We start from the raw sequence: 72,089 nt of genomic DNA on the forward strand, positions 1-72,089 counted from the left end.
TACTTGTGCATGTTTATGTGTATTAAATATGCATCTGGGACCATTTTTGTTAATAATACAATTTTTGTAATTTTGACTAGTTGAGGATATAAATGTAATTATGTGTGTTATGTGATTGAGACCACATTATTATGTGGATATATTTGCGATGTTCGGCTCAAGATGATCCTAGTGAGCGAGTTAACGGTAAAGTCACAACGAGGTCAAATACCTGGTTCGGGGTGAGCCTAGAGATATTTTAGTAATCTAGTATGTAGTCGAGATTTATCGGGTGATGGGTAGTAATTTGGTGATTATTTGGGTATGTCAGGGTTAATTGGGAAATTATGGTGTAATTTAAGAATTAGTGGGAAATGTGGCAAATGACCGTTTTTCCCTTAAGGGCATTAAAAGGAAAGCTCTTGGGTGAGGGGAATTATGGTCTTTTTCCTAGCCTTGGTTTGACTTATTTAGGACTAGAAGCTTTCAAAAAAACCAAAGGAAGCGCTTGGCACTCGGCAGCTCTCTCTCTCTTCATCTCTTTCTCTCTTGGGCACTGAGGGATTCTTGAATTTTTGAGGAGGAAGGCTTGGAGACTTAAAGCTTGGTTCTAGGTATTGATTTAAGGTGCAGCTAGGAGGATGAATCCCAGTTGAGGTAACATTTTTGGTTCTGTAAACTCTAAGTTCTCATTTTCTATTTTTGGTGTTCTTGAGCTTCAAAGCTCAAGGTGGGATTTATGGGTTTCTATGGGGATTTTAGGTATATTGTTGTTCTGGATAAATTGCTTTGAGTTTATAACTCCATTCTGGGTTTAGTTGTTGTTTAGGATAAATTTTGAGGAATTGGGCTCGGGAAAAATGTTGGAAAATCTAGGTTCGCAGGGTCGCGTCGTGGCTCGCATGAACTCAGGGGCTAGGGATGGTTCGCTAAACCGCCTTAGCGCTGCGACATTGGGTGGGCTGCGTCGCGGGATGTAAGGGAATTTCTCTCTGACTTGTAGGGCGCCCTGGCTCAAATTGAGGGTCTTGGCCAAAATGGGGGGTTTTTAAGAATGGGAACTCAAACCTAAAAGCTCGGGAAGGGTTCTACTACCCATTTTAGTGGAATTTGAGATTCTGGAGGCTAGGAATTAACCTTGGAGCTTTTAAATAGTTTACTGCTTGATGGTTGTCCATTATTGTGTTGTGACTAGGTTGTATCGTTAGGACATGGGAGTAAGGATCGCGCTCAGGATCGCCATACGCTATCTACTCGGGACTCGAGGTAAGAAAACTGCACTCTAGTTATGATTAGGGCGTTCGGGGCACTGTTAATGAATATGACTATAATTATGCCTTAATTACTTGATTAGGCATGCTTGTATACGATGTATCTGATTGTGTGATTAGGTAAAACGTATGTTTGATTATACCTGATCTGAAAGCTCGGCCTAAAAGAGTCAGGATCGGCGATAAGCGTGCGGAACACAAGCCATTTTGGCTAGGGCAACCTGGGAGTACAATATGCACTTGTCTGGCCCGAACACCACCTAAATATTCAGAAGTGCAGTCTACACTTGTCTAACTCATTGGCTGTCTAAATTGGACTATGTGCTTGTTTGAGTTGGGTTATTACTGCTAAGCTTGTTATTTATATTTTGTTGCATATCTGAATCTATTGATTTAAGTTTTCTTGCCTAGCCTTGGCTCACAGGTGCTATGTGGTGCAGGTAAGGGAAAGGGAAAGCTGGACCAGCCATGAGTTTGAGAGCTTTAGGGGTGGCGTGTACATTTGCAGCTGCTCGACCGCCATAACCGAGGATTCAAGAGGGACTAGAGTCAGACCCTAATTTTGCCGCTTAGGCCGGCTTATGTTATAATTACCTTTGGAGTTGTAAATTCCTTGTAAATATTTATTTTGGGATCCCTTGTACAGACTCAACCTTTTAAATGAAAATAATTTTTCCCATGATCAAAACTTTTAAACCCTAATTCGTTAATTACTCTTAGTTACACGTTTATATCCAAATGACTTGATTAGTAAGTCTGGCACTATTTAAAATACACAACGTAATGGTCTTGGATATCCAGGGCGTTACACCTGCATCCTTGACTTTCTTGACGTATTGGCAAAGGTCATACATTTAAATTATCCACTTGCTCCACATATAGCATGGGTAAACAATCATCGAAGTTATCAACAGAACTACTGCACCCCTCAACTCTTTCATCATCATCACCCAAATGGGCAATTGGATCGTCATTGACATAAGACTCGTACCCATCATCATGCAGGAGATTTGCTTGGGGAAAAAAGTTTCATTTTGACTAGGACCTCCGATGCATACACTTGGCCCAGGAGTTGTTTGTGGAACAGTCATGCAAGATTGATTATGATTATCCTTATTAACACTTGCTCTAGGAGATGGATCAAGAAGAGCAATGTTCTTTGTAATCGAACTGACGCATAAAGGAACTTGATGCTTTAAGGACTTTGAATGGTCAAGAATAAGAGCACTCACTCCTTCATCATACGTGATTTCAATGGAATCTAAGCTAAAATCATTGCATGTAAATGACACTTCCAATTTTAAGTCAAACAATGACCTATCCACTTTCAGCTTTGAATACAACTTCCCTAATAATTCTATGTAACCAACATCAATTGGTACGTGTATTATAGTGTTCAAAGCACCTTTGAAATTCCATTTCCCTCCTTTCTGCTCCCAAATACTGTTGTAAGAAACAATTATATTAACTTTGGAACTTGCAAATTTACAAACAAAAAAAACCTTAAGAAAATAATAAAAACATGGTAAAATCAATGATGAATCGATGCACAATTGATGAAAAATTGATGCCTATATAATGCTATCCGCATTGCAATGGCACATCGATGACATTTTGATGCATAATCAATGTTGCTGGTTGACATTTGTACGCGATGCATTTTCGATGGTATATCAATGCCATTTCGATGCTGGAACACACCAACATACATGGCATCGATATACCATCGATATTATATAAAAAATAATCTCCAAATTATATGTTTGTCTCATCATTGAAATAACATTGATTTGGCATCAATTTACCATCAATTTGGTATCAATTTATCATCGATTTTGAATGACAACCCACATATTTCCATATCTTTCAGATCCGAAGAACAGATAAAAAAAATGTAGAAAAAAATACCACACTCAACACCAAAACAATTCAAAACCTCAATCTAACCATGACATTTCATATTCACAAGTAGATAGAATGATAGGATACTTACCCATAATGTTTTCTCTTAAAAAAATGCCAAGAATGATGGCCGTGAATGATGGAAAAGAGAGAGAGAGAGAGAGAGAAATGTGTGTGATGTTGAATCTCATATTTTTAAATGAAAGGGGTATTTTTTAAAAAATATGGTAGGGGCACACTAGTGGGAGGAATCTTTTTGTTGGCATATTAAAATATTTCACTTTGTTATTATGCGTAGAACCTGAAATTTTCACTTTTATTTTACCAAAGGCACATTTTTTTTCAAAAAAAAAATTACCAGTAACACATAACCCATATACATTCATTGTAACGCCTTGGATAGCCAAGACCGCTACACTGTGTACTTATAAAGGTTCAGGACTTGCTAATCAAGTCATTAATTTAAAAATGTGTCACTAAACATGTAGGAGCAGGGTTAAAAATGTTTTGGTCTCAAAAGTTTCACTTTATATAAATAAACAGTTTTATACATGGGATCCCAAAAAGAAATAGAGTTTAAAATTTGATTTACAGAATCTCCAAAATACAGACAACTATCAGCCATACTAAGGCAAAATAGACATTTCTGGTTCTCGCATCCCAACCGTGGCGGCTGAGCTGCTGGTCATGTACATTTGGCTCGCAGAGCTCTCCAAGTCAGGGCTGATCAAGCTCGCCCTTGCCTTTACCTACACCACGTAGCACCCGTGAGCCAAGGCCCAGCAAGAAAACATAATGTGCAACACAATCAACAATAACAAATAGTCAATTCTTTAAGCGTGATCAATCATTAAATATTCCACGTTAACCATTTAGCACATACTCAGAATCAAAGATGCAACTAATCACAAATAACATTCAAGCCTCATAATAATCAGGTCACATAATAGTCAGGGCCGACAACTTAGGCCGCACCCTCTGTTTACCCCACTGACTCCGCCCCGCTTAAACCGAGCTCAGTGCATAATAAGCTGTCCTTGGCTACTAGTGGCCAAGCCGCGCCCTGTGCACTAGTGTAACACTTGGCACTCTTAGGCCGTTGGTTCACTGTTTACATGGCATAATACCATCTTTTCAAGTATACATATTAGGGAGCCCTTAGTCCAATTAGAAATACACAACCGGGTGCAGTTTTCTTACCTTTAGTCTCTGCGTTCACTGATTATGAGCGACGCTCCTCAAGCACGATCTGTTCCTGAGCCCTAGCTTTAACACCTAGTCACAACCAAGGTATTGGATTCCATAATATTCAAGTAAAGGTTTCCGGGTACAATACTAGCTTCTGGGACATCGAGTGTCCACCAAGCACGGTGGGGAAATTGATCCCGAGCACCCTAGGGTAGACTCCCGCGCCTAAAATCCCCAAATGTTCAAGAATGCATCCAAGGGATGCGGCCCTTGAAGCCTAGCCCTGGCCCGCCTCTAAAACAGAGCCCAAGGCCCCCAGCAAACAGACACGCACTGCGGCCCTGCCCAAGGGCGCTGCGGTGCTCTCCCCTGGCCGAGCCTTCTTGGCTCTCTTGCTTCGTAGGGCCGCAGCGCTCTAGTACAGAGTCGCGGCCCTCCCCTTCATGCCTAGAAAAACCACCATTTCTAGCATCCTAACCCCATCCAAAACCATTCCAAAGCACCCTAACTCAAAATCCATTAATCGCAAAACTTTTGTCATGACTCAAAATCCAACAGAAATTTAGCCCAAAATCCTACTAAAACTCCACTTTGATTCTCTGAAACCCATCAACTCTAAACACCAAAACCACTCATGCAAAACTCAAATTTTAACCTCTGAATATGAATTGAAGCTTACCTCTTTTGCTGAACCACCTCCTTGACAATATCTGAGCTAAAACCCAAGCACTTATCTTCAATTTAGCCCTTAAACAACAAAATCATAATCTCCTTATTACTCAGCCAAAAAAACTTAGAGTTCTAACACCCAAAAACACAATTCAAATCTTACCTTAATCTTGGTTGAGTTTCCTTAGCTGAGCATTGGATTTAACCTACAAGTTTCCAGCCCAAATCACTAAATTCCAGCTGATTTCTCTTGAATTTTCTATGGTTTCTTGGGAGAGAAAAGAGAAGAGAAGAGGTGAGAGGGAGTATGAGTCGGTTTGTGTTTTGTTCCCCTATTTTTCATTAACTTAGTCTAATCCTAATCAGTTAAGTCAATCCCACGGCTCGGGGTGCCGGAAACGTCCCCGAGGGCAAAACGGTAAATTTCCCCAATATTCTCGCCTAAGCTTCCTATCCTCAAATATATCTCCATAAATTTATTTCCATAACCCGATAGTCTAAATAACTACCCGATACCTGAAATAGCCCTTGACTTGTCCAAAGTCAAATACTAAGCCCCGTTGTGACTTTTCCCGCTATCTAGCTCCCTAGGATCGCCTCAAGTCGCTCATTGCAAATCTACCCACATAATAATGTGGTTCTCACAAATATAACATTTAACCACATTTATATTCAAATAATTATACAAGCATGCATTAAGTCAATAAATTCACTCATAAGTCAATTATGCCTTCCCGACACACTAATCAGGGCCCTTAAGCCATATTAGTGATTTTGGGTTGTTACAACTATCTCCTCCTACTGAGAATTTCATCCTCGTAATTTACCTGAATAGCTCAGGATACTGATCCCACATTGCTGACTCTAACTCCTAGGTCACTTCCTCGACCTTGCTATTTCTCCACAACACTTTCACTAACGGAATTGTCTTATTCCGTAAAACTTTGTCCTTCCGATCCAAAAGCTGGACTGGTCGCTCTTCATAGGACAAATTTGTCTGTAACTCCAAGTCTTCATACCTCAGAACATGCGTTGTATCTGAAACATACTTCCGCAACATGGAGGCATGGAACACATCGTGATCCCCTGACAATGACGGTGGCAAGGCCAACCTATAAGCCACCTGTCCAACTCTTTCTAGAACCTCGAAAGGTCTAACAAACCGAGGGCTCAGCTTGCCCTTTACTCCAAATCTCTTCACCCCTCTCAGTGGTGAAACTCGCAGAGACACGTGGTCCCCAACCTGGAACTCCACGTCCCTACGTTTAGGATCAGCGTAGCTTTTCTGTCTACTCTGCGACGCAAGCATTCTTTATCGAATCTTCTCAATAGCCTCATTAGCCTTCTGCACCATATCTGGCCCTAAGTACCTCCTCTCACCCATCTCATGCCAATGAATGGGTGATCTACACTTTCTCTCATATAGCATTTCATAAGGTTCCACTCCAATTGTGGATTGATAACTGTTGTTATACGAGAACTCAATCAACTGTAGGTACTTACTCCAAGACCCCTCGAAATCAATCACACACGCCCTAAGCATGTCCTCCAATACCTGAATCGTCCTCTCAGACTGTCCATCAGTCTGAGGATGAAAAGCTGTGCTAAACTTCAACTGAGTCTCCATAGCTCTCTGCAGAGCTCCCCAAAACTTAGAGGTAAAGATGGGATCTTGATCAGACACAATAGCCTTTGGAACCCCATGGAGACGAACTATCTCCCTCACATACAACTCTACATATTGTTCCACTATATAGGTCGACTTCACTGGTAGGAAATGAGCTGACTTGGTATATGTCTACTATCACCCACACCGAGTCACAAAGTCCCACTGTCCTGGGTAGTCCTCCCACAAAATCCATCGTGATATCCTCCCACTTCCATTCTGGGATACCCAAAGGTTGAAGCAATCCCGCTGGTCGCTGATGCTCAGCCTTTACCTGCTGACATGTCAAACATCTAGTCACATACTCTACCACATCCTTTTTCATCCCGGGCCACCAGTATAATGTCTGTAGATCCTGATATATCTTTGTGGTACCCGGATGAAGCGAGTATGGCGTAGTGTGAGACTCATCCAGTATCTCTCGTCTGATCTTCTCATCTGCTGGAACACAAATCCGCCCATGATATCAATGCATACCAATCTCAGAAATGGAATAATCCTTACCTATCCCCACTAGGACATGCTGCCTCACTTCCTGCAACTGCGCATCCACCATTTGTCCCTCCTTAATCCTCTCCAGCAGGGTCGACTGCAGGGTAATATTAGCTAACTGGCCCGCCACCAATTCTATTCTTGCTCTGGTCATTTCATCTACTAACTCCCTCGAGATCTGGGTGGAGCTGTATAATTTCCCTGGGCCCCTCTGGCTCAATGCATCCGCCACCACGTTGGGTTTCCCTGGGTGGTAAAGGATATCACAGTCATAATCCTTAACCAGCTCCAACCATCGCCTCTGTCTCATGTTCAGATCCTTCTGAGTGAAGAAATATTTCAAACTCTTCTGGTCAGTGTATATCTCACACTTCTCCCCATACAAATAATGCCGCCAAACCTTCACTGCGAATACCACTACCGCCAGTTCCAAATCATGTGTAGGATACCGCTGCTCATACTCCTTCAGCTTCCGCGATGCATAGGCTATAACTTTCTCATTCTGCATCAGCACGCAGCCTAAACCCATCCTCGATGCATCACAGTAAACCACAAACTTTCCTTCCTCCAAAGGAAGACTCAACACAGGTGCAGAGGTAAGTCATCGCTTCAACTCTGTCATTGGTGTAGAAATCTTTGAAAACCCCTCTACCAACCGTCTGTAATAACCTGCCAACCCAAGGAAACTTCGCACCTCCGAGGCATTCCTTGGCCTCGGCCAATCTCTTACTGCTTCTACCTTGGACGGATCCACCTTAATCCCTTCTGCTCCAACTATATGCCCAAGAAAAGTCACCTCTGGCAACCAAAACTCACACTTCTTAAACTTGCCTACAACTGATGCTCCCTTAACCTCTGTAAAACCTGTCGAACATGTTGCTCATGCTCTGCCTCTGAACTGGAGTAAACCAAGATGTCGTCAATGAAGACAATGACGAATTGATCCAAGAAGTCCTTGAACACCATGCTCATCAAATCCATAAAAGTTGTTGGGGCATTGGTCAAACCGAAAGACATGACCAAGAACTCATAGTGCCCATATCGCGTCCGAAAGGCTGTCTTTGGTATATCCTCATCTTTGATCCTCAGTTGGTGATAACTAGATCGTATATCAATCTTTGAGAACACCGTCTTTCCCTGCAGTTGATCGAACAAGTCATCAATCCTTGGTAGAGGGTACTTATTCTTTATGGTCAACTTGTTCAATTCTCGGTAGTCTATACACATCCTCAACGTCCCATCCTTCTTCTTAACAAATAACACTGGTGCGCCCCATGGTGAGTAACTAGGTCTGATGAAATCTAGATCCAAAAGCTCCTTCAACTGAATCTTTAATTCCTTCAACTCAGCTGGAGCCATCCTATATGGTGCCCGTGATACTGGTTCTGTCCCCGGTGCTAACTCAATCTCAAACTAAATCTCCCTGCGCGGCGGCAACCCTGGTAGATCCTTAGGAAATACATCCAAAAACTCACACACCAATCTGGTCTCTCCCGGCCCTGCCGGCATATCCCTAGTAGTATCCACTACACTGTCCAGAAAACCTATGCATCCTCCCTGTAACAAGTCTCTGGCTCTAAACACTGAAATCATGGGTACACGGGATCCACATAACGCACCACAAAAACAAAAGGATTCTCGCCCTCAGGCTCAAAAGTCACCATCTTCTTCCTGCAGTCAATGGTAGCCCTATATCTGACCAACCAGTCCATCCCCAGAATCATGTCAAAATCCTCCATGTCTAACTCAATTAAATCCACCGAAAGTTCCCTGCTATCAACCATCCCCGGCAGTGCCCTAATCTATCTCCTAGAAACTACCAGTTCCTTTGTAGGCAATAAAGTCCCAAACCCTGCAGTTCGATATTCACTAGGTCTACACAATCTATCAATCACTCTACTAGAAACAATGGAATGTGTAGCACCAGAATCAATCAATACAGTAAAAGGAGAGCCAACGCTAGAAAGCTGACCTATCACTACCGAGGGACTAGCCTCGGCCTCTGCTTGAGTCAAGGTGAATACTCGAGCTGTAGTCAAGCTATCCACCTTTCCTGCTTCACCTTTCTTCACTGTTGGGCAGTCTTTCCTGAGATGCCTCATTGTTCCACACACAAAGCAAGCCTTGGCTCGACACTCACCCAGATGGCGTCTTCTACACCTCGGGCACTCCAGATAAGTCCGCCATGCCTCACCGCCACCCTGTCCACCCCGACCCCTCCTATCAAGACCAGCAGCGGTTGGAGTGTCAGGAGTCTTTCTCTTGAAGTCACTAGGGCCTCAGCCCCTACCTGTCCCTGAATAAGGAGGCACCACTCTATGGCCCTCACACCTCACTGCACTTTCCCTCCAAATCTTGTTCTCCGCTTCCTCAGCGGTAAGAGCCTTCTCAACGGCCTGGGCATAAGTTGTTCCTCTAGGTACCGTTGTAATCCTGACATCCCGGGCTATCATAGCATTAAGCCCCCTGATAAATCTATCTTGCCTAGCAGCATCAGTAGGCACAGGATCTAGTGCAAACTTTGCAAGCCTGTCAAATTTTAGGGCATACTCTGTAACAGTCATATTGCCCTGCACCAAACCCACGAACTCATTAACCTTTCCTGCCCTGATAGCAACATTGTAGTATTTCTGACTGAACAAATCTCTGAAGCCTTCCCAACTCAAAGCGATAACATCCCTGGTCTGCGATGCCACTTCCCACCAGATGTGGGCATCCTCTCTCAACATATACGTGGCACAGGCCACTCTGGCATGTCCCTCTATCCTCATGAAATCCAGGATAGTAGTAATCATAGTCAGCCATTGCTCGACCTTTAATGGATCTAGTCCCTCCTCAAATATTGGAGGTTGCTGCTTCCTGAACCGCTCATATAACGGCTCCCACCTGTTCCCAACCTCCCCAGACTGTACAACTGGTACCATTGTAGGTGGTACAATAGGGGCAGCGCTCCCTGATGGAGCCTGCTGCGCAATAGGCGAATCTGTTCATCCTGACTCTGTAATCAAGGCTGCATATCTGCCCTGAGTTGCTGCCAGTTCTCAGGGACTGGCGGAGGAATCTGGCCCTGGTCATTGTAATGACCCACTACTCTAGACTTTTGGATCATTAACGAAACTATACATACAAATTCTTACTAAAACTTACATTTGCGAAAATACCATAATTTTATTAGAAATTTGTAGAAACAAAAGTTACTTTCATAAAATAAGTAGGATATGGGTACCCATTGTCTTAAAAATAAAACATAATTTAAAATAAAAGACATTACATAAATAGTGCAGAAAATACATGTAAAAAGACATAAAACAAAACTACATCCTCGAATCGAATAACACTCGGCTCCTTGACTCCATTCACCATCGATACACAATCTCCAAGCATCCACGAACCTTACCGCCACTAATAGCTATTTTCCTGCACATAAAACAAAAAGGAATGAGCCTAATGCCCAGCAAGGAAAATCTAACACATAGTCATAAACATAAATTTCATAATAAACATAAAGACATATCATAACACTTATTACATACACTTATTATAATGGCCATTATTACTTGGGATCCCATAGACTAAACAAGTCATATGCCCATGAGATTAGTGGGGTCCTACTAGCTAAGTAGGTCATATGCCCATAATCTTTTTGGGGTCTTGCTAGTCATATGGGTCATATGCCCAAGCCTACAAACATACACATTTCATAACATATTTATAACATATTTCATAACATATCACATAAGATAACACAAGCATAAAACATATAGATTCTAGCCTATTTTCCTTACCAAAGTTACCGGGATATGTGGACAGCGTTGGGACTTTTGGAACACTCCTAAAACCATATATAACAGGGTGAGTCTAATGAAGAAAAAGAGATGAAAAGGAATGGAAAGACTAAACCATTGAAAGTCACACTTACCAAACTTATGTGCTCAAGAACTTAGATTCCCTAACCAAAATGAGAATGAGGTTAGAAGACTGAGTAGAAGACTAAAAGAAGGGAAACATAACATAAAACCAATGAACTAGAGTGTGTTGAATACCTTGAGGACTTGTAGATCAATCTAACCCTCGAACCGAAATACTATGAAATCTTACTTCCCAAAGTGTTTGATAAGCTTAAGATGATTAAGCTTATGATTTCCCCACCCAAGTGTTTAACTCTCACACTCTCCTAGCACTTGCAGCTTCTGAACTTAGAGAAAAAGGTGAATAATGGCTGGGTACTAGGTCTTATTTATAGAGTTTGGGAATGAAGGAATCTTAATTTTAATTGAATAAAAATAATAGCTTTTTAGGTGAAAATAATTTGAATAATCGTTCAGCAGAGGCTGAAGACTCGTTCAAAAGATGCTGGATTTATGAAGAAGTTGAATGGCTAAAAGGAAAAAGAATTCAAAAACATTTGAATTATGCTGAAGGAGGCGATATATCGCCCCCTGTAGGCGATATATCGCCTGGGCCAGTATGCCTGAGGCGACTGTGCATCGTTTCGTGTTTTTCGTATCTACGTGCTGCGATATATCGCCCCCTATAGCTGCGATATATCGGCACACGCTGAATATTTAAACACGAAATTACACATTTTTAGCTAAGTTTGAATGGAGTAAACAGCCTTGACTAAGCCCTCAACGTATTCAAAGCTGCTGACTGACCTTAAAGCATTCAAACTTTACTCCTTATTAAATTTAATCCTCAAAATACTTAATCCTTAATCACCCATTCATAACATGTGCTTAAAATCCTATTGGTTGATATCTAAACCTTATAGTATAATAAATATTATTCTTAATGTCAGCTATATAATCAAACTTTAGGTTAAAATTAATATTCTTAAAGTATAGGTTAAACTTAGAAAGTCTATAAGTACTACTATGAGTGTCCAAATAATTCCCGGTCTGAACCAAAAATCCACAGTTACCAAGATAATACCATACATACTATAATACTACTAAATAATTAGCTAAGTAAAGTTCTTGGACTCTATAGTCATCACCCCTGGTCCAAGACCTAGTGTCGGCTAGTCGCGTAGATTTTCTTGGACGCATAGCTATCCAAGTCAATCTGCAATCAACGACTTAGTAGTCAGACCATGATGACAGGGTAAAAAAAACTTCTCCAAAATCCACCAATGGAGCATAACCAATCACAAACAATCAACATATAGGCATTTATCCACATGCACCGGCTGCTAATACGCATGCCCCAATCTCTTCACACTACAGTTATGAAAAAAACATTCATCCATACACAATATACAATTAATCATCCAAATATTCATTTACATGCACAGAAATGCTAATAAACATGCCTCAATATTCTCACACAACAGTCAAGGGCCAGACCCTATTAGTATATCATTCTTCCTATTAATCCAATAAACAACAACATTTATAATTCATTTCAGACATATAAGCACATATACACATTACCAATCCCTGAACCGAGCTTGTCTCTAGCAGCGAATGTACATGTCCAGCCTGTCTTCAGGAATCCTTAAACATAGGACGCTCTGATACCAAGTTGTAATGCCCTGGATAGCCAAGACCGCTACACTGTGTACTTATAAAGGTGCAGGACTTGCTAATCAAGTCATTAATTTAAAAACGTGTCACTAAACATGTAGGAGCTAGGGTTAAAAAGGTTTTGGTCTCAAAAGTTTCACTTTATATAATTAAACAGCTTTATACATAGGATCCCAAAAAGAAATAGAGTTTAAAAGTTGATTTACAGAATCTCCAAAATACAGACAACCATCAGCCATACTAAGGCAAAATAGACATTTCTGGTTCTCGCGTCCCTGCCAAAACTCCAACCTTGGCGGCTGAGCTACTGGTCATGTACATTCGGCTCATAGAGCTCTCCAAGTCAGGGCTGATCAAGCTTGCCCTTGCCTTTACCTGCACCACGTAGCACCAGTGAGCCAAGGCCCAGCAAGAAAACATAATGTGCAACACAAACAACAATAACAAATAGTCAATTCTCTAAGCATGATCAATCATTAAATATTCCATGTTAACCATACATCACATACTCATAATGAAAGATGCAACTAATCACAAATAACATTCAAGTCTCATAATAATCAGGTCACATAATAGTCAGGGCCGACAACTTAGGCCGCACCCTCTGTTTAGCCCACTGACTCTGGCCCGCTTAAACCGAGCTCAGTGCATAATAAGCTGTCCTCGGCTACCAGTGGCCAAGCCGTGCCCTGTGCGCTAGTGTAACCCTTGGCACTCTTAGGCCGTTGGTTCACTGTTTACATGGCATAATACCATCTTTTCAAGTATACATATTAGGGAGCCCGTAGTCCCATTACAAATACACATCCGGGTGCAGTTTTCTTACCTTTAGTCCCTACGTTCACTGATTACGAGCGACGCTCCTCAAGCACGATCTGTTCCCGAGCCCTAGCTTTAACACCTAGTCACAACCAAGGTATTGGGTTCCATTAATATTCAAGTAAAGGTTTCCGGGTACAATACTAGCTTCCGGGACATCGAGTTTCCACCAAGCATGGTGGGGAAATCGATCCCGAGCACCCTAGGCTATACTCCCGCGCCTAAAATTCCCAAATGTTCAAGAATGCACCCAAGGGCTGCGGCCCTTGAAGCCTAGCCTCGGCCCACCTCTAAAACAGAGCCCAAGGCCCCCAGCAAACAGACACGTGCCGCGGCCCGGCCCAAGGGTGTCGCGGCGCTCTCCCCTGGCCGAGCCTCCTTGGCTCTCTTGCTTCGTAGGGCCGCAACGCTCTAGAACAGAGCCGTGGCCCTCCCCTTCGTGCCCAGAAAAACCACCATTTCTAGCTTCCGAACCCCATCAAAAACCATTCCAAAGCACCCTAACTCAAAATCCATTAATCAAAAAACTTTTGTCATGACTCTAACAACATAATCCAACAGAAATTCAGCCCAAAAACCTACTAAAACTCCATTTTGATTCTCTGAAACCCAGCAACTCTAAACACCAAAACCAGTCATGCAAAACTCAAATTTTAACCTCTGAATATGAATTGAAGCTTACCTCTTTTGCTGAACCACCTCCATGACAATCTCTGAGCTAAAACCCAAGCACTTATCTTCAATTTAGCCCTTAAACAACAAAATCATAATCACCTTATTACTCAGCCAAAAAAAAAAAAAGTTCTAACACCCAAAAACACAATTCAACTCTTACCTTAATCTTGGTTGAGTTTCCTTAGTTGAGCACTGGATTTAACGTACAAGTTTCCAGCGCAAATCACTAAATTCCAGCTGATTTCTCTTGAATTTTCTGTGGTTTCTTGGGAGAGAAAAGAGAAGAGAAGAGGTGAGAGGGAGTATGAGTTGGTTTTTTTTTTTGTTCCCATGTTTTTATTAACTTAGTCTAATCGTAATCAGTTAAGTCAATCCCGAGGCTCGGGGTGCCGGAAACGTCCCCGATGGCAAAATGGTAAATTTCCCCAATATTCCCGCCTAAGCTTCCTATCCTCAAATATATCTCCATATATTTATTTCCATAATCCGATATTCTAAATAACTACTCGATACCTGAAATAGCCCTTGACTTGTCCAAAGTCAAATACTAAGACCCGTTGTGACTTTTCCCGCTATCTAGCTCCCTAGGATCGCCTCAAGTCGCTCATTGCAAATCTACCCACATAATAATGTGGTTCTCACAAATATAACATTTAACCACATTTATATTCAAATATTCATACAAGCATGCATTAAGTCAATAAATTCACTCATAAGTCAATTATGCCTTCCCGACACACTAATCAGGGCCCTTAAGCCATATTAGTGATTTTGGGTCGTTACACTCATACCTTATCTGGTCTTCATAATTTTAGATTATTTAAACCCCGAATATTGGATTGAAACCATGAGGAATCAAATCAATTATTGTTGTGTTTGCCATTTATTAGCTATATAAACTATAAATTTACACATAATATTTATAAAATATATATTATTTATACATAATATATAAATATAGGGAGTGACTACAATGCATCCACTTTTTTGATAACACTGGTGTATCTTTTTTCTATTTTCGGCACTTGGATAGATATAATCCCAATTTTTTTTATATGACGATGTACATTGTAGCTATCCAGAGCATCCTACAAATTTTTAAGAAATTCTGAATAAATTATGGTACGGAAAGTAGGGTTCAAACTGTATGTTGCACGATTGCTTGTTTTGTTGTGTACGAGTGTAAAATTTGATAGTTTGAACCTTGTATTCGGCTTCATAAATTATTAAGAATTTTTTAAAATTTGCGGCTTGTTCTAAATAACTATAATGTAGATCGTCATATAATTTTTTTTAGGATTATATCTATCCACGTGCTAAAAATAGAAAAAAGATGCACGAGTATTGTAAAAAGAAAGTAAGCACATTGTAGTCGCTCCATATAAATATATATTGTATAATTCAGTAAAATAAATATATATATATATATATCAATTTACACATAATATATATTTATATATTATGTGTAAAATTGGACAATTTTAATATGAATTACGTGTAAATTTATAGTTTATATTTTATGTACCAGAATTTTATAGTACATATACGAACTTTCAATTTTTTTTATTTCAACTTATTAATTAAAAAAAATGTCCCATTGGTAAAATAAAATCAGATATTATAAAAGTAAAATACAAAAATAAGGGTTAGATGGTTTTTTTTAATCATTGACACAAATAAAGAGACGAATTAGTCAGCAAACATGAAATGATTTATGGGACATATAACCTTCTTGCCCCCCCTGTCACCACAAAAAATTTTAGTTTTAGTCACAACAAATTTTGTGACTAAAAACAAAAAATTTGTGACTAAGGAAAAATTATTATATATATGTCATCACTAAAAAGTCCGTGGCTAAAAGTATTAGTCACAAAGATCACAATTTGTTGTCACTAAATGTATTTTTAGTCACAACAAGCTTTATCATTAAAAATAATAGGTTGTGACTAAAACTACATTAGTGACAACTTGTAATTAAGTATTACTTTTTAGTCACAAATAATTTTTTGTTGTTACTAAAAGTGGCATTTAATGACACAAAATATATATTGTGACTAAAAAGTTGTCACTAAAGGTTACATTTATTTGTAGTGTGTGTTTTACAGTGAGTTGTTATTTACCCATATCTTTTGAAATTTGGTTCACTTACCCCTAAATCCCAATTTGTAAACAACGTTAAAACTAAATGTATTATTACAAGGCTAAAAAGGTAATTATGACTATTAGGGTTTTTAATATCCCCAAATCAGGTCTTCAGCATATACACTATACAAGAAACAAAATGAAGGGTAGTTAAAATTACAGAGACTTTTGATTTGAGAAGAAAAAGAAAATCTAGTTTTTACTGTCATTTACTAAAAAAAAGTATTTACACTTGAAGGATTACACTTGTGGAAGAAGATTAGTTTTATTAAGTATATTGGCGATTTTTTATTTTAAGTTAAGATGGATAATGGTTATGAATCAATGAAAAAAGATGCAGATTATGGAAGTAGGATTCTTTGTATTGAAGTGGTCTCTCATAAAACTTTAATATGTTTAAATAATATTGAAACTGGGGTCATATGAGAATTTTTTTTCTTTTGATCATTGGCACACTTGGTGCCTAATTGAGTCTGGCAAACTGGGGTCATATGAGATATATGTGATTGTTTATTGTTGGTAGAATAACAAATATGTATGTTTATTAATTATATATTTATTATATGTACATAAATTTATATTAATGAAGCATCAGCAAGCTTATTTTATATCGTCGTATGTATCTCTCCTCTCTTCTTAGACTAGCTATATCACATTTTTTTTACAAGTATATTTTATTCACTTCTTTCAACACAGGAAATACATCACATTTTTTTACAAATATATTTTATTCACTTCTTTCAACACAGGACCTACATCTCTTATGCTTAAACTCCATCATGGTCGTGCTTACAAGATTCTGAAGGTGTTATGACATATGGGGGAACAATGTATGGTTTTCAAAGATTATTGTCAACCGGAGTTGGTAATTTATTCATCTTTTGATAAAATATTAGACTTTTGCTTGGGTATCCAAATATGTGTCAGTATTGGTATCTTCTTCCAGGGAGTAACCAATATAAAGATATGTTAAAGTTGGAAACAGATAATGATGTGAGGATGATGATTGATTTAATAACTTTGAATAAGCTTAATAGAGTTGTTGATGTTTTCTTTGTGTATTATTTGGATCCCACTAGTAGTAGTTTTGTGTGTAAAAAAATAATAGATGGGTAAGGCACAAGTACTATGCGTGAACAATGTGAATATGTCAATGTAGAAGATATTGTGGTGCATGAAAGTGATTCAAGTTTTGTGTTTGATGACGAATTTGTCGAGACTGAGTACGTGGGTACGACTGATAATGAAGATTGGCTAGTTGAAGAAAGAAAAATAATGGGTGAATTATCAAACTCGGAATCTGAGACAAATATTCAAGATGTGATAGTACAAAATCTTGAAGATGATGATTGTGAAGAGGAATTAGATGAAGAACAAAAGTGTGCTTTGAAGGAGATGAAAAGAATGGACAGTACGCAGATAGAGAAGAAAAAACCAATATTCTCCATTTTTAATTATGAGACACATATGGCAAATCCATCATTTAGAGTTGGGATGGTATTTAAGAATGCTAAAGTTTTTAGAGAGGCAATTCATCAATATGGAATAAAGAATGGCAGAGATATAAGCTTCCCAAGAAATGATAAAGATATAATTCGGTCTAAATTTAAAGGCAATTGTCCTTGGGTTTTATATGCTTCTCAATTTGATAGCAAAAATCCGACTCTCAAGGTTAAGACCTATGTTAATAAACATGCATGCGGTAGAATTAATACGAATACAAATGCAACTAGCACATGGATACCAAAGACATACAGTGAAAGTTTACAACCAGGCAAGCAATTTTCTTGTGGTGATTTTTTGGCTAAAGTAACGAAAGATTTTCGTATCACAATCACCAAGACCCAAGTTTACAAGGTAAAGAAAAAGGGAGCAATATTCTTGGAAGGGTCAATGAAAGATCAATATGGGAAGTTATGGGACTATGCTGAAGAATTAAGAGCAAGAAACCTAGGTTCTACTAGTTATAGTTGATAATGACATGTCACTCTTGAAGGTAAGCATACATTCAAAAGAATTTATGTTTGTTTAGCTGCACGCAGAAGAGGGTGGAAATCAGGGTGCAGACCTATTATTGGTTTGGATGCATGTAACACGAAAGGGCTTTACAAGACACAAATTTTGTTAGCATTAGGCATAGATGCTGACAATAGTTACTACCCTATTGCTTATGCCATTGCTGAGAAGGAGACCTTTGCAACATGGAAATGGTTCTTGCAATATTTACAAGTTGACTTGGACTTGTACAATAGCAGCTCCATAACATTCTTAAGAATACAGGTGAGGCCTTTAGCATGTTTAAAATCTATAAAGCCGAACTCACTACTACAAATATAGGCTTTTTCTACGGTTTTTTTTTTCAACAATAAACAAAAAGCGCAGAGAAAAGGTTTGAAAGAGTCGAAAAAATTATATTTAATGTTCGCGCCCTACGTTATTGCAGTTTAAAAAAAAAACGCAGTGAAAAATTTGAAGTGGTACACTTTTGCACTTTTCTCCGCGGTTTTATACCCAAAACCGCAGAGAAAAGTGCGGTTTTGAGCATAGAACCGCGGAGAAAGCCTTCCCTCTTCCTATACACAAACCCGACCCTACCTCTTCCCTCTCATATTGCATTTCCATTTTCACAGAGGCATATACTCGGTGCTCCACCACCGTCCCCAGCCACGGGTAAGCCCCATTTTGTCCTTTTTTTGTTTTGTTTTGTTTTTTTTCATTTTCTTGCATATTAAAGCTTGAAATCATGTAAATATACTTAATCTTGGTTTATTTTGAAGTTTTAGTGTAAAAATGAAGAAATATTGAGTGGGTTTAATGGGGGTTTCAATGTATGTTTATATGATTATTTTCAAAGTTTTGTATAACAGTTTTGAAAGTTTATATAGGATTAGAAGAGATTTTCATTGTTTAAAACATGTTTTGATCACAAAAACTTGATTTTTTAATGTATATTTCGGTTTTATGGTATTTTTGTATTATTTTATTTATAATAATGTTGTTTACATAATTTTTTATATTAAAATATTATTGCTTACATAATTTTTTATATTATTTAGGTAATGGTTTTTTTAATGTATATTTTTGTTAATTGTATTATTTTAGGATCAATTCAATTACCATATATTTACTAATGTTTAAATTTTTATTGTAGGAAATATTTGTTTAAATGTGAGATGTGTTGAAATTGTTGAAGATTAATTTTGAAGGTGAGTAATAATTACTACTTAATTTTTTATTTTTTATTTTTTATATTTACAAACTATTGTTAGAGGAGTTTGAATATATTAGATATTCATCCGTAGTGAAGTAGGTTCTGAGATAAAATTGTGTGCTGCGGAGATAACAGAAGGTTGATAACATGTGTGTCTTAGTGAAGTAGGTTCTGCGAATTATGTGTGTGCTGCGGTGACTTATGGTTGAGAACATGCATGTTGTTTGCTATATGTTTTGTTTGATGTGAATTTATAGGTAGATAACTTGGCATATGCTATAAATACAGAGGAAACTCTGCCCAATTTTTTTATTTTATTTTTTATAATATTAATTGAACATGTTTTATAAGTTAATATATGTAATAATTATGTTTTTGTTTATGTTGAAATTGTAAATACATATGAATTTTGGATATGTTATAGAAATAAATGAAACTCTGCCCATTTCATTTTATAATTTATTAATTAAACATAATTTTTTCAATTACAATATTAATTTTCTTTTCATTATCGACTTGGGAATTAGGTAGATATTATCATTATGGATAAGTCATGGATTCTTGAGAATAGAGAAATACAACAATTTCAAGACGGATTCAACCAATTTTTATAATTTTTCCAAACAAATTGTAGTGATCCGGAAAGAATTCATTGTCCATGTATAGATTGTGGTAATGGATCAAAAGGAAATATTACCATGATAAAAAATCATGTATTTTGTCGGGGATTTGATACAAGTTATCGTACATGGTATTGGCATGGGGAATCATTGAAAAATAATAATCCATATCCATTCAGGAGGCGAGGGATTGATGATTTGGGTTATAGTGATTTTGACGATCATCCTATGGAATTGCTCGATGAAGCACAAGAAGAGCTTGTTGATGATCCTTCAAAATTCGATAAATTGGTTAGAGATGCAGATAAACCATTATTCAATGGTTTTCTGAAACAAAGATTACCAACAATGGTAAAATTTTACAACAAAAAAGCAGAAAATGGAGTTAGCGATAAATGTTTTAGTCAATTTTTAGCTGCTTTTAAAGAGATTTTGCCGTCAGATAATTGCTTCCCTGAGTCTACGTATGAAATGAAGAAAACTTTAAATTGCATAGGCTTGAAGTATGAGAAGATCCATGCATGTCCGAACGATTGTGTGTTATATCGTAAAGAGTATGCAGACATGGACACTTGCCCAGAATGTGATTCACCCCGCTACAAACCAAACAAGAGTAAGGAGATTAGGAAACTTATTCCTTAGAAAGTGATATGGTACTTGCCTTTGATTCCGCGGCTTAAGCGATTATATCAAAGTGCAGAACACTCTGAAAACTTAATATGGCATGAGACTAGGTGAGTGAAAGATGGTAAACTTCGACATCCTGCAGATTCGCAGGCTTGGAAAAAAGTTAATAACTTAAATCCTGAATTTAAAACTGAAGCAAGACATCTTCGTCTAGGTCTAGCTGCCGATGGTGTAAATCCACATAAATCTCTAAGTAGTAGGCATAGTTCGTGGCCTGTCTTCCTTGTTATGTACAATCTTCCTCCGTGGTTAGTGATGAGAAGAAAGTTTTTGATGCTCACATTAATGATTTCAGGCCCAAAACAACCGGGACACGATATAGATGTTTATTTGGCAACATTAATTGATGATTTGAAATATTTGTATGAAAATGGTGTTGAGGCATATGATGGTTTTAAGAAAGAAGTCTTTAACTTAAAAGCTGTTTTGTTGTGGACTGTTAATGATTTCCCAGCTTATGGTAATCTATCAGGGTTAAGCACAAAAGGTCACCAGGGATGTCCAATATGTTGCACTAACACAAGGGCTATTCGTCTGTCGAATGGGCACAAAATTTGTTATATGGGTCATAGATGATATTTTCCCCTAAATCATCATTATAGGGAAAAAAAAGCATTTGATGGTGATAAAGAACAAGGTGTTGCTCCTTTGCCACTTTCGGGGCAACAAATTCTTAAAGAAGTAGAGAAAATTGATTTCAAGTATGGAAAAATGCAGAAAAACAAGAAAGTAAATGGATGTTTCCAAAGGAAATCAATTTTTTTTCGTCTCCCTTACTGGAAAGATTTACTTGTTCGACATTGTTTGGATGCCATGCATATAGAAAAAAATGTGTGCGAAAGTATTATAGGTACATTACTTGATATTCCCGGTAAAACTAAGGATGGTTTAACTAGTCATTTAGATCTTGTTGAAATGGGTATACGAACTGATTTAGCACCTGAACAGAGAGGTAAACGCACATATTTACCTCTTGCTTGTTTCACGTTGTCCAGAGAAGAGAAAAAAGTTGTATGTAAATCATTTGCAGAGATGAAAGTGCCTGATGGCTACTCATCCAACATTCGAAACTTGGTATCCATGGGAGATTTAAAGTTGATGGGTATGAAATCACATGACTGTCATATGTTGATGCAACAATTACTTTCGATTGTTATTCGATCAGTATTACCGAAAAATTTTCGAGATTTTTTGACGAATGTTTGCATATTCTTCAATCATTTATGCGGAAAAGAATTAGAAATGAAAAAATTGAATGCATTGCATTGTAAGATAGTGGAAACTCTATGAAACCTTGAAATGTTTTTTCCGCCATCCTTCTTTGACATTATGACACATTTAATGGTTCATCTAGTAAGGGAAGCCAAGTTGTGTGGACTAGTTTGGGTGAGATGGATATATCCATTTGAAAGAAGTATGAAGGTGTTGAAAATTTATGTGCGTAATCATTATCGTCTTGAAGCTAGTATGGTTGAATGTTATATATCGGAAGAGGCAGTAGAATTTTGAGGCAATCGGAATCAGCAAACCACGAAATAACTCAGATGGAGTTGATAAAGGACTACGAGGGAATGGAACAGTGATCACCGTGTCTAGGGCAGAATTAGATCAAGCTCAATTAGTTGTGTTGCAAAATAATCGTGAGATTCAATCATATATAATGTAAGTAGATAATATATTTCAATCATATATATTAGAGCCGTGATTTTCTTTTTGTTGTTTAAACTTTTTGTTATTTCTTTTATTTTTCAGTGATCACATAGAGTTATTATAGTGGATGAGCATAATAAAACGTTTTTCCAGTGGCTGAAGAATACAATTTTGATGAAGTTGGGAGAAAAAAATCATTGGCTATTGACTGAGTTGAAGCGCATATCTCTTGGAGCAAGCATTGATGTAATAAAGCATCAAGCTTACATTGTCGAAGGGAAACAATTTCATACTAAGTCAAGAGATGATGCTCGGCTGGTTCAAAATAGTGGAGTAAGTGTAGTTGCAGAAGCTATACATTTCGCCAGTGCAAAAGATAATAACCCAATTTCAGGCACAATGACATACTACGGGATTGTTGAAGAAATATGGGAGCTAGATTATTCATTATTTTGTATTCCTCTTCTTAAATGTTCTTGGGTAGACAACAATACTGGCGTTAAAACTGACGAACTTGGATTCACTCTGGTTGATTTAAGTAAGAAGGGAAACAAGAACGATCCTTTTATCATGGCCGATCAAGCAAAACAAGTGTTTTATATACTTGATCTAGTTAATGATAAATGGTCCATCATTTTATCCGTTCCCGAGCGGAAGTTCTCAAAAAAAGAAGATTATGATGAAAATTATGATTTATATCATGACTGTTTCATTGTTGGACAACCGATACATGAATAAGTTGAGAATATTCAGGATAATGATAATGATAGCGATACCGATGATCGTGATTATCTTAGAAATGACATCGAAGAAGGAATATGGGTCGATTGTGAATCGACCAAAAATAAAATAAGAAAAAGAAGAAAACATGTTTAGTAAGTTATATAATTCATTAATACTTGTGATTATTTATTTGTATAATGTCTTAACACTTGTGATTATTTATTTGTTTAATGCATTAACACTTGTGATTATTAATTTGTGTGTTGCAGATGGCGGATAAAAGAGATGACAAAGAGAAACATCAGGTTCGTGGTAAAACAAGAATGAGTTACATGACGAAACAAAAATCCAAAGGAATCAAGAAAAATCTTGAATGGAACGATTTAGGACAACCAATAGGTGATGTGTTTACAAACATGATATCATATCTTGGATCTAGAGTACAAGCCACGATTTCTATCAACTCAGGTGATTGGAGGAAGGTCCCACAAGATTTGAAAGAGGGTCTATGGGAGGATATCATTGTAAGAAATTATCATTGTGATATTTATTTATTTCTATGTGATATCTAAATTTAATAATTACTTCTCTTAATTATATTCTCAGGGTGGTCCCAACATTTCTCAAACCTTCAAACATGAGATTTTGAAAAAAGCTGGTTAAATAATGAGAGATTTTAAAAGTGAACTTACTACCGAGTACATCAACCCTTTGGCTGAAATGGGTATGATGGAAGAACTCAAATTTTCCGCGAAGAAGTATAGTGATATAATTTACGAGAGGGAATGGTTAAAATTTGTATTTGGTCGTCTAAGTCCAGAGTTTCAAAAAGTGCATCAAGAACAAAAAGCACGTGCATTACTAATGAAGTCAAGGCGTCGAACCTCTCGTACATGAATAGCTAATATAAGAGAGGATTTGGTAAGTATAATTGATATGAAAGTTTAAATAATGGTTGATATTATCGCAACATATAACTATAATTATCTTGTACATTGCAGAAAAAGGAACGAAATATTCAAAATCCAGAGAGGTATCAAGTTTGGCTTAGATCGCTTGAGAAAAATAAAGTTCTCGTGACAGAGCTGGACCAACAGATTGCCAAAAAGATAGTAAGTTTTCTAAGGTTTTATAATCAATATATTTTTTTATTTATATAAAATAATTTAACCAAACAATATCTTGAGTAGGAGGACGTCAAAGAAAAATTAAGTCATGGCGAAATTACAGCTCAGGGTCGAGATGACATCTTGACTCAAGCATTAGGGATACCAGAACACCCAGGTCGTGTTCGAGATGGCGAGTATGAAACTTTATAATAGTTGTTTTCTTTTAAGAATTATTTAGATTGGTTTATTGATGAACTTTATTGATTATTTTGTAGGTTCACTACGACCGTTTCCAAAATGTTTGGAAAAAAACATAAAACGATGATTGCAAAAGAGGAGATTGCTCGGCTAAAAGCTGAGATTGAAGAGCTAAAAAGACATAAATTTAGGACAAAAGAGGAATTAGCTCAAAATGAAGAATATAATGAGGAAAACGATGACTGTGGATACTATAATGAAGGAGAATTTGACGAGGGGCAATATTTTGAGAATACAAATGATGAGGGACAATATTATGAGAATACAAGTGATGAAGTCTATCGACCTGGCCCCAACGCAGATGATCATTTTCATCAAACCGAAGACTATCATTTTGATGAAGATGATGGATCATCAATTTATGAGTCTCCTCCACCGCTGAGCTATGAAGTTTATTTGTGTTCTGATAATATTGGCAATGTAGTGGCCAAAGGTGTAATCATTGTACCAAACATGGGTAGCTAAATTACCATCCATGGAAATGTACTTGATGATTCAGTTGCGATGGTTTGGCTTATAGATGTCTTACAAGAAGAAGATGAGATCCCTATTCCCTTTGGTAACATACGATATGTTGGGGACGCATGAGACACATTCCTACCTTGGCCAAAAAATTTAATTGTGACTTGTCAGGTATAAAACTATTTGCTTATATCTTTAAATTTTATTTTTAAATGGGTACACTATATTGATATTTTAAATGCTATTATGTAGGGTCCATCTTCATCTAAACACAAATCCCCATCACCAAGCCCACATTTATCATCAGTTGGATCTCATGTAGTCATCCCCGCTAAAATAACTCAACCAGAACCTTCAAATTGGTTAACTGATAACCAATGGGACAAAATTGATCTGAGTCTAAAATTTATAGTGAAGGAGTATTATTCCATTAAAGGAATAGATGGGGTTGTACAAGTTCTAGTTGACCCAGAGTTTATAGGAGAACGCGAGCCTATCTTCATCACTTCGGAAGACGTTTATCAAGCAGCCTCCATGGATAATATTGGATCCTCAGCTATGCTGTTTGGCATGAGGTATGTATCAATTCTAATTGAACTCAATATGTTATGTCATTACAAACTATTAGAGAAGTTTGAATATATTAGATATTCATCCGTAGTGAAGTAAGTTCTGAGATGAAATTGTGTGCTGCGGAGATAACAGAAGGTTGAGAACATGTGTGTCTTAGTGAAGTAGGTTCTGCGAATTTTGTGTGCTGCGGTGGCTTATGGTTGAGAACATGCATATTGTTTGTTGTATGTTTTGTTTGAATTGAATTTATAGGTACTTATAATTTTGGATATGCTATTAAAACAGAGGAAACTCTGTCCAATTTTTTTTGATGATATTAATTTATTAATTGAAAATGTAATATGAATGATTGATTCTACAGATGCATTTGGGAAAGCATGCACCCAAATTCACGACAATTATACAAATTTTTTGACACCAAATATCTATTGGCAATGATGAAAGTAAAAATTATACGGTGGATCTTATAGCCAAATGGATGATGACTATGGATAGACGAGGCCAAATATATTTCATACCTTGGATTGTTGAGTAAGAACGAACTACTTAAATATTATCACTACTATGGTTGAATTTTAATTTTATAATAATCATAATTTATTATTGTTTTAGTCGACATTGGATGTTGGTGCTCGTGATGATGCGGGGGATGACCATAATTTTGGACCCTTTAAAAAATCATAAATCTCCACCAATAATTAAGGAGGTTATGGAAAAGTAAGTTCTTCAATTGTAATGTATGCATTGTTAATTTTTAAAAGTTGAGAGTATAATATGTATTTAATTAATTTTAATTTTTGTAGAGCATACGCACAATGTTTCGAAAAATGAATACATCGGCACATTTACAAAATTGCCGAGAGGTTCTTGTCCAAAACAACCTGAAAGTCATGAATGTGATTATTATGTACTAAGATACATTTATGATCTTGTAAATAGACTGAATCCGACAGAAGTTATCAAGAAGAAAGTATGTAATATTTTAAACTCTTTTTTTTTGCTTAAGAAAAACTAGATATAATATTTAATTATCTAATCTATATTAACTTTTCAATTTTGCAGTGGTTTGACAAAAAGTAATACAATGTCAAAGAAGATCTACTACCACTACAAAGTGATTGGTTAGCAAGATTAATGCCATTTATTTATGAAATCTAAGTTTTTATATGTATGTAAGATTAAAGTGCTGACTTATATTGGTTAGAAAGATTAAAGTCATTGATTCATTACTAGCCAGTTATTTTGCATTAGTTATGAAATGTATATATAACAATTTAACAAATTACGTTATACTATTGAAAATAATTATATATAATTAAAATTGACATTTTTTTTATTAACTAGACTAGGTTATAATTATAAAAATATATATAATCAGAATTCAAAATAATTATATAAAATCGAAATTAATTTTTTTTTTTATGAAAACACACTTTTCTCTGCAGTTATGATAAGCGAACCGCGGAGAAAAATGGCTTTTCTCAGTGGTTGTGATAAGCAAACCACGGAGAAAAAGCCACTTTTCTCTACGGTTGGCTGGCTTATCACAACCGCTATGAAAAGTGGCTTTTTCTCCGCGGTTGGCTTATTACAACCGCAGAGAAAAGTGTGGCCTTTCTCCGCGGTTTCGGTACCACTTTTCTCTGTGGTCGAATACATTGAGCTTTTCAATACTCTCGAAAACCGCAGTGTATTAAGTAAAATAACCGCAGAGAAAAATATTTTTTGTAGTAGTGACTTGAAAATCAATTGGAAAATAAAACTAAAGTGATTAGAAGTGATAGGGGGCTGTGAATATTTTTCCAATGATTCAATGTGTTTTGTGAGATGCATGGTATAATACATGAATGTACATCCTCTTATACAACCCAACAAAATGGTATAACGAAAAGAAAGAATAAAACATATGTTGAAATTATAAATGCTATGCTATTACATGCAAATTTGAGTTTTGGGGAGAAGCCTTGCTTACCACTTGTCATACTGTAAACCAAATTCCTCTAAAGAATAATAAAAATTTCTCCATATGAGATATGGAAAGGAAAGATGGCCAACCTAGGGTATCTCAAAGTGTGCAGGTGCCTTTGTAATATCCCTATTTTCATTTCATTGGTATTTCGATAATTTTGGCCTGTGAAGGCAATTTGATAATTTAATAATCTTGAGGGGTGTTTTTGTAATTTTGTGAAATTACGTGTTATGTGATTATATGAATATGTTTATGTGATACTAATATCCGTGTAAGATATTTTATGTTGGAAAATACCAGGTGCTCGACTTATGTGTTAAAGTGACAAATCACGGTTTCCATCAAGTGCTAGGGGCTTTATTGTCAAGAATTGTTGAAAGATGGGTCATAATGGAATAAAGTTAATTATGGATTATGAAAACTAATAGTTTAGTGGGGAATTATTAAAAAGGGTTTAATGAAATTGTTAGAATGACTTAAATCAAGGGTAGGATGTTAATTTGGAGATAATGAGTCATTATAAATAAAAAGAGAGAGATTAGGGTTAGGGTTAGGGTTAGGGTTAGACTCACAATTTGAATTTGGTGGCTGCTCAACACGTGATCAAAGCAGAAAACTTTCTCTCTCTCACTCTCTCTCTCTAGTTTAGGGTTCAAGATCTAAGGAAGAAGAATTATGAGGATCTCTTAATATACGTATGGATCACTAGGCACTCATGTGGGGACTCATTTAGGATACTTTGGGAAAATATTTTCAAGGCTTAGGTCGCTCCACATGACTTGGTAAGAACTTCTCACACTTCAAAAGTTTCTTTGATAGTTCTTGAAGCTTTGAGTTATATTAATGGTTGATTTGATTAGAAAGCATGATAGGTTGGGAAGATTAGTTTTATTTGCATGTTAGAGACTGTGTTGTTATTATATAATGGTTAGAAACATGCTAGGGTTGAATTTATTAAGTTATGATTGTTAGTTTTGAAGATTGGAATGATAGCTTGGGGAAGAAGAAGTTTTGTTGCAAGAGATTGTTAGAGTTATGGAGTTAGGGGATGCTCATGAATTTTTGGTATTATATTAATCTCTAAGAATTGTATGATGATATAAAGGGATTCAAGAAGAGAAAAACACAAAACAAATTGTTCAAATCAAATTTAAAATGAGAGAATTATGGTTGTTCGAAGAAAAGTCATGATCTGTGATTTCTCCGTCGGGCGGGACTGCGCTACATGCCTAGAAAACATGTTTTTCCCTCATTTTGATGGTTTTTTATGGGGTTTTGATGGTATAGTTTAAGGGTTTCCTGTTTGGGGATTTGAGGACTTTCTTAAGGGCACTTTAAGAGTGATTGGGTCTTAGAAAGTGTAAGATTAGTTCATGACACTTGGCTAAGTTATGAGTCTCTAAATAATATATGTTGTATGTTTTGGATTTAGGACTTGACTAACACTTGAAGGGAGGTGACTGTGCCGCTGTTGGACCTGAGGTAAGAAGAGTGATCTGTGTAACACAGGGTGTGTATTTGAGTGCACAAGTGTTCTGTATGTATGATCTAATGGTTATGATTGTTCATGTTATGTGTATGACTATGCTTTGTCATTAATGTTATGAGGGTTACGATTATTGCATGATTTTGTGTATTGATGCATGTTCACATTGACTTTATGAGATTTGGGTATATCATGCTTTGAGTATGTTATGATGGATATAACATGTGGAAAGCGCAAGGGAATACATATTATTTTAACTTGGTATGTGGTAAGAACCAAGGGACTGTCGCAAGGGCAGTGCACCGTTGCAAGGGCGGTATGTTTGTGGTTATAATGGCCAAAATGATATTGATAAATGGTCATAATGACACTGGTAATAAGCATTATGATTTTATTAGGTTACGCTATGATATGCTTGTAACGTCCTCCTAATCTAGGACCATTACACTGTGTACTTTAAATAGTGTCAGACTTGCTAATCAAGTCCCTTGGTTATAAACGTGTAATTAATGTTAATGACAAGGGTTAGGGTTAAAATTTTTGGTTAAAAGGGAATAATAATTTCATTAAAATATTTACATTCATACATGGGATCCCAAAATAACGTTTAAAAGGTTAATACAGTTCAAAAGTTACAAGCCAAGCCGGCCTAGCTAGAAAAATAAGGGATGCAACCCTAGCTCCTCCAAGATAACTCCGGGCGTGGTGGTCGAGCAGTCGCATATGTACACGCTGCCACCAAAGCTCTCCAACTCATGGCTGGTCCAGCTTCCCTTTTCCCTTACCTGCACCACATAGCACCCGTGAGCCGAGACTCAACAAGAAAACTTAACATGTGCAGGAACAGTAAATACAAATTCCATATACATATCTAGCATCCCAGCAGTAATAACCTACTCATGCATGCATACAATTATAGCTAAATGATCATAGGATGATTCTGGGGCCCGCTGGCCTGAATAGATGACCATAGAGTCATCCTGGAGCCCTAAGCCCTATCTAAGTGACCATAGGGTCACTGGGGGCCCTTTGCTCTTAGCGCTGAGTAACTAGCCATAGAGCTAGACAAGCGCTTTGTTCTTTCAAAACGACCATAGAGCCGACCAACGTAATAGTATGTCCCTAATTAGGCCTAAGCCTCTCGACCAGCGCACAACGCGCTATTGTCGACCTTGACTAATAAATAAATGCCTTAACCAGATATTCATACAATCAGATAAACAAATAACCATATACAGAATTTCTTGCATTTCTTGGTGCTTGAAACACCCTTCCTATTGTTGTTATCTTCCATAGGTGGCAACGGTCTCTCCTCCCCATGAACTGTTCTTCTACAATGCTTTTTTGGTCACCCCAGTGGTCTTTTCACAATAGGTGGCAACAATTCTTCATCATAAAACTGGGGCCACATGGATTCATCATATATGGGATGAATAACACCCTGAAGACTCTTCCTCCACATTTCAGTTTTGAAGTATGGAGATAATAAAATCTTCTATATTTCCCCTCATGCTTGTTATGGCAGCAACTGCGTGCACACATGTAGAGTTCCAGAATTTACTTAGCTAGTTAGATAGTAGTAGTAGACATAATAGCTAGTATTAGTTATAGTATGTTCATTACTGTGGATTTTGGTTCAAGCCGAGACTTAGTTGGAAACTCATAACAATAGTTATAAATTTTATAAGTTTAACCTATAGTTTAAGAATATTAATTATAACATAAGGTTTGATTAATATTGCTGGTCCTAGGTGTGTTATTTATTGTACTATAAGGTTTAGATAGAATTATTAAGATCATGACACTTGTCGTGTGCATGTTTATTTAAGAATTTAATTATAGTTTAAATAAAAGAAAGTTCAAGAAAGCTCTAGAATCTTCCAAGACCATTCGGAGCACGACATTTGTCACAATCTTGTTTATTTGTGGATTGGATTGTTATTCAGATAATTACATTGATTTTCTATAACTTTAAAGTACTGTAACTTCCGACCTATTTTTGACCTAGTGATGTTATCAATTTCTAAAAATAGTATTTCTAGAAAGTTATAGATAATTGAATTAGCTTTCTAACGGTATAAAGATGGTCTAAATTGGAGTTCTAAAGCTTCAGTTATATTGATTTTACTACAGGTGAGTTTAGAGTTACGAGATTTAGGAAGTTAGAAGTTATGATTCTATTTTATTTAAATTTAAATTTGGATTATAGTTAGAATGAAATTAAGTATTTTTTTTTAAAATAGAAGAAAGATCTAGAAACTCTAGAACCTTCCAGAACCACTAAGAGCATGACACTTGTCATAATCATGTTTATTTGAGGATTTAAGTATTTTTTTTAATAGGATAATTTCACTCCTCAAACTTTATAAATATGACCTAGTACCCAGCCCTTTCACTTACTCTTCAGTTGTGATCATACTCCAAGGTGCTAGTGAGAACATAAGAGTGATACACTTGGGTTGGGGAAAGAAAAAGCTTTATCAAGCACTTGGGAAGTAAGGATTAGGGTATTTCGGTATTGGAGTTAGGCCAATCCTTAAGATCAACAAAGGTACCCTTATTCTTAAGTTTAATTCTTTTGATTCCTTAGTTTCTTTAGTTTTCATTCAGTATCTAACTTCTGTTATGGTTTTGTGGTTAGGATTTTAAGTTCTTTGAACTTAAGGTGTCCTTTCGGTAAGTTTCCTCTTGGTGGTTTAGTTCTATTCTTTTCATCTCTTTACCTTAGAGATACTCATTATTTGTATTGTTTGTTTAGGAGTGTTCCAAGTCCCGCATTTGTTCTCAATTATCCCGGTTTTGGTAAGGAAAATAGGCTAGATCTTGTATGTTTGAATGATATGTTATGCTTTTATGTTATGTTATGTTATGTATAATATGTTATGATAAGTTTATGTTTTAATATGTTATGTTATGATTTACCCTACCTCAAATATTAGACAGGGGACGTAGATGGGTTATCGTACACTACATGTGATTTACCCTACCTCAAATATTAGACAGGGGACGTAGATGGGTTATCATACACTACATGTGATCTAACCTACCTCAAATATTAGACAGGGGACGTAGATGGTTTATCACATATCATAATGGCCAGTATTAGTATAGTCTTATATGGAATATGTTATAATATGTTTATAGTATATGTTATAATATGTTTTTAGTATATGTTATAATATGTTTATAGTATATGTTATTATATGTTTTTAGAATATGTTATGATATGTTTATAGCATATGTTATGATATGATTTTATGTGTATGTTTATGGTGTTAGTTGTTTTTCATTTCTCAGCATTAGGCTCATTCCTTTATTTTATTTTTTAGTGTGATGCAGGAAGTTAGATATGGAGGCGGAAGGATTCTTGGAAGCTTGGCATGTGTGTTGAGGATGAACGGACTGAGTGGACTGCGTGTCGATCGAGGATGACGTTATTTTAGTTTTTTTTTAAATTATGTTCTGATGTAATTCCGCAACTAGTATTTAAAGTTTATGTTTTTTTATGTTTTGTCAAACAATGTTTTTATGTTTTAAACAATGGGTACCCATACCATGTTTTACATTCTATTTTGTAATATTTGTTTTTTGGAATTTTAATAAAGTGATTATTATTTTCAAAGTAGTAGTTATGTCTAGTAGTTTTAATGATCCAAGGTCTTAGAAATAGTTGGGTCATTACAACACATGGTATCTCTCTCACCTGCCATTGTCCACAAATGCAGTAGCCTCTAAACAACACATTTTTTTTTTTTTTTTTTATCAAAATCCAACTTGAAATTATGCATCTCCTGCCTTTGTTACATGGGCCATGCAAGATCTTTGCAGGAGCTCGTGTACCCTATATTGGACCCTTGGAGTAAGCTTATGTTCCCATTTTTCTACAGCTTTTTTTTCCTTGCCGACAACATACTTGTTTGTTGCATTCTTATCCCCTCTAGCAATTCTATTGCAGGCTTGTGTCGGCGCTCATCTATCCAATTGTTAAATTACTCAACGAAATTGTTAGTGAGATGTTCAACCTTTACTCTTGTATCAAACTTACTCAAAGTCCAATGGCTAAAGTCAATGTTTGACAACCATTCATGTGCCTCTGAGTTGAATGACTTTATCTTCTCCAATATACACTTGAAATTGTCAAAGTTTCATGTCTCAGCTGCTGCCCAAAACAACCCTCTAAGTTGTGATGGCCCAAATTTATTGATCATGTTTTTCTCTATATGAAAACAACAGTAACGGTGCTCTACATCAGGGATGGCTGCCGCAGCCTCAATTAAACCCTCCAAACATCAAAAATATTTTTTTATTAACAATAAAACAGTAGATCATATTGAAGTTGTGAAATGTACATAAAATCAGTTTATGAAGATTGAATTCTAACCTTTTTTCTGTCACTCATAACACATCATGGTTGCCCATTTGATGTAGCCCCAATTTCTCTCCTCAATTGGTCCAAAAACCATCTCCAACTGTAACGCCCCACGTCACTATTGTTGCTTCCTATAATGACAATCACTATGGTTTCTTCTTGGAATGATGACTGGCCCTGCAAACCAACACAAGTCTTTCCAGCATGCATTGTCCTCGCTTGCAAGCTTCTTGTGAAAACTTCCCAGGAGGTCACCCATCATGAGACTACTCCAGATCAAGCATGGTTATCTTTAGAGTTCTCAAGTGATAGGCTACCAAAAAGAAGATGCATCTTGTTGGAATATGTAGTACTCATCAATCCATTTAAGCCATCTTCAACTGTGTAGTCTCATACCTACACAGTCTTAGAATCATTACAAATGACCTTCCCCATGCGATGTGGATTGCACAACTTTTTACTCGATCTTTCCCCCTGCGGATCACGGGATTCTGACTATCACAATACATACACCCTAGTTATAGCACGACCAACAGAGTTTCTGAGTGAGAAAAATTGTGGGAAGCAAGCAAAGAAAGAGAAAGAACCATTTCCCTCACAAAACCTAGAGAGAGAAAGGATAATTTCGGGTTTAGGAAGCTTTGGGAAAATCTGGGTTGTTTTGATCATTTTAGATGCATTCTTTATGATCTAAGGAAGGTTTTTGATGTGATAAAATGACCTAGAAGTGTTGTTTTCGAAATCCACCATTTCTCACCATTAAAATCAAGGTTCTTGGATGATTTCGAATTTGAGAGTGTTTAGACAAATTCTAGGTGCATGGTTAGAAGCTATTATGTGAAATTTGGGATAATTATTTACTGTTTTATTATTTTTCTTGAATTATTTGAATTAAAATGTGTTATCTACGTAGATAAATTATAGAAAATAACTTGGTGATATTAAAATTATTATTTACTGTTTGGGCACTATTCTTATGAAGTTAAAATGGTATCTTAGTGTCTGAAACTGATTTAGAACTATGTTAGGTTGATTTGTTATTTTTGGCTAATTATTTGGTATATTATGCATGTAAAAAAGGATAATTTGTGCATAAATAATAGCAATAATTTGTATACGTTTCTAAGTTGTTTAATCATGTTTCATAATCTGTATAAATTGTTAGGAAGCATGTTAGGTTCTTGTTTGGGTAATTGTATTGAGTATCCAATTATTTTTGGAATTATGTGTAATTAAAATGATAATTAATTAAAATAAATTATTATAAGGAAATAATTAGTTTAATCTGACTTTATAGGCGTAAAAATAAATTTAGAATCTGATTTAGTAAATTTTGGTCATTTATTTGATTATTTGATTATGAACTATTTGTTTTGTGCATAAAGATGATAAGAAATGTGATGATTAGTATTATAGGTTGTAATTTTGTGGTGAAACTTTAATGTGTTTCATAATTGTGTTTTGAGTGTGTCATTGTATTGTTGGGTGTTTAGGATCTAGTTCTCAACAAGGACACTCAGTGAGGGGTTCGAGGTAGAACAAAGGAATATCTTTTTTTGCAATTGAGGTAAGAAGAGTGGACATCTGTGCACAGGATGTATGTTTTAGCATACAACCTTGCTTCTTGGTTTGTATTTATTTATGTTATGTACTATGATTGATTACTGTACACACTTAGTATTGTTAGCATGAGAATAGTGCTAGGGTTTCCGCTGCTTGTATGAGCATAACACTTGCAGGTACACTAAGAGCTTATCATTGGTGAGTACAACTTGTGGTAAATGAATGCCCCGTTGGATGCCAAGTGTGAGAATAACATGAGGTAGGGCATATTACATTTCATGTCTGATCAACATGAGTGTATGGTTGATTATCGTATGTGAGCATAATGTGTGGTACGAGACTTTGTTTGTTATGTGTGTGAGTATAGCATGCATTGTATTAGTCATATATGAATTGTTATTGCTTAAGGTTTTGATTAAGCTATGTTGTGTTATTTGGTTAGGGGGTTATGTCCTACATAGCTCTTCTAACTGGGCGTTAGCTCACGGGTACTCTATGTGCAATTAAAGGCAAAGCAACACAGTGAGTGAAGCGGTCTCGAGGAGTGGATCTTACATGTTAGCGGAGAGGTCACAACGTTTTAATGTTTTAAAGACTCAATGAACTTTTATCACTTTTGGACTATGTTTTTTTAATGTTAGATTAAGTTTTAAGACTTGAAAATGTTTTATTTTAAAGAAACAATGAGATCTCATGCCTTGTTTATTTAAATAAAATAGTAATTTAAATGGTTATTTTATTTATTGATTTAAATGGACTTTCCTAAGTGACGTCTCGCACAGTGATTATTATGTATGTGATGTTTATTTATGTTTCGTTGAAAGTTTATGTTTTCTAGTTGTGACAGTCAGAATCTCATGATCTGCAGGGGCAAAGACTGAGTAAAAACTGTGCAATCCCACTCCGTCTGGGGAAGGTCGAGTGTGATGATTCTAAGACTGTGTAGGTATGGGACTACATAGTTGAAGAAGGCTTAAAAAGATTGATGGGTACTACCTATGCCAACAAGATGCATCTTCTTTTCGGTAGCCCATCACTTGAGAACTCCAAAGTTAAGTGTGTTTGACGTGTAGTAGTCTCATGATGGGTGACCTCCTAGGAATTTTTCCCAGGAAGTGTACGAGTAAGGACAAAGCACGCTAAAAAGACTCGTGTTGGTTTGTAGGGCCAATCTTCATTCCAGGAAGTAGCCATAGTGACGTGGGGCGTTATAAATGGTAAAATGGTATCAGAGCCTTGACCCAACCGATAGTTTGGCCGGCGGGGACGTCGGACCCCTAAGGGAGGGTGATTGTGATAGTCATAATCTCATGATCTGCAGAGGAAAAGACCGGGTAAAAATTGAGCAATCCCACACTGCTTGGGGAAGGTCAAGAGTGATGATTCTAAGACTATGTAGGTATGGGACTACACAGTTGAAGAGAGCTTAAATGGATTGATGGTTACTACCTATGCCAACAAGATGTTGTTGGGATTGTGCTCTGAAAGCATGTATGTTTATTACTATGGATTTTGGTTCAAGTCGGGACTTAGCTGAACACTCGTAGCAACACTTATAGATTTTATAAGTTTAACCTATAGTTTAAGAATATTAATTATAACATAAGGTTTGATTAATATAGCTGATTATAAAGATGTTATTTATTATACTATAAGGTTTAGATAGAACCAATAAGATTATGACACTTGTCATGTGCATGTTTATTGAGAAATTAACTATTTTTTAGGAATAGTTTTATAAGAGAAATATTTGAAAACCCCAGAATCTGCTAGCATCTTTAAAATTGTTATATGACTCAGTCAAAGCTGTTTACTCAATTCAAATTAGGCTGAAAAAGCGCAATTACGTGTATAATATTTCAGCGTATGCCGATATATCGCAGCTACAGGGGCGATATATCGCCACACGGGGAATACGAAAATACGTAACTTCGCACGAATGCTTCAACGAGCCTCAGGGATATAAGCCCAGGCGATATACCGCCTAGCATGGGCGATATATCGGCTCTAGGGCAAGATTTTTAAATGGTTTTGAAACCGAGCTCAATTCAACCCTCAACCTCTTAGCAAGCCTCTGAATCTTTTGACCGATTCTTAAGCCTCTGCTGAACGAATATTCAAATGTTTTTCAATTAAATATTCATTATTTTATTCAAGCTAAAAGATCTTTTCACTCTTGAACTCTATAAATGGGACCTAGTACCCAGCCATTTCTTTCATTCTTTAAGCTGAGTTCAGAGCCTTCAAGCTGCTAGGTTTACTTTAGAGTGTTAAACACTTGGGTTGGGGTTATAAGCTTTATCATCTTAAGCTTAAAAAACACTTGGGAAGTAAGGTTAATAGTGTGTTTTTCGATATCAAGGTGTAGTTCGGTTCTAGTGCATTCAAAGGTATTCATATTCCTAGTTCATTTCTGTATGTTTCATTAGTTTCTTATAGTTTTCTTTACTCAAATCCTAACTCAATATTTTCCATTCTTGGTTAGGCATTTAAGTTCTTTGAACTTGAGGTTTCTTTTCGGTAAGCTCTTCTTCTCGGTGGTTTAGACTCATTTCTTTTTAATTTCCTTCTTTTAGAAATACTCACCTTCTCATTGTTGTTTTTAGGAGTATTCCAAAATCCCGTCCTTGTTCTCACATCCCGGTATTGGTAAGGAAAATATGATAGATTCTATATGTTATGTTTATGTATAATATGTTATGATAATTTTATGTTATGTTATGTTATGTTTTTATCTAGGGCTCATAGTTGTTTAGTTAGCAAGCCCCAGTGTTTATCATTTTCATGTTTAGAGTTATGATATACCCTACCTCGGATATTAGACAGAGGACCTAGATGGGTTATCATATACTATCATGTGATCTAACCTACCTCAAATATTAGATAGGGGACGTAGATGGTTTATCACATGTCATAATGGGCATTAATATTGTAGTCCTATATGGTATACATTTTTATAGTCATATGTTTATAGTTTATGTTTATGTTTTATGTTTTTTTAGTAGATTTTCTTTGCTGGGCATTAGGCTTATTCCTTTATTTTTATATGTGCAGGAAAATAGTTACGGCGGCGAAAAGATTATTGGCAGCTTGGGATTGTGTATTGAGGAAGAATGGATTCGGTGGACTGCGTGAATGATTCGAGGACGACGTTGTTTCAGTCTTTTTATTATGTTTATATGTATTTTCCGCACTTGGTTTTGTAACAAATTTATTTACGATTTATGTTATGTTTTTATTTTTAAAACAATGGGATCCTATACCCCGCGTTTGTGTATTTCAACTTTTACTTTATAGTTTTTAATAAAGTTATGAATGTTTCATATGTATATTTTCTTAAGAATAGTGTCTATGTATAAACAATTTTAATGGTCCAAAGTCTAGAAATAGTTGGGTCATTACAAAGCATATAGTAGACATTGTTTTTAAGAAATAAATAAATGAATTGAATTTGGTATGCATATATTTTATGGATTATATTATTTCGTGATAATATTAAGTAAATATCAGAAAAATTCCTAAGTTTATATATGTGATCTCAACCACGTATTGGTACGGGAGGATTGTGATTGAGATAAAGGAACTTGAATAGTTCGCAGTAAAATAAAGTTATGAAATCTTTAGATTAATTACTGCAAGTACGGTCCACTAGTATTATGAATACATGTGATCTAGATCCGGATTACTAGTGTAGTAGGACACTTTAGTGGAGGTGCTTTATATATTAGAGAATATATAGAACTGGACTAGATATGTTTATTAATACTTAGTTAAATACTGTTTCGAAGTATTTATTAAATATATCAACTGATGATCATATACAAATAGATCTTAATCTTGAAGTTACTATGAACTCCTATTTATTTTATATGAGTTCTTTGATTCACTCGTTAGGGTTTGTCAGAATGATCAGGCTAGAAACAAAATTGGGAACTCGTTAATGTAAATGGTTGGGGACATAGTATACAGATAATAAATCTATACCTTCTCGTAAGAGATTGAATAATGGTTCCCTTAAGGGTTGCCTTTTGGGACTGAAAGGTTATTGAGCTCAACTTCATAATTTGGTTATGAATTAACCTTCACTAGTAAAGTCGATGGTACTTAAGGAAACAAGATATAATTAAAAGGATAAAACAATAATTTTATTCCCAGTTAATTATGAACCATTATTATAGGGTTAATTTGTATGTAATGATTATATCAATGGACACTTTATTGTTATAAAGTACTCAGTAAATGAAATGTCTATAATTACAAGAGTGCAGTCTCATATTTATAGTGGAGTAATCATGAGATTAATAAATTAAGATTATTTAATTAAAGAGTTTAATTAATAATCACAAATTTATTGGATCTTGGAATTATACGTCCATAGGTCCCCACAGCGGCTCTATCAACACTATTCAAGGCTAGAGTTGATATAAAGGGTAAAATGGTAAAAAGATATATTTAAGAAGAATTTTGTTCTTCGGGCCAAATATGCAATTATGTGATAATAGTGATTAATTAATTAATTACGAACTAGTTGTAATTATCAAAATTAATTATTGTATAAATTTTTGAAATTATATAAATAATTAATTTATTATAATTTTTGAAATTATAATAAAATGAATATTAAATTTTTGAAATTAATATTTAATTAAAATTGGTTTTAATTAGTTAGTAGAATTAATTAAATATCTTTATTTGAGTGGGAGATAATAATCTGACAATTTCAAATTAGATTTGAATTTAAAAAGATTAATATTTATTCAAATAATTAATTATATGTGATAATTAGTTAAAAAGATAATAGATTCAAATTTGAATTAATTATCAAGTTGTTGGATTTTATCTGATAAAATAGTTTGAATAAATAATTAAATAATTGTGAAAAAATAACATTCTCCTATTTTATAGGGTGTTGCATGACACACACAGTCCCTGGACTGTGTGTGGCATACAGCCATAGAAATCAGGGAATTGATTTTTCACTTTTATTTATTTAATTAATTAATTAATGAAAAATTCAAAAGGATAGTTTTGATATTTTCATTAATAAGATAATTAATTAATTAAAAGATAAATTGTAATTGGTTACATATTTATTTTTTAAATTTAAATATTTTCTATATAAGTTAGACTTATTAGAAAAATAACAAAGATATTCAATACTCAATTATTTGCTCTAAGAAAAGAAGAATGTTTTCCATCTCTCCCTGAAAAAATACATAACCAATCTCAGGCCTATTATCTTGATCTCATGTGTTGAGTACATCAAGTTGAATCAGAAATATACCATCATTTATTCTCTAAGTGCCCACACATTTCTTGAGGTGTAGAGAACGCTATGGAAGATCTTGGTGTGAGTACGTGGGAGCAGCTTGGATATGAAAATCGTTTATTTTACGAAAATATAGCAAGGACACTTGATAGGCATCAAGAGGTATATTCTTTATTCTTTATTCTTTTCTTGTTTATGATTAATGTATGTATATTAATGTATCCGCATATTTAAAAGTAGTTTAAATATATTACAAAAAATTTGTTGTACACTAGGCCAACCCATCACACAATTCCGCTGCGTATTAGGAAACTTGTTCATAACAGATGCATCTTCTTTTTGATAGCCCATCACTTGAGAACTTCAAAGTTAAGCGTGCTTGACCTGGAGTAGTCTCATGATGGTTGACCTCCTAGGAAGTTTTCCCAGGAAGCGTACGAGTGAGGACAAAGCACACTGGAAAGACTTGTGTTGGTTTGTAGGATCAGTCATCATTCTAGGAAGCATCCATAGTGATGTTGGGCGTTACACCAGCTGTCTCCAGTTTCAGCTTCCACAATTGCATAAGTAGTGGGGTAGAAATGAAGATTTCCATCAATCACCACTGCAACAAGGAAGATGCCCCTATATGACCCTTTTAGATGGCAGCCATATTTTATTTTATGTGTACATTTTTATTCATAGTTTAGCATGTTATATTAACATATTTCATATATTCTCTTGAATTGTACACATAACTCCTAATTATGCTACTTAAGCATGGTAGGTGTGGACTGGCATGAACCACAATGCAACCCAGGCGCTATCAATGGTCATCCTTTGGTCGGCAAAAATCAAAGGAAATTCTAATTACACAAATCAACCACTGCTTTAGTGAGATCACAAACAACCACCAATCTAAAATCAAAGTAGAAAACAAACCCTAGAAATTCATTTTCTACAGTTTAAAGCATAAAGAAAAGATCACTCAATTTTAAATATTTATACTAATAGCTTGATTCATTCACAGGTAATTATGGAGAGTTATATATACATTTCATCTTCTCTCATTTCATTCAATTGGTTAGAACTTGTATCATTAGTTCGAAAATTGTACCATAATTTATATTGTCTAATTGGTAAAAGCACATTCCACCAACAAGGATTTTCAAGACATGTTAGATTATGATTCTTCCGCTACTCTAGATTCAAATATCAAACCCAATTCAGCCTCGGACAGTAACATTTATACATAATTTAGGGTGAAATCAAGATAAAATAAATAAATACATAAACTCTCATAGCAGATTCAAAGATAACATATTCAAATTTCAAACCCAAAGCTCAGTGATACCTTCCTTATGCGACTGATTGCAACGAACACAACGTCGAGGTTAGAAGAGTAGTGCTGAAATTACAACAGCCACTGAGACTGAAAGAAACGTAAATGGTTTAGTCAAGCACCTTTTGTAAATGGGTTCAATTAAAAATAAAATACCCAAATATAAATAAAAAAGTAAAAACTAAACAAAATGCTCGGGTTCACTCACAGTCACTGGGAGAAGAGTTGGCTGGCTGGTGGTGGCGATATGGCGACGATGGGAGGAGGTCCTTGTTTGTGGCGTTGTGGTTGCGCGGCTGGCGTGCTCCCTGAGTACAACTGCGGGAGGGAGGCGAGAGAAGCTGCTCCTGCTGCGTAGCTGGCGTGCTCTGTAACACCCTCACTTATTTTAGTTAAAACCATATCTGAGGTGTTACATTTTAAAACTATATCATAATTACTTTCAGCGGAAGTTTGGATTTTAAAAAAAAAAGAAAACTTATTTCACATTATTTACATTAAACATAAAGTGTGTCTCAAACATATTATACATAAGTATTAAATAACCCAATTTGTTTTCAAATCATAACTTCACACTTTATTACAAACATACACACTGATAAACTGAAATAACCCACAAAAGGTCGATATGTTCATATGTACAAATCAAGGTCACGACCATGCTTCAGTTCTCCTTTGTCATTCACTCATTTCTTTCTCTACCTGCAACACAAGACAACTGTGAGCCTAAAGCTCAGTAAGCAAAGTAATGTATGTAATGTTAATGTTTACCCAATGTTAATGGACATAAAAAACTTCTTTTTAAATTTTGGGCCCCTTAATATTGTGCACACTGTTTGATTAGGCCAATGCCTGCAAAGCTTGTTACACATATAATATAAAATATCATGGGTTCTCCTCCGGCTAGCCATCACCATAGTAGGGCGCATTAAAAACCTTATTCCATCCTTGCCCCGACGGGCTCAAGAGTTAAGGCGGCCACGCACTGTGGTGTCAATACATATAACAATAACTCATATTGAGGAGAAATAAAAACAGGAACATGGCAAAAAATATAATTAGTTCACTAAAACCTAGCTCAAATCATTGGGCTGCCACTATGAGCCTAACTATAGGACTCCTTTCACACTTACTTACATTCTCATTTGCCTTTTCAAAACAGTGGCACTGAACTTAAACTTCTTTTTACAACTTTTATGTTGCATAAAACTTGTCAAGGCATCACATAATTAATCATCATAATATCATGCATGGTCTTATATCATACAATAAGTCACCATATCACTATTATGCCATGCATACAAATTTATGATGAAGTGTCAATGTATGTTAATACCACTTACTCACAACATATTCATATAATGCATACTTTCGCATAACATGTAATTTTTGTGTTGCAGTTGAAATCTTTACTTACCTTCTGTCCAAAATATATTTCATCGTGTAACAAGTGGTGTCTTAGGTGTTGATGTGCTTATCCTGAAAATGGCATGAATTTCACATAATATTGATGGCAGTAAGGCATTGAACTATCATTTAAAAATATCCATAAAACATCATATCCAAATCATGCCTAAATTGCCTTAAACTACTTAGATCGAGCGTTAGATTTATCTTAGACACTTGGAGAAATTTTGACAGAGCTTCCCCTTAATTTTAGCTATCATCAAATATCAAAATTAATCAGTAATTATCATCAAATAAACTTCCATAACCACATATCCCAAATACCAACATAATTCATCACAAAGTTATCATATACCGATTTTGATAAAATTCTAATTTCCAAGATCATCATCCAAATTAAATGAGTCTCCACGTCTATTCAAACATTTATAAACATATCTACCCTCTTATAAACTCAATCAAATAACCAAAAATCAGTTTGTACTCCAAGAACCACAAAAGCCTCATAAAACACAAAACTTCACTTACTGAGCAACTTTTCAGCGAAAACAATCTCTTCTAGCATTTGTAAACCTCAAACCACTTTAAAACCACCAAGAAATATCTTAAAAATATAAAACACAATAGATAAGCTCTCAAAAAAATTCAAAAACGTGGTTTAACTTCCAAGTACAAGAACTTACCATAAAAGGCCAGAACTAAGCTTAATCTACTTCTTTGGCTTTGATTTCACTTGGATCTTTGTAGAATCTCTTCAAGCCAGCAAAAATTTGGTTTTTGGTTTTCTTTTCTCTCTGTTTTTCAGAGTCTTGGTAGTGGAAAGTGATAAGGTTGATGACAATCCTTTATTTTCAATTATTTGGCCTTATTGTATCAAAATTTGACACCTTTCACCTTATCATTACACTTTTTGACTTATGAAAACCTTATCACTTCAATAATTTCAACATAATCATCTGCTAGGCCCATTATCCTTATGTGTGAAATACTCACACCAAACTTTAGGTCCATATGAATTCATACCCAATAGTTATGCGTACCCGATTGAGCGTAGCGCACTTATGCTAAGCTCGTTTTGACTTTGCGTCAACACCACTGATTATATATACCTCTCATCAAGACTTGATCTAATGGTTCTAAAACTATTTTAACTTAATCAATGAGACCTTAATCATACCTCAAGTATATGTGGTATATCCACTAATACTCAATTTTACACCGAAAGACTAGTAATCAACATTGTACTATTTTTCACCGCTTAACATCTTTTGCCTTCTATATCTCACTTTTCTCACTTGATTTCATGCCTTGTCCATATATTTCATCCTTTCTTATATCTTGAGCACATCAAACACCCATAAAAGACAACTTAAATGACACAAGGTTAATAATGCTGAACATACACATAGACATCATATACACAACTTTTATACTTATACATGAAAACACTTATAACAATATGCATATGCTCAAATTATACATACTGTATGATATGTAATGCAATGAAATCATGTGATTATTGGCTATATTATATCAAAATAATGTGGGTGCTACAATCCTCCACACCTTACAAAAATTTCATCCTCGAAATTCTCTTACCCAAATAACTCTGGGTATTTTGATCTCATTTCATCTTCTCATTCCCATGTCATTTCCTCAATATTTGAACTTCTGCACAAGACCGTAACCAGTGAAATCTTCTTATTTCTTAAATCTTTCTCTTTTCTGTCAATAATTTTCACTAGTTTTTCTTCATATGTTAGATCTTGTTCAACTTCTATTAGCTCATAGTTTAGCACATGTGAAGGATCTGGAATGTATTTTCTCAATAATGATACATGAAAAACATCGTGGACATTCGACAATGATGGCGATAATGCCAGTCTATAGGCTACCTTCCCCACCTTTTCTAATACTTCAAAAGGTCCAATAAATCTCGGGCTTAACTTCCCTTTCTTTCCAAACCTCATTGCTCCTTTCATAGGGGAAATTTTCATAAATACCTTGTCCCCAATATTGAACTCCACATCTCTTCGCTTTCGATCAGCATAACTCTTTTGTCTACTTTGAGCAGTTAACATTCTATTTCTTATTTTCTCTACTGCTTCAGTTGTCCTTCTGACAAGATCTGGGCCAAGATACTTTCTTTCTCCCATTTCATCCCAATGAATTGGTGACCTGCAATTTCTTGCATATAACATTTCATATGGTGCTACATCAATCGTTACATGAAAGCTATTGTTATAAGAAAACTCTATCAAACACAATTACTTCTCCCATGATCCTTGAAAATCTAAGACACAAGCTCCGAGCATATCTTCAAGAGTTTGAATGGTCCTTTCAGATTATCCATCAGATTGGGGGTGATATGTTGTAGTGAACTTCAACCTTGTGCCCAATGTTCTTTGCAAACTTTCCCAAAAAAATGAAGTAAATCGAGCATCCCGATCTGAAATTATAGATATTGGCACTCCATGTAATCTAACAATCTCCTGAACATATAATTCATCCCACTGATCCATAGTATAAGTCATGCATACCGGAAGAAAGTGTGTTGATTTGGTATATTGGTCTACTATAACCCAAATAGCATCATGTTGTTTAGAAGGTTTTGGCAATCCGACTAAAAAATCCATAGTAATCTCTTCCCATTTCCACTCTAGTATTTGTATTGGTTGTAGTAAACCAGCAGGTTTCTGATATTCAGCTTTCACTTGTTGACAAGTTAAACACTTGGCTACAAACTCGACCACATCCCTTCTCATGTTGGGCCACCAGTAGTGTCTTTTCAAGTCATTAAACATCTTTGTCATCCCCGGATGTACTGAATACAAAGTATTATGAGCTTCTGTAAGGATTTCTCTCTTCAACTCCTCGTCATTAGGGACGCAAATTCTTTCCTTGAACTTTAGCATCCCATTACATGACACACTAAAACCATTGACCTTCCCACTTTCCAATTCACCTTTTTGTTCCACCAAGTAAGGATCCTCACATTGACCTTGTTTGATTCTTTCAAACAAGGTAAACTGAATAGTTATTACTGATAATCTTCCTGTGATTACCTCAATCTCCGCTCTGTGCATGTCCTCCTGAAGTGGTCTTGTCAATTTCCTCAAAAATGACACATTACCATGAGACTTTCTACTCAGTGCATCTGCAACTACATTTGCTTTTCCATGATGATAAAGTATTTGACAATCATAATCTGTCACTAGCTCCAACCATCTCCTTTATCTCATATTTAATTCTTTCTGAGTGAAGAAATACTTGAGACTTTTATGATCAGTATATATTGCACACTTCTCACCATATATATAATGTCTCCAAATCTTTAGTGCAAAAACAACTGCTGCCAACTCCAGATCATGTGTTGGATACTTCTGTTCATAGTCCTTCAATTGTCTAGAAGCATAAGCTATGACTTTGCCATTCTGCATTAGCACACACCCTAATCCTTGCTTTGAAGCATCACTATAAATCACAAGTCCTCCTAATCCAGATGGAATAGTAAGTATTGGAGCATAAACCAATCTTTGCTTCAGCTCTTGAAAACTTTTCTCAGAAGCTTCAGTCCATTCAAACTTATGATTCTTCCTCGTCAGTTGTGTCAATGGCATTGCTATCTTGGAAAATCCTTCAACAAATTTTTGGTAATAGCCTGCTAATCCCAGAAAACTCCTTACTTCTGAAACATTTGTTGGTCTATTCCATTTACTAATAGCTTCAATCCTTGATGGATCCACCGAAATACCATCTTTTGAGACTATATGGACCAAAAATGACACCTTCTCTAGCCAAAATTCACATTTCGTAAATTTGGCATAGAGTTATTTTTCTTTTAATTTCTCCAACGTGAACCTCAAATGTTCCTCATGCTCTTTGGATCGAGAATACACCAAAATATCATCAATAAACACTATTACTAACTTATCAAGGTAGTCCTTAAACACCCTGTTCATTAAGTCCATGAATGCAGCTGGAGCATTAGTTAATCCAAATGGCATCACAAGGAACTCATAATGGCCATACCGAGTTCGAAATGCAGTTTTTGGTACATCCTCTTATCTAATCTTTAATTGGCGATACCCAGATCTCAAATCAATCTTTGAAAATACTCCTCTTCCTTGTAATTGATAAAAAAGATCATCAATTCTAGGAAGTGGATACTTATTCTTGACTATCAACCTGTTCAGTTCTCTATAATCAATACGCATTCGCATTGTCCCATCCTTTTTCTTCAAAAATAGCACTGGAGCTCCCCATGGTGAAAAACTAGGCCTGATAAACTTTTTATCCAGGAGTTCTTGCAATTGTATCTTTAATTCCTTTAGTTATGCTGGTGCCATTCTATAAGGTGCCTTGGACACAGGGGCTGTACCAGGAAGTAGCTCAATCACAAATTCAATTTCTCTGTCTAGAGGCAATCCCGGTAAATCTTCTGGAAACACTTCTAAGAAATCTCTAACTACCGGTACTTCTTCCGGTTTTAACTTTTGCTCCTTATAAGTGTCAACCACACTGGCGAGATAACCCATACATCAACTTTCCAACAGTCTCCTGGCCTTCATAATAGAAATTAAAGGAATGCAACTTTTTGATGTCGTTCCAATAAACATAAACTCATCTTCCTTCGAATGCTCAAATATCACTGTTTTCTTTCTACAATCAATAGTGGCATTATACTTTGAAAGCCAATCCATACCCAAAATCACCTCATAATCGTGCATCTTTAACATTATTAGATCAGTATATAATTCCCTACCATCAATGCAAATAGGAATCCCCCTCAACCAATGAGTAGAATACAAAATCTCTCGAGATGGTAACATTGTACTAAAAACTTCTAACAATTTCTCACACAATTTACCCAACCTTTTTACATATGTCAAGGATGCAAATGAATGTGTGGCACCTAAATCTATTAATGCATGAGTGAGAATACCAGATACAAAAATATCACCTGACACCACAGAGTTGTTGGTATCAGCATCAGTCTGAGTAATCGTAAACACCCTAGCATTTGTCTTTTGAGGTTCATCCTTCTTTTGTTGGATCTTCATCAATGGACAATCTTTGATAAAATGATTCCCCTTGCCATATTTGAAGCAACTCTTACTTAGAAGCCTGCACTCCCCGAAATGATTCTTTCCACAAGTTTGACATCATGGCTGTTGTTGGAATCCAGATTGCCTATTTTGCTGACCTCCTTTAAATTTCTTATTTTGTCCTTGTCTAAATTGGAAATTATGGGCCCCTCTTTTTTTGTCACTGGGAAAGCGACTTTGTGCTTTATTGAATGGAGTGTCTCTACGAGGCATGTTAGTAGTAGCTTTAACTTTTGTTATCTTTTCTTCTCGGTGTTCAGCTCTTAAAGCTTTCTCCACTACCTAAGCATAAGAAAGAGGTCATGTACATCCCATATCCCCATCTCTAGCCAATTCTGGTTGCAGACCCTCCAGGAAGTGATTCACTCTACTAGTTTCAGTGTTAACCAAGTCTGGTGCAAACTTGGCTAACCGATCAAATGTCCTGGTGTACTCAGCCATTGAAAAATTCCCTTGTTGTAATCTAGTGAACTCTATTACTTTAGCAGTCAACACAGCTTCATTATAAAACTTTTCATTGAAGACCAGTACAAAGTCTGCCAAAGTCATCTAATTCACTTCTCTAGTTTGCTTAACCACTTCCCACCAAATCTTAGCATCCTTTTTCAGTTTATGTGCAGCACAAGAAACCTTTTCCCTATCACTTAGTTGCATAAACTTAAAGATGTCTTCTAAGGAACTCTTCCAATCTTGTGCATCAAGTGGGTCAGTGCTACCTTCAAATACTAGTGGGTGTTGTTTTCGGAAATATAGTGGTTCCATGGGGTGCACTGCAGGTGGGGCTTGTGGAGGTATTGGAGTTTCAATAGGTGTTGATGGTGCTTGTCTTTGTCGTTGTTCTGCTAACAATTTCTCAATTTGTTCAGCTTGTCTATTCACTACCACTCGAAGTTGAGCCATTTCTTGTTCATATTTATTACTACAAGAGCCTTCAGTAGCCCCCGTTTCATGTTCACGATCCATCTGTGTTATTATATATATATATATATAAAGACAAAATTCCCATAACTTATGTCATTTAGCCAATAATTCACATGAGGCATGCAACCAGCACATAATAAAGGAACACATAAAAATTACAGGTGAACTGAGCATTATCCTTTCCTCAAAGTGTACATATGAACGGTCTACAAGAACATTTTAAACATAGCTCTAATACCAACTTGTAACACCCTCACTTATTTTAGTTAAAACCATATCTGAGGTGTTACGTTTTAAAACTATATCATAATTACTTTCAGTGGAAGTCTGGATTTTTTTTATAAAAAAAAAATTATTTCACATTAATTACATTAAACATAAACTTTGTCTCAAACATATTAAACATAAGTATTAAATAACCTAATTTGTTTTCAAAACATAACTTCACACTTTATTACAAACATACACACTGATAAACTGAAATAACCCACAAAAGGTCGATATGTTCATATGTACAAATCAAGGTCAGGACCATGCTTCAATTCTCCTTTGTCATTCACTCATTTCTTTCTCTACCTGCAACACAATACAACTGTGAGCCTTAAGCTCAGTAAGCAAAGTAATGCATGCAATGCTAATATTTACCCAATGTTAATGGACATACACAACTTCTTTTTAAATTTTGGGCCCCTTAATATTGTGCACACTGTTTGATTAGGCCAATGCCTCCAGAGCCTGTTACACATATAATATAAAATCCCATGGGTTCTCCTCCGGCTAGCCGTCACCACAGTAGGGCGCATTAAAAACCTTATTCCATCGTTGCCCCGTCGGGCTCAAGAGTTAAGGCGACCACACACTGTGATGTCAATACATATAACAATAACTCATATGGAGGAGAGATAAAAACGAGAACATGGCAAACAATATAATTGGTTCACTAAAACCTAGCCCAAATCATTGGGCTGCCACTATGAGCCTAACTATAGGCCTCCGTTCACACTTACTTACATTCTCATTTGCCTTTTCTAAACAGTGGCACTGAACTTAAACTTCTTATTACAACTTACTTTTATGTTGCATAAAACTTGCCAATGAATCACATAATTAATCATCATAATACCATGCATGGTCTTATATCATACAATAAGTCACCATATCACTATCATGCCATGCATACAAATTTATGATGAAGTGTCAATGTATGTTAATACCACTTACTTACAACATATTCATATAATGCATACTTTCACATAACATGTAATTCTTGTGTTGAAGTTGAGTACTTTACTTACCTTCTGTCCAAAATATATTTCACCGTGTAACAAGTGGTGTCTTAGGTGTTGATGTGCTTATCCTGGAAATGGCATGAATTTTACATCATAATGATGGCAGTAAAGCATTGAACTATCATTTAAAAATATCCATAAAACATCATATCCAACTCATTCCTAAATTGCCTTAAACTACTTAGATCGAGCGTTAGATTTATCTTAGACACTTGGAGAAATTTTGATAGAGCTTCCCCTTAATTTTAGTTATCTCCAAATATCAAAATCAATCAGTAATCAACATCAAATAACCTGCCATAACCACATATCCCAAATACCAACATAATTCATCACAAAGTTAGCATATACCGATTTTGATCAAATTCTAATTTCCAAGATCATCACCCAAATTAAATGAGTCTCCACATCTATTAGAACATTTATAAACATATCAAACCTCTTATAAACTCAATCAAATAACCAAAAATCAGTTTGTACTCCAAGAACCACAAAAACCTCATAAAACACAAAATTTCGCTTACCGAGCAACTTTTCGGCGAAAACAAACTCTTCTAGCTTTTCTAAACCTCAAACCACTTGGAAACCACCAAGAAATATCTTAAAAAGATAAAACACCATAGATAAGCTCTCAGAAAAATTCAAAAACGTGGTTTAACTTCCAAGTACAAGAACTTACCATAAAAAGGCCAGAACTAAGCTTAATCCACTTCTTTGGCTTTGATTTCACTTGGATCTCCATAGAATCTCTTCAATCCAGCCAAGAAATGGTTTTTGGTTTTCTTTTATCTTTGTTTTTCAGAGTCTTAGTCGTGGAATGTGATAAGGTTAATGACAATCCTTTATTTTCTATTATTTGGCCTTATTGTATCAAAATTTGACACCTTTCACCTTATCATTACACTTTTTGACTTATGAAAACCTTATCACTTCAATAATTTCGACTTAATCATCTGCTAGGCCCATTATCCTTATGTATGAAATACTCACACCAAACCTTAGGTCCATATGAATTCATACCCAATAGTTAGCTTACCCGATTGAGCGTAGTGCACTTATGCTAAGCTCGTTTTGACTTTGCGTCAACACCACTGATTATGTATACCTCCCATCAAGACTTGATCTAATGGATCTAAAACTATTTTTACTTAATCAATGAAACCTTAATCATACCTCAATTATATGTGGTATATCCACTAATACTCAATTTTACACTGAAATACTATCAATCGTCATTGTACTATTTTTCACCGCTTAACGTCTTTTGTCTTCTATATCTCACTTTTCTCACTTGATTTCATGCCTTGTACATATATTTCATCATTTCTTATATCTTGAGCACACCAAACACCCATAAAAGACAACTCAAATGCCACAAGGTTAATAATGTTGAACATACACATAGACATCATATACACAATTTTTACACTTATACATGAAAACACTTATAAGAATATGCATATGCTCAAATTATACATACTGTATGATATGTAATGCAATGTGTTGACCGCGTTTTTGGCCAACGACGTGAGAACGTCAAAAACGATAAAGCCTTCAAGAGAAATAAAACGACACAGACGGGTTTATAAAGAAAGTAAATAACACACAATTTTTATAGTGGTTCAGCCCCAATATGTTGGTTATACCCTAATCCACTTAGAGTTGTGATTATAGATCTGTGCTCAAGATCAGATGAACTGATCCAACTGAGTTTCTTCAGTACAGATTACAAGAATACCAGAATTCTTTATGATACCAGCACTTTCTCTCTCTAGAAAACTCAAACCCAAAATTTCCCAAAAGTCCAAAAAGAAAAAGGAGCCCCCTTCTGATCTCATAAGCCATGTATTTATAGGCTTAGGATCATACATTTGATATCCCCTAGAATCGGGATATTTTATTATTCTTATTATATTTAAATTACAAAAATATTCAAAATATAACAGAACACCAAATTTGTGGGAAGAATGAGAGATTCCCGCGTGTGCCAAGACCGGTTCTTGTTGAAGCCGCTTCTGAGAATCTTGACTTAGTCCTCCTCTATCTGGTCGACCCATATCTCCTTCAGACTGGTCGAACACACCTCTACTGGACAGTCACGCACTTAGCTGGTAGGATATACACTTGCTCGTAGGACATGTACTTGCTGGTAGGACATGCAAGTGCTGGTCGGACACATGCATGCTGGTAGGACATGTGCATGCTGGTAGGACATGCAAGTGCTGGTCGGACACATGCATGCTGGTAAGACATGTGCATGCTGGTAGGACATGCACTTCTCTCCTCTAACATGGCACTCTGGTCTAGCATGCCCTGTCTCTCCTCTAACATGGCACTCTGGTCTAGCATGCCATGTCTCTCCTCTAACATGGCACTCTGGTCTAGCATGCCATGTCTCTCCTCTAACATGGCACTCTGGTCCAACATGGCACAGTGGGCAGCAATGTTACTCCTGGGCAGTAATGTCGTGACTGGTCAGACAAGGTCATGCCTGGTCGGTCATGACACTTCTCAAGCCAGTCAAAATTTTATCACAACTCTGAGGAGTCAATGTATTTATTGACTATTTAATGTGTCTTTTACGGACCATGTACTGCCACTTGTCACCTCTATTGCCACGTCATCGATCTCCAATTTTTGGGGATAACACAATGCAATCATGTGATTATTGGTTATATTATATCAAAATAATATGGGTGCTAGAATCCCTGAGTACGGCTACACGAGGAAGGCGAGAGAGGTGGTATGGTGGTGGTGGTGGTGGTGGTGAAGTGTGTGAGTGAGGGAGGCGAGAGAAGGGATGCTCAAATGGGTTTTCTGCTGCCTTTCGTTCGTGAGAGTGAAAGAAAATAAGAAAGAAAGAATTTTTTTAGGGCAATTTTTCAGATTTCAGTTTTTTTTTTCAAATTAATTTCGGTTGGGTTCAAGTCTAACCCGAACCCGTGCATGGCCAAATTTGGAACCCGAACCTCACCCGACATATGTCGAGTTCAGATCGGATTAAGCTCGAAATGAGCGAGTTTTCCGAAAATTCAGGTTCTCAAGGTTCGGGTCGAGTGGGTTTCGCGGGTCAAATATTCAACCCTAACTATTATTTCTCAATATTTTAAAGCCCTATATTAAATTCATTTACTAATATAAAAAATAAATTGATGAGGGTAGTCTGGTCATTAGAAAAATATTATTAACCAAATTAGAGCATAAGGGACTTTTATTTTACTGATTTCTAAATTATAGGGTACCTTATATGTATTATACATAATACAAGGTGCCAAATTTGTATGCCAAATTTGTATTTTGCCAAAATAGAAGATTCCAAATGAGTACCAACCCTTTTATATATATATATATATATTATAATAGTGAAGACTTAATTGTGTGCAAAATTTGTGCTTCTTGGCAATTTCAGTACCACAAATACAAAAGCACCGCCATCTAAGTTTTTGATCAATTCGTATTTGAGTTTCCAAATCAAGCAAACAAACAAAACTTACCGATTCAGCAAAAACAAAAAAACAAAAGCATACCAATTTTGCAAATATCTGCTCTAAACAAAAAAAGTATGAAAATATATAATTTCTTTTTTTTTCTCATACAAATATTTGGAGATATTTTCATTATAAATGCAACCTCTTTACTGAAAACAAAATATCTCCTTATTAATGTTGAAATATCTCATTGCCATTATTTGAATCTTTATGTTTTGTCCAACTCTTCTCTTTTTCCTTTTCGAAATTTGACTGATCAGGCACAAATTCAGTTAAGTATGTTTGTTAATTTAGCTTTGCTAGCCTCATTCCAATAAATAACTAAATATAACACGCATTTGGTTGACAACAGTGTTAATTGTTTGGTTTAAAGGTAAGAAATCAATGCTATTACATTACATTATATGTTATTGTTATCCCCAAAAATCAGAAGTGAATGACATGGCAGGAATTAATTGCACGTGGCTGACACCTGGCAAAACCTGTGTTCGACTATCGACCAGGAAGATATTCGGCATTATGCGATCGGTTTCTTCATACGACCAGTCTGGTCGTATGCACATAATACGCGGAAGATATCTTAGGCAGTTATGATGGAATCCGAAATTCTCTCCCATGATTTCCTGAGTATTCGATTATTTAGGAAATAATATCTATAACAAATCAATGTAAATCTTCCATGAGCTTATAAATAGAGGAAGAGGGCTCAGGGAAGAGGATCCGATCCTTTTTTCTCTTTTCTGACTTCTAAATCGCTTGTGATTAGAGTTATCATATCAATCATATTGTATTGTTCTTCAGAGGCTGGTGAAACTCATTGAACCCTAGTTCTTTGATCACTACTTTGAATCTCACATCAATAACAATCTAAGTGGACGTAGGTTATTACCTGATCCTGGGGCCGAACCACTATAAAATATCGTGTTCTTATTATTTTCGTCATCATGTTCTTTTCAACGCATTCATCCACGTCAAGCATATTTTGAATCCGTGTCAGTTGCCCAAAATCAGGGTCAACATTCTGGTGCTTTCATTGAGAGCTTGATATATCACCGTTGAGAAAATCAATGGCGAAAACTGCAAGGAAAACTGGACAGGCCGCCGCTGCTGCACCGTCAAACCCGCCTCCTCCTCCTCCTCCTGCAAGCGTGGTTGAGGATGAGCCGCATTTGGAATTTGAGGAGGAAGAGATGGATGACACGACGCTGAAGAGTACCCTGGGGGCGTTGCATGAAGAGCTGGCCAATCTGAGGGCCGGCCAAGAAAGTGCTGCCGAAATCATGGCGCGGCAGCAGCAAGAAATTGAACGGCAGCGCGTGGAGTTAAGCGAGAGGCAGGCGGAGATGGATCGCCGCCAGAGCGAAGCCATGGTAGCCCTTGAGGCAGCCTTGCAATTGGCTAGGAATCAAGCTGCACCTGACTCGCAGCCTGATCAGCCTACGAATGGACCAACGCAAAGGGGTCCTAATCCTAGCCCACCTATCCAACCCTCGAGTCCACAAAGGCCCGAACAGCCTCAGGTGCCCCATGACGATGTCCCACTGGACCCTGAGGCACAGCCTCCATCTCAAGCTGGTCGCGAAAATCCCCTGCAGCAGAGGTAGAATATGACTGAGCATCAACCTCGCAGTCCTAGACGCCATAGGGGCGATGAGCCGAACCTTCCGAACAGAGGTCAGTATCCTCCTCGTAACAGGAGGAACTCGTAGTTAGGCTCTGCGGTCCGAGGTCCCCCACAGCATGATAATGCACAGGGAAAAAACGAGCAGCGCAGGCCACCCTCTAATGCTCGGGACGCTTCAGCCTGGGATGGAAATCGAGGGAACAGTCGATCCCACCATAGCCAATCAAGATTCAGAGATGGCCATGGGTATAACGAAGTCGACTCAGGCAAAGGAAATTTCGGTCGGAGGAATGAAGAAAGAGGTGGAGGCAGGAGCTAGATACCTCAAGATGACCAACCCAATAGACGGGATGCTAGGGGGCAGCCCAGGCAAAATAATGTCTTCAACCGGCTCTGAGCTAGCGAGCAGCGGAGAAGATATGAGGACTTGAGAGATGTACTCAACGATCGCCGCGAGCGACATGGCGAGAACATTCCCCCAGCAACAGAGGCCACAGCGATTCCTGTCGCTATACAGGCCCAGATAGATGCCCTCAACCAGGCAGTGCAACAGCTGGTCGGGGGAAGAACATCTTACATCGACCACGACAGGAGGAAAGGCACTCCTTTTGTCCAGAGGATAGCAATGGCAGAGACTCCTAGCAAGTTTAAAATGCCTACGCTTCCAAACTTTGATGGGTACGGAGACCCAGTATCTCACGTCAATAAGTTTGAGATACAAATGGACATTCAGAAAGTGTCCGAAGACGCTCGGTGCAGGATCTTCCCTGCAACACTTTCTGAGGCCACGCAGGAATGGTTTTTCAAGTTCCCTCCTGCGAGCATAGTCTCCTAGGAGATGTTCGTAAAGGAGTTTTACGGACAGTTCTACGCAGGTCGTGTGCATCCGACCGAGGCAAACCATCTGGTTGAAATTCGCCAGCAGGATGGAGAATCGCTGAAGGACTACATCCAGCGCTTTATGCGAGCAGCAGCTAGAGGAAAAACAGTGGGGGAAGAATTCAAAATGATGGCCATAACCGCAGGGGTTAGGCGTCGCACCCCCCTCTGGAAAAGCCTCCGAAAGGACGGAGTTAGAACTACCCAGGAATTCTTGGACCGGGCTGATCGTTACATCAAGCTCAAAGATGCCATTGTAGACGATGGAAAGCCTTCGAGCAAGGATAAGAAGGCAGCCGATCCCGCTAAAGCCACCAATGGGTCTAAGCCTAATGGAAACGGCAAGAGCAACGAGAACGGTAACAGCAATGGCAAGAATGGTGGAAAACGGCGCACAATGAGCCTTCCACCTCCGACAATAAACGAGCCAAGGGTAACCGTTATGAACCTCGGTTCACTAACTACACTGCCCTCGTAGAGTCTCAGGGAGAGGTTTATCAGGCCACGAATTCCAGTGTGCCTTATAAGAAGCCTGCCCCCATTCGAAAGGATATTTCGAAAAGAGACACCACCAAGTTCTGTCGTTATCATAACGACTATGGACATGATACCAACGAATGCAACTAGCTGAAGGATGAAATCGAGTTCCTTATTAGACAAGGACACTTGAGAAGATACGTACGGACCTCGGGAAATTCCCAACGAGAAGCTCCAGGTGGCAACGAGCAAGTGCCCACAAGCCAACGCTCGCCACCTTTGCAGCCTACCCCCGTGACTGGCACATTGTTAACCATCTGTGGAGGCCCACACCTCACGGGGAATAGCGGAAAGGCCAGGGAACGATACGCTTGGACTCTGCTTCGCGACCAGGACATCGAGATGATGACTGTGGAGGACCGCGCGCCAAAAAAGGCTCGATCAGAAGAGGGTGAGGTAACCTTCTCTGATAGCAATGCCCAGCATGTCCGGTTCCCATATTCCGATCCGCTGGTCGTGGATATCCAAATGGCCAACATGATGGTGAAGAGGGTGATGGTCGATATAGGAAGTTTGGTGAATATCCTGTATAAGTCTTCGCTGAAACGCATGAAATTGTCCGTTAAGGACCTGGAGCCCTGCAACCAAACAATATACGGCTTCTCTGATGAAGGACTCGCCCCTGCCGGATCAATCAGACTACCAGTGACGACAGGTACAACGCCTGTTACCAGGACATTACTCGCTACTTTTGTAGTAGTCGATTGTCCTTCGGCGTACAATGCCGTCATTGGGAAGCCTATACTGGTTGATCTACGGGTCGTCATCTCTATGTGGCACTTAGCCATGAAGTTCCTGACAGACGTAGGGGTAGGACGCGTGTTGGGGAACCAGAGGGAAGCCAGAGAGTGCTACAATGCCTCAGTCATGAAGGCGAAAAAGGGAACATCAAAGAGCACTACCCCAGATAAGTTGCAGATGGCGATCGATACACAAGCCCAATCAGGTAATGAAGTCACCAAATAGGGTGTTTCCCAAAGAGAGGATAGAGATCTAGATCCTCGCTTTAGGGATTTTGAAGAAAACGTTGGACCCGTCGAGGACCTGGAAGAGGTCCAACTCGACGAAAAAAACCCGACCAGAGTCGTAAAGGTCAGGAAAAACTTATAACCAACCACGAAGCATGCACTGGTGGAATTTTTGTGAGAGAACCAGGAGGTTTTTTCCTGGTCGCACAAAGACATGGCTGGGATAGATCATGCAGTTATCAGCCATATCCTGAACATAGACAAGACTTTTCCACCCGTGCAACAAAAAAGAAGGCTGCTCGATAAGGATCGATCGAGAGCCTTAAAAGAAGAAGTTGAAAGATTAAAGGAGAATGGGTTCATCAGGGTGGAATTTTATCCATCATGGGTCTCCAATCCAGTGCTGGTTCCCAAGCCTAACGGCAAATGGCGAACCTGCGTGGATTTTACAAACCTCAATAAAGCCTGCCCAAAGGATTGCTTCCCACTCCCAAGAATCAACCAGCTAGTCGATGCTACTGCAGGACACGAGATCCTCTCCTTCATGGATGCATATTCGGGCTACAACCAGATTAGCATGCATCCCCCTGACGAGGATCACACCAGCTTTCGGACCGATACGGGCTTGTACTGTTATAAAGTAATGCCCTTCGGACTGAAAAACGCAGGTGCGACTTACCAGCGGTTAGTTAACCACATGTTTAAAGAATTGATCGGGATAAACATGGAGGTATACGTGGACGACATGCTGGTAAAGTCTAAAATGGTAGAAGGACATGTGAAGGATTTACAAGAATGTTTTGATGTATTGAACGAATACCAGATGAAGTTAAATCTCCTCAAATGTTCCTTCGGAGTTGGATCAGGGAAGTTTTTGGGGTTCATTGTAAACTCAAGAGGAATCGAGGCCAACCCCGACAAGATAAAAGCCCTGATCGACATGAAATCGCCGGAAAGGATCAAAGATGTACAAAGTTTAACCGGGAGAATTGCAGCCCTAAGTAGATTTATTTCAAAATCAACAGACAAATGTGTCCCTTTTTTCAATCTACTTAGGGGCAATAAGAAGTTTGAATGGACAGGAGACTGCGAGCAAGCTTTCCAGGCCTTGAAAGCCCATATGGCACAACCTCCCATTTTATCAAAGCCAATCAAAGGAGAACTTTGTTCATTTACCTGGCGATCACTGAAGTTGCTGCTAGTGCGGTACTAGTGCGAGAGGAAGAAGGCGTACAAAAAGCGGTTTACTATGTAAGCAAGAGGCTGATCGAGGCAGAACTAAGATATCCACCCATCAAAAGGTTAACATATTGCTTAATCCTGGCCTCAAGGAAGCTGGGCCCTTACTTCCAAGCCCATCCTATCACAGTTTTAACCGACCAGCCCCTTCGGCAAGTCCTCCAGAAACCAGAAGCAACTGGGCGCTTATTAAAGTGGGCAGTCGAACTAGGGCAGTTCGATATCACATATTCATCGCGAGCAGTAGTAAAAGGACAAGTCTTGGCTGATCTTATTGCAGAGTTCACCGAACTCCCAGACAGCGAGCAGTGTGAACAGCCTAGTGTGCCTGAGCCTCATGATGAAATTCCTTCGTGGAAGCTATTCACGGATGGGTCGTCCAACGAATCCCACACAGGAGTGGGAGTGATAATGATAACGCCGGAAGGGCATCGATTTCACTGCGCCATTAGGTTCGACTTCACCGCGTCAAATAATGAAGCCGAGTACGAAGCACTCCTCGCTGGATTGAGAATGACCAAAGACATGGGCATAAAGACGCTTGATATTTACAGTGATTCACAGCTGGTAGTGAATCAAGTTCTCACGGAATATCAAGCGCGAGGCCTAAAAATGGTGGCCTACTTGAATAAAACAAAAGACCTGCTAGCCTAGTTCACGAAGTATACCCTACAGCAAATACCGCGGGATCAAAATTCGAATGCAGATGCTTTACCCAAACTCGCAAGCACGAAAGATGCTGACACTTTGAACATCATGCCAGTAGAAAGATTGAGCGAGCCAAGCCTACGAGCAATAGAGGCCAGTATGGAAATCTGAATGGAAGATACATGGATGGCGCCTTACTTGGAGTATCTGACAAAAGGTGTATTACCAACAGATAGAAACAAGGCCAGAACTCTGCAAAGGCAGGCCGCTAGGTACATACTGGTCGATGGTGTTATGTACCAAAGAGGATATTCCTTGCCACTACTCAGGTGTGTTACACCAGAAAAAGCTAAGGAGCTGATGAGAGAGGTGCATGAAGGCTTCTGCGGGGATCACGCTGAGGGGCAGAGTTTGGCGAAAAAGATTCTAAGGCAAGGTTACTTTTGGCCAACTATGAACGAGGATTCGATGTAGTTTGTACGAAAATGCGATAAATGTCAAAGGTTCTCCAAAATCCCACGAGCAGCTCCAAACGAGTTGAAACTGATGCAGAGTTCGTGGCCTTTTGCAGTATGGGGGATAGATTTGATTGGATCCCTGCCAACCGGAAAAGGCGGAGTAAAGTACGCAGTTGTGGCAGTCGACTACTTCACCAAATGGGCCAAAGCTGAACCACTCGCTACCATAACGACCAAGAAAGTTTTTGACTTCGTCATCAAGAACATTGTTTGCCGGTATGGTTTTCCCCGTAAGATTGTTTCAGACAACGAAACCCAATTTGACAGCGATTTATTCACCGACTTCTGCGAAAAGCATGGGATTGTCAAAAGTTTTTCTTCAGTTGCGCATCCACAAGCAAACGGGCAGGTCGAGGCCGTGAATAAAACTCTTAAGGACACTCTGAAGAAGAGACTTGAAGACGCTAAAGGAGCATATCCAGAGCAGCTGCCTGAGGTCCTCTGGTCGTATAGAACTTCTCACCGAACAGTGACAGGTCATACCCCATTTTCCTTAGCCTACGGATATGAGGCTATGTTACCGGTCGAGTTAGATCCGCCCTCACATCGACGCATAGCATACGACCAGGACCAGAACATCCAACTGATGATGGAGTCCCTAGACTCAATTGATGAAATCCGAGAAAGAGCCCAACTCTGAATTGCTGCGTACCAGCAAAAGGTCGCCCGGTACTTTAACTCAAAAGTAAAAGAGAGAAAATTCAACGTCGGTGACTTAGTTCTACGACGAGTTTTCTTGAATACCCGCGACCCCACTGCTGGAGTGCTCGGACCCAATTGGGAAGGACCGTACCAGATTGAAGAAGTCCTTCACCCGGGCACCTATAAACTTGCACGCCTAAACAGAGATCTCGTTCCACGCTATTGGAATGGAGAACACCTGCGCAAGTATTATCAGTAAACAGTCCTTTTTAAAGGACTGGCTTGTATTAAATTTTACTTTTTACAAGTTTTGCAAAAAGGGTTAGCGACGTTGTATGGCTAATCAATGTAAGATCTTTTTTAAAGATCACTCGTAAAGACACGTTTAGTCCATTTTTAATACGAGATTATAAGGGACTGTGCGCAGCCAGTCATTCTTGCCAACTTTTGTAAATTCATTTTTACAAGTATTTGTTCATTACGTGTGTTGTTTTGCTGTATTACAAGTGTTAAAATTTTGCAACAAGCAGTAATGTTCGCACAGGTCGTGGTCAAGGCAAGTGACGAAGGACCTAAAGCTCCTTGATCACTTGGGGGGCATATAAGGTACATCGATAGCAAAGCATATCATGAGGTACGTAAACACATGAACAAAATAAGTGAAAGCATGCTTCGGTACTTAGAGCATTTTTCTAAAATATTTTGAAAAAAGCAAACCAAAGTACTATGCTAAGTTCGGTCATGCAAACAGGTATTATAATAAGAAACATTATAATATCAAAATGGCAAACGTTTACACCGCGAGCATTAGTGCTCGGATGTAAATATGAAATTAAAAGAAATAAAAACCCTTACACTGCGAGCAGTATGCTCGGATGTAATTGTTCAAGCATAAGCAAAAAGAGCTGCCCTTGCAGCAATAAAATAAAATAATAAAAAAAAAGATTGTCATTACAAAGAGGCCTGTAGGCCATAAAAGCTAAAAAAAAATATAAATATTAATTTTGCTGGGGGTAGGAGGGTCTTCTGGATTAGGAGTATTCTGATCAGCCGGAGGTCCAGTCGCAGCATTAGCAGCAGGGGTTTGGGCCTTGGCTTTCTCTTCCGCTTCCAGCCGAGCAACACACTGCGCCATCAACGTCCTCTGCAACTGCTCAGAGAGATAGTTAATGTTGGCCTCCCGATTATGCTTCCAGAAGTCATAGAAGAAGATGAAGGTAGCTTCCTTGTACTTCTTCAGAGTTTTAACTCTGTCCTCCTGGAGCTCGCGCACCCGTTCCTCAAGCTTCTTTACCTCATCCTTGCAGGCGGTCAGATTGAGTGTGAGCTGTTTGCACTCCTGGGTGTTGAGCATGCAGTTCTCCTTCCATTTGTGTCGCTCTTCGATGGCTTTATTCCGGGCCGCTTGACTTTCCTGAAGCTCTTGGGTGAGATCGGCTTGGTCCTCACATAACTGCTCGTTCAGCTTACACAGCTCCTTGTTCTCCTCGAGCAGCTTTTTCTTCTCATCCTCAAGTGCTTGCATGGACTACGCAAGCCTGGAGTCAAAGTTCTGCTCGCGAGAAACCAGCACCCCAGTGCAGCGCCAGCCAACAGTTAGAGACAGCAGCCCCTGAAAACAAAAAAATGAAAAAGTAAGGAATAGAAGTCAGAATACATGATGAAACAACAGAAATTGACTTATGCTGACTATTTCGTTCAACCCTCGGCTGATGATTTGGTCGGCCATCATTGAGGCAGTTTCATTGATGGCGGCCTGGCTGCGCCGGTGCTTGGAAAGCTTGTAGATTCTTTCCCTGGCCGACCCAACCACGAGGCTGGACAGGGAGCCTTCGGACAAGTTGTCCAGAGTCTCTCTACCAGCGGCCCTAGAAGAGGACTGTGGATTCGCAGGTGTAGGCGACGACTGTTCGGTGGGAGGCGGAGGTGTCGTGTTCTCCTTAGAAGGGCCAACGCTGGGAGTGTCCTCTGTTTGAGCCTTCTTTGAGGAAGTCTTACTGCTTTCCCCTCGAGCCCTTTTGTAGTCCTTCGGGACAGAGGCAGCAACAACGGTTTGGTAGTGCTCGAAGAAGTCATCAAAGTCCATACCTGCACAAAGGAAAACAATCCGAACAGTTAGATTAAAGGATTATGAGAAGTAGAGATCAAAGTGAAAGGATTACAAGTAAAATACCCGAGCTACACCTACTAGTCGTAACATTATCTACTGAACTACCTATTCCGTGGAAGAAATCTGAGTTTAAAGAAGGGGTGTTCCTAAAGTTGTCGTCCCCGTCAAATAGATGGGAAGGAATTGGCAGATTATTCAAAAACGAGAATGATATACCGTTTACTTCCGACGAGTCGTCAGACTGTTCGGTAGGCTCAACAGCCTTTTGTTTCCCCTTGCCCTTGGGGACTGAAGGTTCTGTTGCTCGATGGGGAACAGCATGTTCCCTGATTGTAACCCCAGTTGGCCTCCTTCTAGGAGGAGGCGCCTGAGGTTGCTGCTCGGGTCCCTGCTCAGCTCCCACATCAGCGTGAGCGCCACTCGCCGCGGGTTCGCTGGTCGCAGGTTGGGAGCCCTTAAGACTAGCCAACCTAAGGTTAACTTCATTGATCAAGTTTTTTACACTCTTAGCAGCATTTGGCATACTGGCTAAGAGTGCTGCCCTCGACTCCATTTCTGGAGTGGGGGTCGGGCGTAACCATGGACCTGGAACACAATGGAACAGTGGAGTATTACGACAAGAAAAATTTAAAGTGCAGGAACTACTGTTTTAAGGATCGTTATTTTCCTTACCTCCTCGGGTGAAGGCCAGATTGTCCGCGGAAATGTCAAGCGTAAGGAAGTACTCCATATGATACTTCCCCACGTTGGAGATATGAGTAGTCTCTGTAACGCCCTGGTTACCCCAGAACAGTTATGGTGAACGGTGAACCGAAAATTTGACCCGCTACCCGAGTCCTTTGGTTAAAAACATGATCTAAGTATCATTATCAGGTTAAGGTGAAAACTAGTAAAAAGGAAAGGGTACATTTCATTAAGTAAATAAACTGCTCATGAGCCTTTCAAAATATTTACAAGTGGTTCGTTATACAAAAGAGTCGCTACAGTTCCAAATTTACAATCCCCGCCGGCCTAAGCGGCAAAAATAGGGTAAACCCCTAGTCCCTCTGAGAACTCCTTGACCGTGGCAGTCAAGCGGCCCTGTATGTACATCACATCACCCAAGCTCTCCACTCAAGGCTGGCCAAGCTTTTCCTTACCTTTACCTGCACCACATAGCACCCATGAGCCAAGGCTCAGCAAGAAAACATAATAAAACATGATATAATATCAACAACTATCGTAATAACCATTCAGGACTATCAGTCCCACAAATAGGTGACAATAGCCAAAAGTCACAGTAATGAGCATCGCTCCCTCAAGCCATGTGACGATAGGGTCACCACGGCCTTAACTGATAGGTGATTCTTTCATAAGCTTGTTCAGGACAGGTGCATGGTGATTGGTCACCAACATAACCTTCCTCACGACTCTAGAGTCGAAACTATGGACAACGTCCATTAGCCTTGTGACAGACAGTCACCGGGGTCATATACCTTGGCTATAATCATCTGGTCATAGACCAGGCAAGCGCTTATAAGTTCTTCGACCTTAGGGTCGGTCCCGCATTAATGCCATAGAGCCATTCAATGCGTGATCATCGACTTTAGAGTCGGTCCCTGACTAGTCAATGTCTCAAGCAGGTAATCAGCGTTCAATAGCATTTAATATGCAATCCATGTCCACATATATCAACCAGCATGCCTCAAATATCAAACCAAACATGCCATATATCTATACAGGGTGCAACTGTAGTCATACACTGTTTTCTTACCTCTGGTTCGAGTGAGAATATTATATGAACGACCCCTGAGAACGATCAACCTTTAAAAACTTTGACGGTCACCTGGTCATAACCAAATTATAGAATTTATCAATAAAAATGATAACTGAGGGTTCCCAAACCAAATCCCAGCCCCCGAGACCTCAAATGCTACCCAACCGGATACTAGGTTCAACCCCGAGGCCTATGGTTTGAATCCCCGAGCCAAAAACCTCATTTTGACAAAATTGGCCTTAAGGGCCGCGCCCCCCCCCCCCCCCCTATGCTGCGCCGCAGCGCGCCTCCAAACAGAGAGGCTCCCTGCCTGTCAAATGCCAAGGGCCGCGACGCTCCCCTGCTGCGCCGCGGTGCTCCCCTGCTGCGCCGCGGCGCTCAGCCCAGAATGGCTAAGTCGGCCACACGAACCAGTTTTTTTCCCTGTGTAATTTTCTCTCAAACCAGTCCTTCAAACCCTCATAGAACCTCTTCCTAACACACAATTAAACCCCCAAACAACTCCCTTAGCTCACTCACATCAAACCCTAATCAAACTAACATTAAAACCCCCTTTGATTCACACTTTCCACATCAAAACTTATGACTGAAAAGATAAAACGAAAACAGAGCATAGCTTAAGTTCAGTGATCAAAACTTACCTCAAAACCTGTTTTGAACTTCCCACACAAGCAGAACCAAGTCTACCAACTCAGCCTTGAAGTTCCTTAGCTTGATATCCCACCTAGAACTCAAAACTCTCAAAGAAGGCAATGGAGAAGATGAAGCTAGGAGAAGGTACGGGAAGAGAAGAAGCAAACCCCTGTTTTACTCTGTTTATTCCACAGCTTTCTAAGCCACTTAAGTCATATATATCCTTCCAAAAAGACCAAAATACCCCTTGTGTCATCTTAAGCCTCTAAAGCCACCCCAAGGGCAAAATTGGTACTTCCCGCTTAACCCGTTAATTATAATTAACGCTTCCTAATTCCCGCTAATCTCAATATCCTCAAACACCAATAATTCATATCTTGTTACCCTAAAATCCCCGGTAACGCTATAACCACCAATATCACCCCGAGACTCACCCCGAGCCCTGAGCTCAAACCTGTTATGACCAAACCGATAAATCATGTTTAAAGATCGTCTCATGTCGAAATACTCGAACCAATCCACATTATAATGTGGTCTCACAATATATCATTATCACACATACAAATATACAATTATACCCTCAACGGGCCAAATTACCAAAATACCCCTGTAAGCAAATGTGGACTCACATGCATGTATTTAACATCATATCATAATATAATTCTCATAACCATGCATAAACACATTTAATGGCACAATTAAGCAGTTATGGCCCTCCCGACCTACTAATCCAGCCATTAACCATAATAGAGAATCCGGGGCATTACAATCTCGGTCAGAAAGGTACGATCGGTCTCCTTGTGACAAAGGTGGAAAAACCCCGTACCATCTTGGTTGGGGTTGGACTTGAGATCAAACAGATAATTGACCTTGTGAGGAGAAGGGGCTGGCCATTTCTTGAGCTTATAAATGATATAGAGTGCAGCCAGCATCCTATACCCGTTCTGGGTAATTTGAAAAGGGGCTACCCCAAAGTAGTTTACCACCCCTTGGAAAAATGTGTGAAGAGGCAGGGTAGCACCCGCCTCGAGGTGGTATCTCGACCAGGCGCTATAAGCCCCCCTGGCAGGTTGGCTCGCTGGTCGATGTCAGGTCTGACTAGTGTTATCCCTGTCAGATTGTACTTAGTTAAATAGTTGTTGATCATGCGGATTGTCACCGTACTTGGGGGTACCACATGCCACTCGACAGCCGGCTGGTCGGCATGGCGAGGACGGGCACGCCTCTGAACCTCAGTTTCAGGAGGGAATTCACCTCGACCACAGGTCGAGGGAGCATCAGCAGGAGGCTGGCTTGGAGAGTAAGGGTTGCATCTTTTTCTAGCGTTGGTTTTTGTTCTGGCCATTCTCTGTGTGGGAATTGGTGGGGGATTTGGACTAGGACGTGAAAAGGGGATTTCTGGGATCAACTAAGAAGGGTTCTCTTCGCCTTCGAGCAGTTGGGCCAAGAGTTTGTCTTCGATAGGTCTTTCTCCTCCCCAAGGGTCTTGCATATGAACTGCAAATAGACAATGGAGGAGATGAGACACAGTCCGCGAAGTAATGTAGGAGATTGGGATAACGTTGCTCGTGCCTAAATAACCGCAGCATCCTAGTCTTACACTAACTTCAATGTGGGTAGTTTAAAAGGCGGACAGAAACAAAAAGGAAAGAAAGATGTTTTCTGAACATAACTTTTTCGACTCCTGAAGGGCGGGAAAAAATTTCAGTTTTTTCACCTAGCTTAAAGGTTGAATTTTTCGTCAACTTAACGTCCTAAATCAGAGATCCTCACTATCAAACTATAGTCCTAACCTATGCAAAGCATAAAAACACATTTTTACCTAGCAATAGATGGCTTATACCAAGAAACTCTTAAAACCCTATTCAAGAACGCAAAGGTCACAGAGTACAGAAATAGCATGCATGGCGTAGTAAAAAGTTTAAAGAACAAAGTTCTTACCTGGGCGAAATGAGGATTCGGAGAAAGATGGAAACTTGGATCGGAAGACCTGCGGCACGACATTGGACTGGTTTTCGAAGCTCTAAACACTGGTGCAAGTTCTTGAAAATTTTGGCAAAAGTGACGGGTAAAGATTTCTTGAAAAAGAAGAAAGGCTACTTATAGAGATCAAAGGGGTAGCCAAAAGGCGGTAATCATCACTTCCCACTTTCGAAACGTGTGGAAGTGGAAAAGCCGTCAGATTGCCTTTTTGGAAACCGAAAAGACTTGATTAGACATAATTATGTCACAGTTTTCAAAAATGCACGGGGACTCTGACAGGCATGGGAAGGTGAACGGTTGTTCCCTTAAGTTTCTCTATTTCTGGTCGCACTAAACAAACTTGGGGGGTAAATGTTATCCCAAAAATCAGAAGTGAATGACATGGCAGGAATTAATTTCACGTGGCTAACACCTGGCAAAACCTGTGTTCGACTATCGACCAGGAAGATATTCGGCATTATGCGATCGGATTCTTCATACAACCAGTTTGGTCGTATGCACGTAATATGCGAAAGATATCTTAGGCAGTTATGATGGAATCCGAAATTCTCTCCCATGATTTCCTGAGTATCCGATTATTTAGGAAATAATATCTGTAACAAATCAATGTAAATCTTCCCTGAGCTTATAAATAGAGGAAGAGGGCTCAGGGAAGAGGATCCGATCCTTTTTTCTCTTTTCTGACTTCTAAATCACTTGTGATTAGAGTTATCATATCAATCATATTGTATTGTTCTTCAGAGGCTGGTGAAACTCATTGAACCCTAGTTCTTTGATCACTACTTTGAATCTCACATCAATAACAATCTAAGTGGACGTAGGTTATTATACCAGATCCTGGGGCCGAACCACTATAAAATATCTTGTTCTTATTATTTTCGTCATCACGTTCTTTTCAACGCATTCATCCACGTCAAGCGTATTTTGACTCCGTGTCAGTTGCCCAAAATCAGGGTTAACAGTTATATTTTTGTACTTGCAGAAATAATTCGTTCAAAAATATTTTTCTGTTTGATAATTGTTATTTTTTTAGAGTGAATTTGTTGCTAATGTTCATGCAATTTGATTATGCATATTTGGGTTTTCTGTCTTAATTAATAATTTTAGCAAGTCTTTCTTTAATTTATTGTAATGATCACAATCTTTTAATTTAATAACATATTGGAATAGGGGTTAAATAAATGTAATAAGGAGATACCGACATAGTTGGAATGTTTGAGTGGACCCATAACTCCTGTCACCACCAATAAACTATTTCACAACAATAAATGGTATAACTTAAGTTTTACACAAAGCACTAAGTGGTAACCATATATATTATATATATGAAGAGAAATGATTCCCAAAAAAAAAAACCTAGCTATAAAAGGGACCCCATTTAGGACCCACCTTAACTTAAGGTCACCAACCAATGCTTTAAACAACAATTGCAGCAGTGTACTACACTCATTTCGAAATATGCAGCATTGAATGAAGAACAATACACAACAAACAAAAATAATCCATGCATGCTAGCAACAAAATATATTTGATATATATATATATTTGTACACATATATAATGTTATTTAGAGCCATATGCCAGCAACAACAGCAACGGCAAAAGATGTTCTTTTTTTAAGTAGGAGAAGGCATAACCATATAAAAATAATAAAGAAAGAAAACGATAAATAAATAAAAATAGCTGTATGTGGGGGTTTGATATGAACAAGTCTCATTATTAATTGAGAACACAAGCAAAATAGGAACAAGGGTTGTTTTGTAGCTCCTTGCTTGCATTTGTCATAAACCTACTTTACTACAACACCCACACCTTCCATTATTGCTATATAATTTAAATTGATTAGTAAAAATAGACCATTTTATAAATACATCTTTACAGAATAACTTTTTTTTTTTGTAAAATAGTCTATATTTAGAATTTAGACATGGTGTCAAAAATTTCGTTATAATTATTGTGCAAAATGACTATAATAAGAGATTTTTTTTTACCAAACACTTCTATAATGTGTATTTCAACATTGATAATATAAACTCACATTTTTTGTTTTAATTAGAGAGTTAATAAAAATTAATATATTCAAACATATTTGGAGTGAGATGGAATAAAATATCTACCAAAGATTTTTTTTTTTTTAAATATCAAAGAAAGTTGATCCCACGTTATTGAGAATTGAATTCAATTATGAATCTATATAAGGTGGAGATGAGAATGAGAGAGTAGCACTCAAGTGTGTAATGGAAAAAGTGACCCCACTTTCTTATTTTCTTTCTTTCTTTTCTTATATGTTCTCACTCACTCCCACGTATGATTTATCAAAACAAAACATTTACTTTTTTTTTCTTTTGAAAGGAAAACAACACTTTCCAAAGTTCAAATAATATCTATATTTTATTTTGATTGTGTTTAGTCATCAACTGACTTATTTATTATTACTAATTCCCTATCAAACCCATTTGTAAGCGTGTCCCTCCTTTCTTTGTATACGTTTCTTATGTAATACTTGATAAGATCAAGTTACAACCGCAAAAATATATTGTGTAATGGTAGTAGTACTTGCTTACTACAGTTACACATGGCATATATTGCTAAATTCAAAGACTACTTGTAATGAATTAAAAAATTAACTCAAAAGATCAATATCAATATCTACCAGCCAGAGATTATTCCCAATTATCTTTCATTCCTCTACGCTTTAAAAATCCCAATTTTATAACTTCTCTTTCACAAATTTACTATTCAGTACGTACTAGAATTTAGCTAGCACGTTGGACAAATTAGGGCTCTTCATGCCCCCACTAAAGGACTCAACCCACCCAAATAAATTTTCACTAAAGAGTAATGTGAGACACTTAAACTGTACACATTTTTTTATTTACATATAATGATATATATTTAATTTTAATTGTGTGTAAAAATTATATACAATTTGAGTGACTAAAATAGCTAGTTTGGGGTCACATGTGCACTTTTAACACAATTTATATTTTAACTAATATTGATTATATTGATTTAATATTTTTTTATGAACATACTTTGGTTCGTATATAAATATATATATGTCAACGCCGTTTTTTGTCAACTTAGAAAAGAAAAGCAATTAAACTAAATAAACCAGAGGAAACAAATAATATAGACACGATTTTTTACGTAGTTCAGCAGTTAAAATCTGTCTAGTCCACGAGTCTGTGTTATTAACTTCTTGGAATTCTCTGATAGCTTTCTGGAAGCAATTGTACAGAGTTTTTCCAATATTCATTTTTTTGTCCTCTACAATTGAATCGTTCCACTCTATTTATAGAGTGGTTTACCGAATTTCTTCCCACAGAGATTTCGGGGAGTAATTCTACCAAATCAATAAAAATAGTGTCATTAAATGCATTAGTTAATATGTACGCGATAATATCCCATGATATTTGGGATTTAATAACAAATTACATCAGATCCCTTAAACATAGGGATTTTGCAACAATAAACATGTTCACACACAGCTTGCGAGCTTGGACGCTAGATTAATACACCTTCAAGACCGTTTACCTATGACGAGCTCATCACCTTGGTTCACCTATGTTCTCAACAAGTGATGTTGACGAGACCATCCTCTTCGAGCTTACAATACTCGAGCTCGAATCGTCTTGCCTGAGGGCAGGAAATAAATCAAGAAATTTATACAAGTGTTGAATCATTGCCACTGCGAGTTGCGAGCCTAACTTATAACCTCGGAACACCTCCAAGACTATGTAGTTTTCGAGCTTACTAATCCCGACGTTGTCACATTTACTGCTCAGCGAGAGTGTCTCTGACTTGCTGATCACATGACGATTGTGCTAGTCTCGAGCTTACACCTTACAAGCCTTGATTTTGAGATCGCAAATTCCCATTCTCAAAATCAGGGTGTAACAATATATATATTATGGATTACAAGTTAGTTTTGAGAGAAAATAAATATATAGGAGAGTCACAAAGTGGTGATGTGACACTCTAAAATTGTTCCAAGAGTGATCATTGTTCATGGTGGTGGGGCTCACGACTTCTTCAGAAACCAAGCAAATGACGACCTTTTTGCAGTTGTTATGGGGCTTGGTCGATGAGGGCCACGAGGTCACTAGGCTATGTTGATTAAGGGGGGCTCGTTTTTTTTAGTTTGTGTATGACTTTGTTAATGATTTTTTTGTTTTAGTTTATGAGTTTTTGTTTGTAAATAATTTTGCATTTCGTATTTATTTATCTGAGATTGTGTTTTGTATTTGAGTTTTATGACTTTAATAAAAAAAATGGGTTTAGCTATTTTGTTGAGTTTTTTTCTGTTGGTGAATCTGAATTTGGTACCAACGGTTCTGGAAATGGTTAATACAACTGGTTGGCAAAAAATGGGTTTCCAAAAATTTGTAACTGTTGGTAATTGACACAAATGTGACAATTGCCAACTGACACAAACGCTTGGTGTTTGCGTCAGTGGAAAACTGCCACAAATGTCAGTTTGTTGTTGGGTGCTGATGCAAATGTCAAGCTGGTTTGCGTCATGGGATTCAGCGTCACTTTTAAAACTGATGTTGTTAACGCGATTTTTTTCCAATAGTAGATTTAGAAATCTAATAAGGATATTAGTGCTTATCTGTAAACTGTGATAAACTTATAATAACTATTTCGTACACACACAATTTTACGTGGTTCAGTTGTTAAAATCCACCTAGTCCACTAGACAATATTTTTGCCTCACAATTTTTGTAGAGTTTCAGTA

At 37.7% G+C, this 72,089-nt stretch overlaps 3 protein-coding genes and 1 long non-coding RNA gene across 4 annotated transcripts; 1 reads left to right on the plus strand and 3 right to left on the minus strand.

Annotated features, from left to right (window-relative positions):
* The first annotated feature begins 17,456 nt into the window (after window positions 1-17,456).
* Window positions 17,457-26,701, plus strand: LOC133780073 (uncharacterized). Its single transcript, XM_062219952.1, has 5 exons — window positions 17,457-18,282; window positions 18,325-18,608; window positions 23,489-23,524; window positions 24,221-24,331; window positions 26,684-26,701. The coding sequence occupies exons 1-5, from the start codon at window positions 17,457-17,459 to the stop codon at window positions 26,699-26,701; spliced, it is 1,275 nt and encodes a 424-aa protein (XP_062075936.1).
* Window positions 26,702-44,642: 17,941 nt separating this feature from the next.
* Window positions 44,643-45,161, minus strand: LOC133780074 (uncharacterized). Its single transcript, XM_062219954.1, has 2 exons — window positions 45,009-45,161; window positions 44,643-44,900 (listed from the first exon to the last, which is right to left on the minus strand). Exons 1-2 carry the CDS (start codon window positions 45,159-45,161, stop codon window positions 44,643-44,645), a joined length of 411 nt encoding a protein of 136 aa, XP_062075938.1.
* A 2,385-nt stretch (window positions 45,162-47,546) lies between these two features.
* Window positions 47,547-48,068, minus strand: LOC133780075 (uncharacterized). The gene has a single exon (XM_062219955.1). It carries the CDS (start codon window positions 48,066-48,068, stop codon window positions 47,547-47,549), a length of 522 nt encoding a protein of 173 aa, XP_062075939.1.
* A 2,237-nt stretch (window positions 48,069-50,305) lies between these two features.
* Window positions 50,306-51,129, minus strand: LOC133834061 (uncharacterized). The gene is made up of 3 exons (XR_009893295.1): window positions 51,003-51,129; window positions 50,848-50,923; window positions 50,306-50,391 (listed from the first exon to the last, which is right to left on the minus strand). It is a non-coding gene; the product is annotated as an uncharacterized LOC133834061 (long non-coding RNA).
* Window positions 51,130-72,089: the final 20,960 nt, after the last annotated feature.

The sequence above is a fragment of the Humulus lupulus genome, chromosome 5 (assembly GCF_963169125.1).
Source record: "Humulus lupulus chromosome 5, drHumLupu1.1, whole genome shotgun sequence".
NCBI lineage: Eukaryota > Viridiplantae > Streptophyta > Magnoliopsida > Rosales > Cannabaceae > Humulus > Humulus lupulus.

What these genes read in the sequence shown, in the direction of transcription:
- LOC133780073 (XM_062219952.1), top strand. Translation starts at nt 17,457, where the DNA reads ATGCGTGAACAATGTGAATATGTCAATGTAGAAGATATTGTGGTGCAT. An exon ending in ATTAAGAGCAAGAAACCTAG is followed by an intron (nt 18,283 to 18,324) that starts GTTCTACTAGTT and finishes TCACTCTTGAAG; the next exon opens with GTAAGCATACATTCAAAAGA. An exon ending in ATGACAAAGAGAAACATCAG is followed by an intron (nt 23,525 to 24,220) that starts GTTCGTGGTAAA and finishes TGTACATTGCAG; the next exon opens with AAAAAGGAACGAAATATTCA.
- LOC133780074 (XM_062219954.1), bottom strand. Translation starts at nt 45,161, where the DNA reads ATGGGAGAAAGAAAGTATCTTGGCCCAGATCTTGTCAGAAGGACAACT. An exon ending in AGTTCAATATTGGGGACAAG is followed by an intron (nt 44,901 to 45,008) that starts GTATTTATGAAA and finishes AAGGTGGGGAAG; the next exon opens with GTAGCCTATAGACTGGCATT.
- LOC133780075 (XM_062219955.1), bottom strand. Translation starts at nt 48,068, where the DNA reads ATGAAGATCCAACAAAAGAAGGATGAACCTCAAAAGACAAATGCTAGG.